The sequence below is a fragment of the Notothenia rossii genome (genome assembly GCF_949606895.1).
Source record: "Notothenia rossii genome assembly, chromosome: 10".
NCBI classification, from domain to species: domain Eukaryota; kingdom Metazoa; phylum Chordata; class Actinopteri; order Perciformes; family Nototheniidae; genus Notothenia; species Notothenia rossii.
This window is the reverse complement of record NC_136908.1, coordinates 13,627,104-13,697,805: the sequence shown is the minus strand read 5'-3', so window position 1 is coordinate 13,697,805 and position 70,702 is coordinate 13,627,104. Positions and strand designations below refer to the sequence as shown.

Here is a 70,702-nt window from a genome sequence, read left to right as displayed (position 1 = left end):
TTCTCTTTAATCCACTAATAGCGAAGAAACCTGAGCTCAAGTCCAAGAACTCCATGTTGTAATTTCCCTCCACATCCCTGCTCTTTAGCTCTGTAAGACATCAATAATATATGACCAGTATATTATTAATCACAATTAATCACTTTGGCTGGTCAGTGCTCTGTCTTCACTGCTTTTCCTGTCCGTCCACATACTGTTACTGTATATTCAGGCTGGGGTCCAGTGAATCTCTGTACCGAGCCAGAGACTCAGACAGAGTATGGCAGGCAAAGCCAAGATCAAGACATGACATGGTTTGTTGGGTTTCCACAGTGCTGGTAATAGAGACTGGTAGTTTTAGACTGGAGTTCAACAGCCCCAAAGGACCTCCTGCTGGGATAAATTACGATGGGCAAAAACATGCGGCCTCATGTGATGTCTATATGTGGCGCTGCCTATGGTGGAAATGGGTAAGCGGTCAGAGGTGAGGGTAAACACTGAAACCGATATCTTTGAATGTTGTCGCCCATCTACCAAGCTCATATGAAGGTTTACAGATGAAAGGTCCAACAGAACATATTACCAAACGGTCTAGACATTTGAACAAAGGTAATTACAGTTAACAATTACTACCTGGACAGACATCATGGAGCACCGTTCTCTTCATTTTGGTGCTGATCTGGAGCGCGTATCAGCAGAATCTAAAGGACTGTTCATGTGAAGAGAGCCTATATTATATACATTAATAATGCAGGTATTTTGAGGAAGACACTCTGCTATCCAACTGTTTTATCACGGAAAGCCAATTCTAGAAAGCTTGTGATTTGCCTACTGGTCAAGAAAAATGTTTTGTGATTCAATGAAACTCAAATAACATGATTCCTATGGTTAGAGCGGTTTTGGCTTTAAAGTTCAATTGTCCCCTGAACAGAGAGCGATTGTTTGGTCCTTCCAAGAGTTTGAGTTAGGAGTTCACACCAACCAAAACAAACTTTACCAAGGTTGTAAATGCGTGCTCAATATCGTTGGGTTTCCAACTGCAGGTCTGACAAAAGTAGATATTTTAAATGTCAGCCTGTCTTTTGGGGAAATGTGTTTGTGATTTGCACAATTTCTTTTTACTTTTATGACACTGAACAATGAATCAAGAATATAATATGACAGATTAATCAATAATGAAAATGAATCATTGGTTGCAGTCATTACCAATAGCTTTTCCAAAATACACACAGATAATCATAAGTACAATATAAAGAGGTATTTGTCTAAACTATACAGAAACAAATGTTGTTGCTTTGCTGCTGGTGTTTGTACAAACTTTAACAGACTTAACAAGCTCAATTAACAAGCTCAGACAAGCAGACTGACCCTCCCGCTGGTAGTTTAACAGCACGTGTAACAAAAATAAGGGATTCAAAGGTGACAAAAAAGGTCTTGAGCTTGAGTGAAGGGACAAAACCTAGACAAGCGGCACTTAACATTTCCTAAACGCATCGTTTGAACCAGAGGCTTTGCACACGCAAGAACCTGCTGCGTCGTCTGAGCAACCGATCGGGTTGGTGGACAGAGGAATTCTTTTTTTTACAGATCCTCAAAAGCTTCCGAGAACACTTTTATCCTTTTTAACAACTTTGTGCGTCTTTACAACCACCTCCGTCCCTTTCCTTGGTAGAATAGAAAACAAGGCTTTTAGTAGAGTCTGTTCACCTGACTACTGCTGGAGGGGAACTAAGAAGACAGGAGTAGAGAGGAGAGGAAGAACTGAATTAGCATACAGCTGTAACACAGTGAGTGTTTGAAGAGCATCCGGATGTAAAACCAGTGCTTGAATTGGAATAAAAAAGGTGCCAGTACTCTAAATCAGCAACTGTTTCAAGTCCATTTTATTTATACAGCCAAAAAAACAAGAATTTGGCTCAAAGGTCTTTACAATCTGTACAACATACGACTCCCTCTATCCTTATCCTCATATCTTTGAGTTTCCGTTACGGCCTCGTGTGAACGAACGGGCTATACGAAAGAGAAAATAGCGGATACAACCGTTTGCGTTATCGTGTAAACAGCACCTAAGAGGATGGATCTTATGTGCAGCTGTGACAGCACCAAGGACGGATGAGGAGTGTGGAGGGACTTAAGGGGGTGCCCGTGGAGAGACATTACAGCGGAGAGCTACTTCACCCCTTTCCCAAACATGCTTCGACACACACATGTGACAAGACGCTCTCTAAAAGCAACGCATACAGTATGTTTCAGCATCCACCATTACAATGCAGGACTAATTCAAGGATCAAGGGAAGTTATCACAGAGCCCAACACAGCGGTATTTGGCTCAATGTAATTACAATAGATCTACGCCTCCTTAATTGAGCTACATCATACAAAGAATTTCCTCACACATGGCGCAGCTCTCAGAATAGGGAGCGCTTCACATGTAATTATTCATAACAAATGCACATCTCATATGTGCACTCAAATATGCCATGTCATGGATATTAAAAAAAGATTTTAGTCCCTGGTACAATTTGTAATCTGTTCAAAGAAGGAAGGATTCTAGGCAAAAAAAATTAGGGTTTAAGCAAATTGAATTTGGAAGTAATTAGCATAAACATAAATAAATGACACAAGTTGAGGGAGAGTTTGTTAACACCATTTTGATATAGTTTTTCTGTTGTTAAACATGGCCCCAATATACTTCAATACATCAATACTTAACCGTTTTTTTATTCTTCGTTTAACGTACAGGCATGTGAGAGAAAAACAAATCTATATTTCATGGTCACACATGGTGAGTAATTAATGTACAAATGGTAATTTTGTGGGTCCTTTAAGATGGCGATATAAAAGAGGTTATCACAGAGGCGGTTCACTTACAAAGTCCGTCAAGCTGAGTCTTTGAGGCCATGGCATCTGAAACATGATCTGGGCACCTCAGAGCGCCTGCTCTGCCTCTTTGACAGAGAAATAACAACGATGGCCATGCCATCATCTACGACACCCAGTAATGTCAGAGAGAATGTCACCTGCAATACCTTCTTAAGGCCATTGTTCTTAATGAGAAACACACAGGTTGGAGGCTGTACAACACATGTTGGTTCTGTGTGTGCAGCAAAGACATGTTTGCGGTCCCATGAGAACAGAAAAGGCAGCAACAAATAGGGGGAAGTGAAAGAACTGAAGGACAAAGTGAGACTTGCGGACCTACACAGACTAATGTGCTAATGCATTTGATAAGAACACATATAAGCTCTGCAGTGGGATTTCCCTCTGTTGTAAACACATGATGGCATTGGCAGGGAGACGGCTGCACTTTTCTAAACAACGACACGGAAAGCCCGGCCCGGTCCAAGGAGCTCCCACCACAAGGTTGTGATTGGCCCCGGTGCAAATATTGTTTTGGGCCCCAAACATAAGCGCGCCACACGCTGATGCGCTCACACACTCACGGACATACACTCTCTCTTGTCCTTTCTCTTTTGAGCGCCACTCTTGTGCTTTGGTTTGCTGTACATTATAAATGCAAGCTATTAAATTGTTTATAATGCTACCGAACTTGCTGCTGCTAGCTAAAGTATAGTGCAGGTTGATTCAACGGTTCACTCGTCACGCGAGGTATCACATGCCATGAAAGGGAGCAAGGTCATTGGACAGACAAATTACAAATTAATTTAGGTTGCTTGGTTAATTTGAAGACTGCGTGAACCGGTCAATGCCATTGGGGCAAAATATTATTATTATTTACTTTTTTTGCATGGGCCCCTGGCCGGCTCTGGGCTCCTGTGCATTGCACCGGCTGCACCGTCGATAGTTACACCACTGGCTCCCACACATAATGCCCTGTTCACTATGTGCCAGACACAGTTGGAGGACAGCTGCTGGGGTACAACTGTTCTGGGTTCGACTGAAAAAGACAGTGACTAACACTGAAAACAGTGAACATTGACTGAGTGAACTTTTACTTTTAATTGGCACTTTGACGCCTTCAAAACAAGTGTTGCAATTTGGTTATTTAAGATGTTAAATCTGAATAGCCTGCTCATTCAAACAAATGACAGTTCAGGACAGTTTGTTTTGTATGTGTGCTAAGTGTTTTACATTTTAGTCCTGAGCTGTTGGGAACAGCCATCGCCATCAGTGAGCTCATTCTTTTCCAGTGTTTACATGTTGTATACATTATAGAGCATATGGCACATGGGTACTTTAAAGTCCTGACAAAATACCTTCTACAATAAGGGGGGTCGCCTCAGTTTGAGCCCTTTGTTTACTGCATGTGTTTAATTGGTGAGATATTTCTTCATCTGCTTAAAAAGCTGTCACATAACTGGTTCAGAATGGGGTCAAGCCTTTTACTAATGTATTATTTACTTCACCTCTTAGAAAATTCTGCAACAAACAGGTTCAGGCTCAATCAGCTTTTTAAGCCACTAACCCAAGACTCCCCCCCTGCCCCCAAAACGAAAACACTGATGTTATTTTTCACTCACTGTCATTAAAACTTTTCCATTACATAATGCACACCTCTACATTTTGAACACGCATTGGTGAGGCATGCCAACAACAAACACAAGAAACATACTGCAGAGTCATTCATTTAAAAGTATGAGCAGGCATTACAAATGTTCACAAGGATATTATGCCAATTAACCCCTGTGGATTTGAACACATTCAATAGATCAAGGGTTTTACAGATTATTTAATCAGACAGAGGCAAGAGGAAATTGAACAGAAGACCCCATGTTGAGATGATGTATGTAAACGACCATGCTAATTGCAGAATAAGCAACTCTCCTTGGTAAATTGGAGAATTAATCAAATGAATGCTGGCGTATATACTGATCAAAACACATGATTGGAAATCATCATGGAAAGTCTAACGTTGCATTACGCAGCATATGAGTTGATTTGCTCACTAACTTCATGACACTTTAAAAAGTTGTTTTACAAAGTTTGAAATGTGCTTCATTTAGGTTACTTGCCGATAAAAACAAAAACAAAGTTAATGATGATACACTTACATGAAGGCATGGTAGATGAATGCCCATCCTCTTGGTCTTTCCAGCACGTTGTACATGCAGTTCTGCAACTTTCTGAAGCGTTTGTTTGGAGAGGACGAGTTGCCCCGGTGTCCAGGGGGCCCGGGCCGCGGGGTCCCCAGCAGACCGGTGCGGTGGGACGGGTGTCCGCGCTCCGGGCTGGAGGGCTCGCTTCTCTCCGTGTGGACAGCGGTGAGAGCCACAAACTCTACCCGCCTGTCTTCGTTCGGATCCGGGGGCACCAGCATTCTGATGCCGCCGTTGTTTGACGGACTTCCTAACATCTTCAGACTGGCACGATTTAACTAGGCTACATATGATTTGACACTGTTTACTAGATCGTCTGCAGGAGCGCACCGTTATAACCAAATCATAGTGGGTATAAAGTGGACTAAAACTAGTCTACCGGTCAAAACACATGTGTAAATATCATCCCTGCTGTTTGTCACACTCGGTTTAGTTACTTACGATTTAAAAAGTTATTTGTAAATCAAGTCACGGTCGCAAAAGAAAAGATGCACAATAGTTGTGCGACGCACTGAAACGTGACCTTCAGCGATCATTGCTAAGAGTCAGATCATATGTGAGAAGTAATCAGCAGGGTGCACAGAAGATCTCACACATGCACTAACTCCAAGAACAGTCAAAGACCTGCCAGCACTTTGCAGAAAAAGCCCCGAATGAACTCAATCAACTGAGCATATTACCATAAATGCTTCTTAAACGTGCAGTCACAAATCAGAAAACAAGGCTACAGAGGAAGCGAGTGGAATGCGCATGCAGAGGATCCTCCAGACCAACTCTAACCAACTACACTCTGTCTAAGTCCGTCTAAGCAGAATGAATTGTCAATGTGAGGATCGCCACAGCAGACTGTTCTCCCCGCCTCGTGCGTCTCTCTGTTGTCCAGCGCTCCTGCAGGCGGGGTGGCGCGCGCATAAGTGAAGATCATCTGTATGATGACAAGAATCGCAGACGACCAACTCTAAAACTCTGGATAAAAGGGCAAATAAAGGCCTGTCGGTGTTTGCATCTGGTTTGTAAACGCGTAAAAGTAGGAAAACACCTCTCTGGTGTGTTATTGTTCAGAAAAGAAGCGCGAGAGGCGAAGCCTGGATAGGTATGCGCGTGGGATGCACGCAGGATGCACGCAGTGAGAGAAGAGGATGACCGGACAGTGATAGTTGTTAAGTTATGAAGCTGTCCCGGAAGAATGAGCAATTATTGGAGATTGTATTACTTGTGTTAAGAAATAGGCTACTGCCTATGCATATCAACCTAAATATATAACTGTTCTAAATTATCCAGGAAGTTAAGAAAGGATTGAAGTGCCTTCTCTGAACATTACAAAAACATTTACAATTTTTCGAGGATTTGTAGTTTAAAAAATTACTTTTTGACTTCACCCTGAAATGAAAATGTCACTTGGGTTTATTGTGTTAGGGGGCTTGAATCCATGGCTACAGGCGTTTGGGACAGCAGAGACAGGTGCAGGGGGACACGGCGACAGCACCTCAGTGTACAGAGCTTTATAAATCTATGACTGTGACACATACATAGGCTTGTGGTTCTGACACATGTGTTAGGGTTATGAATCACAGCATCTTAGAGAGATCACCTGTCAGGGGGACTCCCAGGAATTAATTATAGAGGTGGTCCACAAACTCATGCTCGCCTCAATGTATCTTCTTACAACCAAAAGTGACAACAACAAATACAAAGATCATTCAAATAAATGTATGACTTTGGGATTGCGTCTATATTCAGATAAAACAGAAGCACAAAATGTAAATCTGGATCTACTGGAAGTTAAATTCCTGAAGAAGAAAAGAGGAGGATTTTGGAGGAAAACTCCACTCTCTCTCATGTCTCACATGAACCATTGTTCAATTACAACATTAATGTAAATAAAATGTAAAAAAGTCACACCACTTCCTGCTAAAAGATCACCGATATAATGTTTTTTACGATAACCATGATATTAAAAACATTGTAATATGTATCTCTTTTAAATAATACACATATGATAACATCCTGTAAACAGCACCTAAATAATCTTGATGTCTTTCCATTCTCGTTTTTTTTCTCCATTAAAGTTCCTGCCACACCAATTTGCCAAATAAAAACACAAAATTAAGGATTAATTGACTGATAGCATTAGTAATCGTTTTATTCTCTATAGTTTTTGCAAAAATATCGTTCTCATTCATTCTTTTGGCCATGTCAAAATCTATTATTGGCCCTGTTGCCTGCATCAAACAGAAAACCTGAGCATCTGCAATAGACACGCGTTTAGCACTGTGAAAGTTTTACATTGTTCCACAACAACAGCAGAGGCAGGTCTCTCACTTTAACTATGAGCGTTCCTGTCCGGTGTGGCTGCTGCAGTTTATGGAACATGCAAGTCTGTGAAGTGACGTGTGGGAATGCAGCTGGAGTCTCTCACAAGTCACACATCTAGACATTATTCCCAGGGTCCGCTCCCATTACATAACGTAACATCACTAATCCTTAACTCTTTACTCAGCTTCACACACACAGACCAATGGACTCACTGGCGGCTATAAAATGGATTCAACTGTTGACAGCTGTACCTATAACATCTTTGTATTAATACAGACTGGTTAACATGACAGATCTGTCTGAAAAAGCGAGGCCAAATATATCCAAATTAGAAATGTTGTTGTGAAAGAACATATCTACCTGTTCGAATGTTTGTTTTTAAAAACAGCATTGTTTGTAAGCATCAACTTATTTTCATTTTCATGACATAGATTTTTTTCAAACAATTGGCCTATCATTTAGTTAACTTAGAATAAGTTAAACGTTTTCAAATATCTTGTTTAGTAAGATCAACTGTAAAAAACAAAAACAAAGATGGTATGACTTCAATCAGAGAAAAGCAGCAAAACGACACATATACTACGACACATTTTTACAGTATTTTTATGAAATTGGTGACAAATAGAACAATCACATCATTGTTTCCATTTATTATATTTGACACATTTAGCAGGAAGCGGAGTACGCTTTAGTCCTGAGTGTCAATTGTATAGATAACCAATTTAAAGGCACAATTTATGACCGAGTTTCACAAAAGTATCCTATCATGTTTACATACGTCTAAATTGCTGCCCAAATCTCTGTTTATGAAACAACACAATGCCAACTAGAAAATGCATTTCCTGCAGAAAATGCGTGCGAATGCTGTAAACTGTGAACATTTATGGCTGAATTTAGCTGAAAATGCAGAAAAAGCTGAATATGTTATTAGCTGAATGGTAGCTGCTTTTAGCTACAAAAATGCAGAAAAAGCTGAATATGTTATTAGCTGAATGGTAGCTGCTTTTAGCTACAAAAATGCAGAAAAAGCTGAATATGTTATTAGCTGAATGGTAGCTGCTTTTAGCTACAAAAATGCAGAAAAAGCTGAATGTTATTAGCTCAATGGTAGTTGCTGTTAGCTACAAAAATGTAGAAAAAGCTTAATATTTAAAAGAAAAGGTTTAAAAAAAAAGGTATAAACAACATGTATAGCCTCATTGTCCTGACATAGCTGAATAAGTTAATAGTTTAATAGTTTGTGCAGCTGAAAGTAGGCTGAAGGAGTTAAATATCAGATGTACATAGTAGTATAAGTTCAAGTAGCATTACATCTATAGGGCTTTTCTTTTGAAGGGGTGTTTGGTTTTGGAGAGTGTGAGGTGTAGAAAAACTAAATGAGATGTCTGACATCAATCAATGGGAGGTTCACCCATAAAAACAATGGTTAGGTGGGCAAAGGCCTTTGGCCTGTGTGTGTGTGTGTGTGTGTGTGTGTGTGTGTGTGTGTGTGTGTGTGTGTGTGTGTGTGTGTGTGTGTGTGTGTGTGTGTGTGTGTGTGTGTGTGTGTGTGTGTGTGTGTGTGTGAGAGTGTGTGTGTGTGTGTGTGTGTGAGAGAGAGTGTGTGTCTGTGTGTGAGAGAGAGAGTGTGTGTCTGTGTGTGAGAGAGAGTGTGTGTGTGTATGTGTGTGTGAGAGAGAGTGTGTGTGTGTCTGTGTGTGTGAGAGAGAGTGTGTGTGTGTGTGTGTGTGTGTGTGTGTGTGTGTGTGTGTGTGTGTGTGTGTGTGTGTGTGTGTGTGTGTGTGTGTGTGCGTGCGTGCATGCGTGCGTGCGTGCGTGCCTGCGTGTGTGTGTGTGTGTGTGTGCGTGTGTTAATTGTTACAGCTCAAATGCATTGCAATGACTTCCATGTTAAAAAAAGACTTTAAAAAGCTGAATATTTTAAAAAGTATAACATATTTAGAAAAAGTTGAAAGTTTCCCACCATGTGCTGAAAAGGCTGAATAGTTTGATATTTGAATGGTTCCTGCAGCTGAAATTAGGCTGAAGGAGTTAAATAAAGATATCAAATGTAAGTAGTAGTGATTGAATGTTTACAAACACCTGTGTGTGTAAACCCAGAGATCAAAGGTTTCCATGGTGTCTGCTCTGATGATGTCACTCACGTGTGTGGCTCCAATCAGCCCAGCAACACCATGACAACCAACTGCAGCACTGAGTCCCATAAGAATGCATTGAGGAGTATATCTGACAATTTTGCCACCTGTTCCAAAAATATGGCTCCTATCAAAATAATACAAGACCTTGAGCATCAGGGAACCCCAATGAACTGAAATATGTTTGTTTTTTGGGTTTTGTGTGGTAAATGTGAAGAGGAGAGCAGTTTGTCTAAAGTGCACTTCATTCTGTTCTGAAGAAAGATCCGGATGTTCTTAACATGGGAATCAATTGGGAGCTAGCTGGACTTTTTGTCACTTCATGCCCTCAAGAGGCACTTTGTTTAATTTTTTTCTAAATCATTTTTTATTTTACAACCTAGGAGAGGTTTTCCTACGTTTTTCATGAACAAATATGTCTGAGGAGTGTAGGGTTTGGGAATTATGGCAAGTTTAAAACATTTTTGGGGGAGAATTTTAAGCACTGCTCCACTCTGTTTTGAGATCAAAGCACTCTAGACTTAACAAGCTGCTCCATCACTGTAATGTTAAAATCTGAAAAAGGCCTCTCTACCAAGCTCCAAACTAAATTCAATATCTCAAAAAGTGTCAAAGATATCAAAAATCTGAATAGGAATTGAATAGCTGACGGTCTTGTGATCATTTGAAAGTTGGAATGAAGTGTCTACCTGAAATTATGTGGAAGGAGAAGCATTTGGCACAAAGTGTAGCAAAAGTGGATTTGAGGGCATCTCCCATTGACTTCAATGTTGAAAAAAGACAAAAAGTGTAAAAGATATCAAAAATCTGAATAGGAATTGAATAGCTGACGGTCTTGTGATCATTTGAAAGTTGGAATGAAGTGTCTACCTGAAATTATGTGGAAGGAGAAGCATTTGGCACAAAGTGTAGTAAAAGTGGATTTGAGGGCATCTCCCATTGACTTCAATGTTGAAAAAAGAGTTTAAAAAGCTGAATATTTCAAAAGGTGTGAAATATTTTGAAAAAGTTGAAAGTTTCCAATCAATTGCTGAAAAGGCTGAATAGTTTAATAGTTGAATGGTTTCTGTAGCCGAAAGTAAGCTGAAGTTATGGAGAGCTAAAGTATTGGCTGATTTGAAGGCTCTTCCCATTGACTTCAATGTTAAAAAAAGAGTTTAAAAAGCTGAATATTTCAAAAAGTATAAAATAATTTGAAAAAGTTGAAGGTTTCCCATTGATTCCTGAACAGGCTGAATAGTTTAATATTGGAACGGTTTCTGTAGCTGAAAATAAGCTGAAGTTATGGAGAGCTAAAGTATTGGCTGAAATAAGAATAAAGATTTGAAGAACTATAGTGGAATGCTGTAAACAGCATTCGCACTAATTAGGTTATCAGGATATGTTGCTGCAACACCAAAACTGAACTGACAACAATCAAACCAGATATTACTCTAATTGATTGTTGGTTCCTTCTAGACAACAACTAAATGCAGCTCACTCCATTTCTGATTCTGTTCGTAGAATATTGTATTAATCAGCTGAGTCACATAAACTGCTGATATTAAATAAATACATTAAACATGGGGCCTTTAAGCAAAGGATATTTCTGCCTGCTTAGAATAGAAATGCAAATGACAGAACGATAAAGGACAGGGAATCTAATTTGGGATGAAGGTCATCTAATAGTAGCCTTGTGGAACACAACAACCCCATGATGCAAGGAGAAGGAACTATCTAAACATCAACACGACGGCATTCCGCACGGGGAATCTCCCACTACAACCCTCTCTCTGTGAGCCTGGCTTCCTCTCCTCCTCTATGCAGTCCAAAGCAGGCCAAAAGGGGGGTTAAGGGGGAAGGTGTCGACGGACATGTCAGCCCTGGTCGTCCCCGCAGGGATTTACATCAAAGTTATACCACGGCAGAACCCCGCAACCCCTCCTTCTATTACAGTGCCAGCCCTGCTCTGGTGTTTCTTTCACCCAGTAATTAACACTTAGAGCTGGGCAAGGTATCCACCGTGGCCTCTGGGATAAAAGCTGCTTTGTGACACACAACAGCGGAGCAGAGTCAAGACTGTAAAATGTAAATGTGGAAAGTGTGGTTGAATATATAAAAGTATACAAATAAGGCAGGGAAAACCATTCATATACACAGATTTTGATGCAGTCAGGGTGGAATTACAGTCGGGGATGACCCACAGTGGACTACAGGGGCCCAGTGTTAAGAGGCGGCTGTTCTCTTCACGCCCACCTCTCCCCTCGCTGTTGTTTTTCCAAGCATTCACTTACGCCCCGAAGAGCCCGCTTAGCCACGGGAGTCGACAGCCACTCAGGGAATCTATGGAAACTTAAAAATACTCACATCAGCAATTGTATGCTAGACATAGTACAGTGCACACTTGCTGCGTCCAACCCCTACCAACCTTTTATTTCCGCTGCGACGATTACTTACGCCACTCAATGGCTTTCCCAGACTGCGCTCTTGTTTGTTTTTATTTGATCTCTTTTTATGTGTTTCGTTCCCTTCAACAGATTTTTCTAAATGTTGAACATCAGGTGGAGAGGAGAGAAAAGAGAGGAGGGCTGACTTGTTGATATAGTGTCTGTTGTGTTGGGTTAATGTTGTTGTGATACGTCTGGTTTTAGTCTCAGGAGACGTGAAGTGACATTGTGTCAAACAGTGCTGTGTTTAAAGAAAGAACCCCCGCTGAACAACACACTCCAAACATCATGTAGCTGCTGTTAAAATGTCAACTGACGTGAAGCAGTTTTCCTGCGTTCATCAATCTGCCAAACTGCGGCATGAATATGTAAGTGTGAACCACTATACCTAGTGACTGGGTCAGTAAATTAGTTCACTCAGAAGCCCATTCATAACCAGTCAGGTCCTTTGTATCTGACAACCACTGTAAGTACGTGTACAGCAGTGACTAAGACTGTGCACATGCTACTGAAAAACATTAAGAAGGGTGGCGGAGACTGTAGGGAACATTTTGCCTCATTTCCTTCAGGCAAAAACAACTCTCACCAATACAAAAAGAGCTATAAAAAGATTGTGAAGACACACACAAGTAGCAGTATTGAAAGGTGCTATATCCAGGCTCATGTCTAAACAGAGGTTAGGTGAGATAAAAAGTATGCAGGTGGTTGATTGTGAACCTCTAAAGTGTGTAGTTTTTTTTAGATGTTTGACCTGAAGTTCTGTTGCTTGCGATATATTTAATTGCTTTTTATTTGGTTGCCTGTGTTTGTTTATTGTGTTTTATCAGCAATTGCCACTTCGATACAATTCTCTCATGTAGAGCTGGCCCTGACCAACATGGTGCCCTCGGTAAATGTTCAGCTGGTACCTATTGCATTTTAGCCAATTCCCCCACCCCTCATTGTGTTAAGACACTCACACAGAAACAGCATACCGTTATGTCTTTGATATCGTTTTATTATAAAAACAATATTAACAAAACAAGTGACATGATAGGAGACAGGAGAGCCTGATGCTGCGTTACTGTTCTTGTCAGAGAGGCAGGGTGGAGGAGCGCTTGATTCTGCATCGAAGGTGCTGCAGGTGGTCCAGGATTTCCAGTGGTGGGATTCAAATTTTCAAAAGTTTATCTGAGGAGACAAGAGGATTACATGTGACCATTTTCTGTTAAATAATATTTATAATAAAGCTGCTGCTGGTGAGCCCCAACCTTTCTTATCGTGTCCACAAGGCAGTCAGTTAAAGGGCTTGGTTAGATGTGGTTCAGCCACAGCTGAACACATTGCTGTCCCTTCTCATTAAACTCTGCCAAGTCCGATGTTGTGCAGGGTTGCTCCAGCAGGGGGCATATCAAGAGGTGTTGCATGGTTTGTGGTTCAATGCCGCAGTCACACACAACGTCCCCGTCATTTAGGTATCCCCATTTGGCGAGAGTGGCTTTGGCACGTCCAACACCAGATCTTATTCTGTTTAGGCATTTCCACACTGCGTAGTTGGTGTCTGCTCCAGGGAGCAGTGCCTCGCTCGCCTTTAGCTCCATTGTTGTTGCTGATGGGAGGTTGTCAAGTCTTTCTTCCCACCGAGTGACTCTTTCACTGCTTGTGCTCGGTGTTCCGAGGGGTGGGACACTCTTCAGGAAACTTTTCCTGGATTTAAGGCGGCTTTTGGCTGGCACATGGCCAAAGAGAGGATGTCTTTGGTCAGTAGACTGTTGTTGGCGCTCTTTCTTGCTTGCTGCATTTCGTCGTATCTCTGGTGGGGCTATGCCTGCCAGGATGTACAGACGGTCTGTAGGTGTTGATTTCAGGCAGCCTGTGATAATGCGGCAGCTAGCATTGAGGGCGGGATCCAGCTTCTTGGCATGGGCAGCTCGTTCCCATACTGGGCAGGCATACTCGGCAGCTGAGTAGCAGAGGGCTAGTGCGGTTGACTTCAGAGTCTGTGGGTTTGCACCCCAGGTCGTGCCGGTGAGCTTGCGGATGATGTTATTCCTCGCACTCACTTTGCACTTGGTCTTTTCAGTGTGGGTCTTAAAAGAGAGGCATCTGTCCAGGGTTACCCATAGGTAGACTGGGTGCTCACAGTGTTCAAGGGAGGTTCCTGACCAGCTGACCTTCAGTTGGCGCTTGGCTTCACGGTTTCTCAGGTGGAAGGCACACACCTTTGTCTTAGATGGGTTTGCACGTAGGTGGTTCTCTTCATAGTAAGATGTTAGCTCTGCCAGAGCGTTAGAGAGTCTGTCTTCCACAGTTTTGAAATCAGTGGCTTGTGCACCTATGCCAAGATCGTCTGCATAGATGAAGCGGTGGGTGTCTACACTTTTTGGTTGGTCGTTGGTGTAGATGTTAAAGAGAAACGGTCCAAGCACACTTCCCTGTGGGAGGCCATTCCTGAGTCTTCGCCACCTGCTTTTCTTTCCTCCTAGCTCAACGAAGAAGTGCCTATTTTCAAGCATGCTTTCAATCAGCTCTGTCAGGCGGGTGTCTCTTGTGGTCTCCAGGATCTTACTGAGGAGACGTCTGTGGTTGACTGTGTCATAGGCAGCTGTAGCCCAAACCAAAAACATAGTGTAGCATCTAAGCCACATTATAAAACGGACAAGTCAAATCAAGCAATCTGATTGGTTCTTAGCCGTGATATACTGAGCATATACCACGGCCTGTCGTGAGCTATTGCTTAATTATAACGTCTAACATTCTAACACAAACAGCAAGAGTGATTCGCATTTATCCACAAAACCTTTATTCACTGAGCACTTCCGTCTGATACATATATATAACACTAACCAATACTTACAATTCAAAGGCTCACAAAAAGGGCCAACTAGATTAAGATTGAATATGAATGTATGCCATTTGTCTTGATGCCGACACAAGCACTTAGAAAAAACAGTATTTATCCAAATGATATTGTTGGTTCTTTTCTAACACCTGAATAGTCTTTCTAAACGTCCACAATGGGAATAATTGTCATTGACTCAATGTATTTAAAAAGCGACTAACTATTGGCCAAAGTAACCAAGTAGCACTCTGCTTAAACAGTAAGAACTAAACAAAAGATAAAAGATTTCTTCCTCACATTACCTTTTGTGTTTTTCAAGTTCTTTCACCTCTTCTCTTCTTCTTTTCTTCCCTGGTCCACAGAAGTATTCAGTGTTTTTGACATGATTCAGTATTCTTGAGGTTACTGATGTGAATCGTTTATTAAGTTCAGCTTTATTTGTTTACTAAAAGTGCCTGATATGAATCTGAAGAAGAGAGATTATAAAAGAGTGCAGTCGAAGTCTCCCTGAAGGATTCATTTTGGGTCACCTTATAAACACAATGCTTCTATTTCGTCCTGAATTAACCAGGAAATAATTTGGGTATTGTTTTTGTCACGCCATTCGTGTGTATTAAGGGGGCAATGAGAAAGACGTAGTGCTAGAAAGTGTTTTTTAAGGGTATTTCCTTCCTCTTTGTTCTTTTATATATAGAAGTGCCTTGATTGCCATCCTGTTTATCCAGTTGTTCCCCTGTTTTCTGAGAATACCCACCACATTTGAATACACACGACAGTATTGTTCTCTTTTGCCATCATTGAAAAGTTGGACTCACATTAAAGGCTCCATGTCAGCAGCTGTAGTGTTAATAATCGTGCAAAGAATATCGTTTGTTTTGTTTCATTTTGAGTCTGTTATCACGAAACTGACTGAGTAGATACACAGACATACATATTTTTTGTTGTTGAATCAAACTCTTTAATACCCTATACATGTGATATAAGGCCATGATTATTTCCCCATAATTGTTGGCACTGTACCATGGATACACTTGTTGTGAAACTATTTCACAGCTCTGTTGCCATCCCTTGTTAAGAGAGATAAGCGATGATAGAATTTCACTTTGTAGATTATTGAATCAACACCTTATGCTTACACAACCCTGAAATGCCAGGACCTGGGAAAAGCTTACGTTTTACTTTGATGGTGATTGAAAGAAACTCTGCCGACACCTCAGCGAGAGAGAAGAGAGGATCAAACACAGAGTGGACGTCCACTCTTATTAAGGGTTAGTCTCTAACTTGGTGAGACCAAACTCATCTGGCCGAGGTTGCCTTGATCCGACCAGATGAGCCGGCCAAGAAAAATACCAGCAGACAATCCTTTTCATGCTTGACTTAGGCTCAGACATTCTCACAATCCGCTGCTTCACTTATTAGAAAGAGCCGAGCATGAGTCTGCACTCATTAATTCTGTTATTGTACAGTGATTAAGTCGATTAGGAAAGGTACCTCCAGATTGTGTAATGTCAACTTGTGGCTCTGACCACCGTGGGCTTAACCAGACAGTTGTGTAGTTAGCGGTCAATGTGAGCTTGAAAAAACACAGCTAAGTGATAAGTGCAACTTTTCGAGACCTTTTACTTGGTGTAAGTGTGACAATATGAGACCCCTGCATCTGTCTGCCTACCTAACTTTCGGTTCCACCATAAGTACCTCTTAAGATTTAGGTCAGATAAGGAATGCAGTCTGATCTCACAGGAGCTGAGCAGTCTCCAGCACAATAACTCGTGACTCTATTGTTAACCGCTTGTCCTTTGTGCTCGAGGAGGGCAGCAGAAACACGATTAGTTGCGTTTATTTAGTCTGGTTTGGGTGCAACGTGGGCACTTATTGATTGCACATTTTTGCCAGTGTCTATGCTTGTTAAGCAATGCTCCTGGTGAAAAATATTAACCTTGAGTTCAGCAAAATATCAGGTGCCCCCGATACAGGATTTCAGTGGCATTTACAGTTGTTAAATCAGTGCTGCCCTCCTATGGCCATTTGTGGAAACTACACACGCCTCAAACCAACATGTTTTAAACCACCAATATTGTGCCGACAACTATGAGTGTTGATCATTTAATACTATTTTGACACCCATAAGATAAATGCAACTATAAAAGCAGTAATTCAATGATATTTCTTGTTCTGGTGGTGGGATGCGTCTACCTGAACATACAGTAGGATGCTGACTGGATTGGTTCCAGTTTATCTCTTGCTGTGCTGTTGCATTTCTCTCCTGTCTCCCTGCCTACAGTCCACTCACTAGTAAGGCGCTTAAAATAAAACAATGAAAACACGGGTTAGTATACGATGACACCAACTCATTACTCTTAGACAAGTTATGTTTTTTATTTTTTTTCTCACAAACACATTTTGTTTACAAAAAGGAACATCAAAAAAAAATATTGTACCCATCTATTGCATGTCATGCTGGCAGTTTGAACTACATGCGAAAACAACAATTATAAGAACACTCATAATAATCATTACTGTACAAAAAATAATAGGGGGAAGATATGCGACAAAACATCATCTCAAAACCAAAAGAAAATGTATTTTAAAGAAAGAAAGGTTTTATAAAAAGGTTTTTGGCTCCAGACGGAGTCATGTGTTTGTACATGAGACTTAAACGAGGGCAAAAGACTTTACAACCAGCTGGGCAGAGAAGGGTATGTGAAACTGTGAAGAGGCAGAGAGGAGATTCCCCGCTCTAAAGTCAACAGGGGGAAGTAAGGAGCAACACAGAGGAGTAATGATGACTGCTGTTTGGCTTCTTGAAATAAAAGCACAAATACTAAATTAACCTACGGATTGAAGCCCTTAAAACATAAAGTCTTGCTTCATCGTCAATGAGGAGTACAACACAAAAGAGAAACTAAATGTATCATTGAACCTCTTCTCAAGATCTCTTGGATTGACTGTTGTAGAAAGTGATATCTGAGGTAAATGGCGTCAATGTATCCGTCAACTACATAGAAAAGAAGAAAGTATTACTCGTGGTTTCACAGAAGGAAAGAAGAATCCCACAGTGATGCCTGGAGCAGGTTGTCTCTGAGGTTTGGACATGAGATAAGAGGAAGAATAGGGGATAGATCCGTGTAGACTTTTTCCGTGGCAGTGGATGCTTATTTTATCTACAGATGTAGGTGAATGTACACCTGTGTCTAGCCATCCCTTTTGTGTGTTTTAATCCTAAATGTATTACAAAAGCAAAGAAAGTTTCATGTCTCTCTTCTGCAAGAGAAGTGCTTGAAATTTTAAAGTGTCCTTTGTCCAAGTTGGTGTCCTCTGGCGGCATCACATGGTCTGGTATGCATGTTGTGTGTGTGGAGAAAAGGTTCCTGGTTGGGCTCAGTCTGTGCTGACCTGTGTGACCTGAGCGTCGACCGTCTGGTTGGTTGACTGGATGAACATCGGCTGGCTCAGCTCCTGTCCTGCCGGCATCGTCACCTGCTGGATCTGATACAACTGCTGTAGAACAGAGAGAAGGGAGAGAGGCTGTGTGACTACATGGGTTAGGACAGAGTTGTTACTGGTTGCATTGTAGTTTTTTTTCTCCAAATAAATATTTCAGCTGAATTTTTTGTTTTAAAAACAAAACAAAATGGTATTCTGTTCCATTCATTGTTTTGGATAAGTTGGGTTTTCTGTCTGATGTCATTTAATTGTAATATACCGTAATTACTGGTTTTCTTGGCAAGTGCAGTTTTAAAGATTGCATTAGTAATCTCAAAAAGGCTTGCCTGGTTAACTGGAGGTTCAATTAACAGCTTTTTCTGCACTAGTTAAATGTGATCTGGCGAAGTGGTGTCCATTTTCTCAATTTCTAAGTTACACGTAATCATCCTTAGATTTTGATGATAATAAAAGTATGAGAAAAATGTTTCTCATACAAAATAAATATTTATAATATATTATATATTTCTCAAATATACGAGAAAACAATGCTAACAAGCCAGAAATAAGGACACCGACTCAAATTAAAAGATGCTTAAATTCAACATTAAGCTGAAAATGCCCCTGTCATTGTTACAGCTGTAACTCATTAAATGTTTTGCCTTCGTTACCTGTCCATCAGTGAACTGATTGAATTGCTGCTGTCCTTGTACATCTGCCTGTGTGAGCTGCAAAGAAAAAAAAATGTTGAATTAAAGAAACAAACATAAGATTAAAAAAAACAGGCTACAATATAATTTGTTTTATGAATGCTATTTTTGGTTGCTTTAGTGCTTACCTGCTGGGCATTGGCGAGAGTCTGAATCTGTCCTTGAACCACTTGCGCTCCGGACACAGGCTGGGCTAGACGGATGTATTGCAGCTGGCCTGTGTTTAGTTGCACCTACACTCAGTCAACACAAGGGGGAGACAGATTTAGGTTGTGAGCAGAGGTCATTGAAACCCAGAGGTCACAGCCATTTTCCTGCTCTGGACAACAGCAATGAGAATCATTCACTTTCCTCTGGTGATTTGTTAACTCCCATCAAGAAGTGAATGATGGATAATTCACTAGGACACCATGTTTTTTCATGTCTAAAAGCCATGTCAAATATGCAGCAAACTGACTTCTTTACTAATTTTCTCACTACTCATTTATTTCCTGTTCTCATTTTGACATTAATTCTTACCGGAATTTGCTGGATCTCTCCTGTGTTGGTGATGATCTGCTGCATGACCTGCATGGTTTGGCCCTGGCCTTGGCCTTGCTGAGCTTGACCCTGGGCTTGGACAATCTGTAGCTGTTGGCCCTCACCCACCTGCATGGCTACAGGTGCACTCTTATATAGTAAAAGGAACGAGAGACAGAAACAGAAAAGAAGAGAGAAGCAATACAGTATTAGTCGTTGAACTACTTTTACCAGGATGTAGCTTATGACTGACACAAAGCAAAGAACCAGGAAATCGCTAACTTCCCTGGAATAAAATGTAAACCAATGTGTTCTTAGATTGTAAATGTCTGTTAAAGATCAGCAGAAAGGCACAGAAGATGAGGCAGGTTTCCAGACCGCCCTTTGTTTTCTGCGGTCACACTATCTAGCAGAGGCCACCTGATCTCTGCGGTCACCCCTGCAGGCCTCCGTCACCTGAGCAGGACAGTGTGGGTGTTTCTCAATGTCGAGGAAGGCTGCTCCAGAGCCACTCTTTCAAGCATACTACGTCATTGAATCCGCCAAAGGACTGTTCCAATGTCCAGCATACTCGGAATTCTACCGAGGCCGGCGTACGTCGTAGCGAGAAATTTCTAGGCTTTACATGTGTAGACTCCACGGTCTTAAAATCCCCACAATGCTTTGCGCACAGACCAATTTCACAAAATCTGTGGCGGAAAATGTAAGGCGGAGGCTCGCATATGACGTACACCTGCACACTGTTCCACTCTTCGTTTTCCGAATGCCAGGAAGGATTCTTGCCTAGCTTCTGAAGGAAATGACTCGGAAGACATGTGCTACCAAGCAAGCGTCCTCGACATTGAGAAACACCCTGTGTGTAGGCAGCACCCTGTGTGTAGGCAGCAATCCAATCCAGGGCTGAGGCCTCTGTGTGTCTGTGTTGAACACATACATTTACATGTGCATGTGTGTTTACCGTGATGGGTGTGCCTTGTGACTGCACCTGCACTTGTTGTAACTGTTGCATGGTGGCACCTTGCAGCATCTGACGGCCCGACAGAATTGAATGAGAAAATGAGAAAAAGACACACCAGTGAGAAAGCAGCGATTGCAACAACTGAACACGTGAATGTAAGCAGGTGTGGAGTGTGTGCGTAGAAAGCAAAAAAGGTTAGGGCAGCAAACAGTGGCAGATAAAATGACATTTAATGATGCGTTTATGAATGTTAAATAGGCAGAGGTGAAATGTCAATAACGGGTAAAAGAAGACATTTTGTTGGAGTTTTGACGGGCTTTTAAAAAGCAGGTACATCATAGTGACATTTAAGATGCTTAAGTAATGTCAACTGGGGTTTCATAAGCACTTGAGAGGAGAGAGACAGTGACAACTTGCGACACTAAAACTCTGCACCCAGATTAATAAATAAACAGTATAAATTGTGATCTCTGCCCATCATCCTTTCCTATCCACTCTCTTCATTCTAAAATGTGTCCTGCTTATACTTTACTCTATAATTGTACCAAACATGGCATGAGCTAGTAGATACTTAAACAGATATCCTGTAGGATGAACATAAAACTGGGGGAAATACATTTAAATAAGCAATGACAGTTAAGAAGAAGCTTCATAGGGTTCATCTCCAAAGCACTTCAACAAACCATCTTTTAAGGGAGTCAAATGTTTTACTTTCACATAATCTCTCAAGGCCTTGCTTTTAAAAGTAATCCCTTGTAATTTGCCCACTAAGGAGTCTATGTAAGATGAGTGTCAAACTGTGACCTTCCTGCTCTAAACTGCAGCAGTAACGGTGCAAGTGCATCAGGCCAGGTCTAAACGGGTCTGACAGCTCGGCTAAAGGCAGCCTGCTGAAGCAGCATGAAGCAGCACAGCAGCCCAGGACCATGGCTGAGTGACATGCAAAGACCAAGCTGGAAAGAGAGAGTGCGCAGAGGCAGAAGAAGTAACAGTGAGAAAATGAGAGAGAGTGTCATTTGAAAAGTGTCCCTGGGTGTATCTGCACCTGCACTTGCTGCAACTGCTGCATGGTGGCACCCTGCAGCATCTAGTCCCGACAAAATACAATAAGAAAATGTGATCCAGATGTGGAAGAAATGCAGTCTGGCCAATAGCGATAGGGACCATTAAGAAACAGCAATTGATTGTTTTTGTTTCTTTCAGCTCATTTCTTGGAAGAAAGGACGAAATACATTTACATATACACATTTTTGTATGAGTCCATTAGAGCTGCAAAGATTCATGGGTTAATGGATTGGTTATCAACTATTAAATGAATAATGAATAATACATGTGTGTGTTTATAGACATTTAATTTCACTTTCATTTAGTTATTCCTGCTGGAGGGAGAGTGGTCAGCCACTGGATGTGAGCTAAGACTAATACCAATAAAGTGTGCTGACTCGAGGAACAGCAGCTTGATTTCCATGACAGGGTTGATTGTAGAGTGTGATAAATAAACTACGTGTGAGAGGTAATCATTGAAGTGTTCAAATAATAGAATATGTGTGTTGTGTTCAGTGCAGGCTTCAGTAGCTAGTAATGTATGTGACTGTGGGAGCAGTTAAGTTCCTAAGCTGAAGTGGCATACGGTGATATTGGCTTTAATTCTCATATCCAGTTGTAGTTTTATTTCATTGTTGCTTCTTTAAAAAATGTGATGCGTGTCCTTTGTTGTAAACCCTGTTGGAAGCTCTTCTAACAAGGTGTCAGTAGTACCTGTCCTTGCTGTGGCTGAGCGATGATGATCTGTCCGGGCTGGATGGTGGTTTGTCCCCCGGGCTGCTGGCCCTGCTGAGCTCCCTGAACCTGCACGGCTCCAGGCTGCTGCGCCAGAGTGAAGTAGTACTGCACCGGCTCTGCAGGAGCTACAGACTGACGCATCTCCTCCTGTAGAGCACACACACACGCACACCGAAGGCCTATCAGTCCATTACATCTACATTCATTATTTTTGCAGGTGTAACGGTAGAGGAGGGTAGGTCTGATAAATAACTGATGGGATGTGGCTGGGGGTGGGTAATGTAAACTGGACATAGGATATATTACTAACACCATACTGGTTCATACCATACAGAAGGGCCTTGTGGCTTCAGCATTTTTAGGGAAAGCAGTATCAAACATTTGTGACTTCACTGTAAGATAGGTATACTCTGCCCATCCTCTTTCTGGGTCAGCCCTTAAATTCTACGCCAGAGCTTGTTGGTGTTCAGTTTACTCAGCATGTTATTTGCTTGCTGGCATAAGGGCTTGAACCCGAGGCCAATCAATAATTAAATGATCAGTAAAACCGACTGTGTCCTTCTGCGTCATAGTTGAGGTTTCTCCATCACCAGGAGGGTAAACACCCTTCTCCCAGCTCCATGATAACACAGCTGAGAGTGTAGGATGTTTACATGCCTGGAGACAGTATATTTGACAACGGATTTACATATCTCACTCCTCCATCTGTTGGCATACATTTGGATCCATTCCACCAATCTCTTGCTTGAGCAAACTTAAATCGGTATCTTGTTTTTCTGTAAGGAGGCACTAAACTGTATTGTTCCCTGATGAGGACGTATCTCCATGCTCGATGAAGATGTGCTTCCCTCTTACTAATTGTAGAAATTAGCGTCATCACTGGAGTTTGTGTTGGCTGTCATAGGCAATAAGATGCTGCAAACATCCGACTGAAAGCCCACGCTGTCTAACCCCAGCTTCCAGTCAAGGATGTTTACAGCACCTCCAAGTTGCCAACAATGGGAAAGCACCCGAGACCCTCTTTGATGTGGAAGAACATTATAATCCAGAACCTTTGGAGAGATCTGCTGTTTGCCCTATAACTGCTGAGCGTGTGATTACCTACCTGTCTTTTAGGTGGCTTCAGGTCGTCCCGGGGCACAATGTCAATCAAGAAGTCGAACTGGTCAAACTTTGTTATCGCCATAGCAATGTCATTCCTCTGTGAACATAACAGACAGAGAGGGTCAAGTGATGAGGTCAGACTTTGCCACTTGCCAGCCTATATTTAAACATGCCTCAGGGTCTGAGGTCAACTTCCCCAAAATAGCCTCACAAGGGGCTGCTGGGGAATGGAAATAAAGTTCCTAGTAGTGTTAGCGTTGACAACTGAGATCAAAAGGATTCATTCAGAACCAAGTCGACTAGTAAGTATTTCAATAAACAATATACAACATTTGCTTGTTACAGCTTTTCAAGTCAAAATGTGTTCAAAAAAGAAAAGGCAGCTCAGAAGGGTCAATGGTGCGCCTTAAAATAAAATAAACAAGTCCAAGGCTCTCTACTAACAATAACCTCAAACAAACAGATTGTGAGGCTATGTTTGGGTGTAACCAAGCTTTTCCTTAACTGTATCACCAGCATTGTCTAGGATTTAAGAATTTTACCATGAAATAAAATCTGATTAAAGTATTTTTAACATTTTGGAAGGCCTTTGACCTTTCTTCTTAAACTTGTTCAACAACTTTGCTTTTAACCATTTGCCATTATAAAAAAAGGGGACTAGTAAAACAAAAAAGAAATCACATCCTGCGTATGTATGACCAACAGGATTGACACTTTCCTGCGTTCATGAGCACACACTCTGTTTCTACTCCCCTTCCTATATCCACAGCAGTGTGCTGTCTCTGTGGAATTTTCCACAGGATATTGGCTGTCAGGACCCCCCATTGTGGCCCTCCCTGCACAAGAGGCTATTTATAGTAGCTTGATTAATATCTCGTAACACCAGGTCACATCTACACTTGTTCTATTGATGAGTGTTGCTATGGTGACCTTAATTGGCGTGCCCTCTTCACAATAGGACCCGTGCTCTGTGTGTGTGAGTGTATGTGTGTGTGAACATGTGGGGGGAAAAGGATGGCGTTTTTCTCACTTCGACACACGGAAATATCACATCTATGACGTTCAACCTTCACACGTACTTAATGCTACATCTGTGCTGTTAGACGTAGAGAACATTTAACAGCACAGTATATTCAGTTTCTATTTAATGCATGCAGTGTAGAGTTCTTAATCCTGAGTGTATTGCTAACAAGGCTTTTGGATAAGCACAGAAAACAGCAAAGTGAACACATGTCCAAAGTAGGTCTTCAATGTAAGACTTCTCCATCTAGGATACACTGTCTTTTTTTTCCTACCTGCTCTGGCAGACACACACACACATATCCATGGGCTGCTAATCTCTCAGAGGTATGTGAATGGATAAAGTGGACTTAAGGGCTTTCATGTTCTGCTTCACAGTTTCCCCCCCCCCTTGACATCCAGGTGAGACTCTTGTCTGATTTTCCCAAACTGTTCCCAGAAATGCTCTCATGGTTTCCCTCTCTTAACGTCCCCCCCCCCCCCATCATCTTATTTCACTTTGGGACAGCAGAGCAGGCAAAATGGCACCAGAGGGAAAGTGGGTCACCGGCACACGCCTGGGTATGCTTTCAAAACCAATGGAGGGAGACAGAGGTGCTCAAGGAGGCGCTGGTATGGGGCCTCTGCTTTTATACACACCCAGACATTCAGTGAATAGAAAGCAAGACAACCAAATGATGTAAAGGTGTTTGACGAGTTGAATAGAAAAAGGTGGAAGAAATGTACAAGAGATAATAAAATCACAATAGATGGTTTTAACAATCCCCATAAAAAGAGAGTAGGAAGATAAAGAGGAGGAATTTGCCAGATGAGTTGGTTTCCTTAACTGAAGCCTGACCTGATGGAGGTAACCCGTGTGTCATAAAGGGAGAACATAAAGGATAAGTAGTTAATTCATCTCCATTAGCGTGTCTGACCTGTAACGTGCGTCTCTTGTTGTCCTCGGTGTGGATCCATGCTCTGAGGGTGAGCTCTGTGATGAAGATCTGTGCTGCCTTGGCAAACAGGACCGGAGCCTCTGCACTGATCATCTGTACAGAGGAGGTGGAGTTACACCTGCTTTAATACACCCACAGAGTATTTCTCATCAAACACATATCAGCAATGAATCACTCAGGACCTGAGTGCCAAACAGCTGCATCACATTCACAGGTGCTGCAAACCATTCATTCGTATACAATTACCATATCAAATTGATAGGTGCCAACTCGACTAAACAACTACTTCAACATAACTTCATCATGATTCACACAAACATCATCATTTCTATTCCTTTAACCCTTTGTTTGTCCACAACAGTTGTAAACGTCTGCAGGCCTCTCTCTAGTGGCAAATTACTTAGCTTCACACTCCACTTTTTCATTTGGAGTTGCATTGAACGCTCAGACAAAGCCACACAGTAAGTGGTTAAGTAAAGGGACATAAATGTACAAGATGGGACGGTAATAACACCGCTCACATGTGCGCAGGCAGTGAAAGCTGCTGTGTCACGATGGACAGAAGGGCCTGGTCTACAGATATATTACTGACCTCCTTAACTCTTTAAGCTACAGCTTAACCAACGAGATACTGATCTTGACACGAAACATTTGCGCACACGGGATCCTGAGCTTTCCCTTTAGAGCCTATGGACAGTCGTGGCTGATTACCTTGTGTAACGGGGGTCAAATAATCACTGTTTGAGCCTTGACTGTCAAGTGACAAATGTTAGATGGGTAGGTTCCTTTAGCTTGTAGCGCTACATCCTTAGCCGATAAGAGATCCGTATTGGTATTGAGATGTACTTTAAATGATTACTTTAAATTATAATAAACCCAATACAATTCAGATTGTTAGATTATTTTATACAGTGGGAGGTTTGACATGAACCACAACTTGCAGGAGAGTGGATCATGTTTTAAAAACTCATCCACATCAGACGACTAATCTTTTTATAGATACAATGCAAGTGCCTCACAAAATATGTACACAATGATTGTTGTCATTATGATGCTGTATACACACTGCTTTGATGTTAATCCATTGTTAAACCGTACACCCCAGCACGTGCACTCCGCTCTGCGCCGGCCAAACAGCTCGCTGCACCCGCACTGCGAGGGGGACCCAAGTTCCCATCAACAAAAACACGTGGGTTTGCTCTCCTGGCTCCAAAATGGTGGAATGAGCTCCCCATTGAAATCAGGACAGCAGAAAGCTTACACATCTTCCGGCGCAGACTGAAAACTCATCTCTTTAGACTCCACTTCCAGCGATAGAATTACTAACAAAGCACTTATACACTAATAAAGGGCTGGCTTATCTAAAGCCAGTTGAGTAGCACTTGAAATGTTTGGCTCTATGAAACCTGATGTACTTATATGGCTTATCTAAAGCCAGTTGAGTAGCACTTGACATTTTTGGCTCTATAAAACCTGATGTACTTATGATTCTGTTTTCTTCAAGGTTGTATCTTCCTGGTCGAATGTACTTATTGTAAGTCGCTTTGGATAAAAGCGTCAGCTAAATGCAATGTAATATAAATAATGGACTTCTTATCAACAGACGCCGCTGAATGGACACGAGCTGATAATATTTTTTCCATTATGAAATAAGTCCAACCGAGTGGTCTGAGCACGACAGGCCACAAAACAAGAAACTGATAGAATACAGACACCAAATTAGAGAACATTATCAGTCAGGCTTTTAAGGCATGAAAATAATTATACTCAATAACAATCATTTCCTCAAAATTGTAAATTATTTAGGCTGTCCTTTTACCTTGACGTCTTCATCCAGCTTCATGATTTTTTTTATCCGGGCCAGTGGCAACTCCTGCACACGGAAATCCTTCTGGAAAAAAATTAATCGGTGGTCAGTTGAAGACACAGAATAGAGCACTAGGGTGTTGTGCTTTAGTCTTTGCATGAGTATGTTTGACAGCATACAAAACCATCGCATCTTAGTGTTGATTTAGCATGTATGTGTGACTGCTTGTTTCAATGGACAGCGTACCACAGTCAGGTTCCTGATCTCCTCCATGACACGAGGCCAGAAGGACTGCAGGGTTTGCTGGGCATCGCTGCCTCCGGCTCCGAACGCATCTGCGGACATCTTTTAATCTGCTGATTCAAAGAATAACAGGGGATTAGAAAGGTGGAGACAAAATGGTTAATCATTAAGGTTTTTAATTAGCAATGAAACAATTAATCGCTTGGTTCGAAAAATGTTAGTGGTTCATCAATTATCAAAATAGCAGCCAATAATATATTTTGTCAGTCAACAAATCGCTTCAGCTTTATTAGTTATCAGAAAACGCAAAAACAAAGACAAAATGTGATTTAGACACTAAAGCCGGGTAGTTAGCTAAGGACACTAGCCGCCAAATCACAGTGTGAGTCCAGGCCTGTGCTGCCCTGAGCTCTCCCCATGTGTCAGAATCACATATCCTCTCATGGCCTATAATTATAATACAGTGAAATCTAAATTAGAGCACCAATGGACTTCTATTCTTGTCCTGCAGCGGGATGTTGACATGCCAAAGAACCCATCACCCAGCTGGCTGCACAATCCCTGATTATGAATGGCTCACCTTCCGCACATAGCTGCAGCTCCTCTACAAACAAAGCATGTCATGTGCGAGTCAAACACTGCTGGTGACCCCACACACTGAGGACAATGCTGAAGCCAAACACCCAGGAGACGCAGAAGTGTGTGTCTCATAGTGAAACAATCTCCTGCACAGGCACATGTTGCTCACAAATACTAACCATGACTTGTAATGTGAAATAGACCAACTGTTACACACAAGCATGTAGACATACTGTAAAAGCCAGTGCTTCTACAAGGGGTCGGACGGTTGGAAAGAGGATCCAGCCGGTTACTATGGCATGCCAGGAATCTGCCGGAGGAATATTGGCCGGCCTGTCTGAGCATGCAGAGCTTGGAGTGTCTGGATCGCACTCTTTCACTCTCCCTTTTCTCCCTCCCTCGGTGAGAAGATTCGCCAGAAGGGAGAAGGAAAAAAAACACAGGGGGGACCGAACAAGAGATGAGTGTGTGGAGCTACTCAAGAGAGACGGGGTGTGTTTGTGTGTGTTGCTGAGGGAGGGGTAGTGCCTTGTCCAGTTCAGTATTAATCCAGCACTAAGACAAAGTGCCAAAGGCTTTAACAGGGGGAGGTAAGAGACGAACGGGCCGCAGTCAGACTGCTGTGCAAACCAGATATATGGGTCAAACAGGACAGAAAGAGAGAGACGGTGAAGAGGGGAAGAGAAAGACATGACAGAACAAAGAAAAACACAGTTAGGAGAAGGGGGGGGGTCTCCTCTTTATCTTCTCCTTCTTTTCTCAATCTGGGCCCACAAGCATGAATGGCTGCAGCTCTGGTCCAGCTGACAGACCAATACAAAACAAAAGACAGCTTTTCAAGCACTCCATCGAGTGTCTCCCTGTTACAGCGGCGCTGTGGTAGGGGATTGTTTGGACTCTGGGTCCACGCCAGCTCCTCTCTTCATGTGTTTTAAGTGCAGTTGTAAATATTTTTACACCGATAAAATCACTAAAAAAGGAATCGTTTAATGAGAATCCTTGATTTGTTTCTCTGACAGTTGTGGGTAGAAGTAAAAGGAAGAAGTACAATGTCATCACAAAACACTCCCAATGAGTTGATGAAGTTCGTAGTGTATCTCAATTTCAGGACAATCATAACTATTCTTGCAAGTGATTTGAAAAAGCTATCATAGTTGAGAAGGATAATGTTTTCCTTGTATGTATGAGGGCATGGATGCATGTGATTACTTTATTGAAGATATGTTTTCCACTTAAAGGGTGTTCACTGTAAACGATGTGTCCCATTTAGGATGCCTTTTTTCATACCAGAATGTAGGACAAAGGGATTTCAGTGCCAGTTGGAGGGTCTTAAGCATATCTGAATGTTAATCGGGATAATATGGTGAATCGCAATTATTTTTGCCATGAGATAAAAATGTCACAGCGTTTCGTGTGCAGCAGTTGTGGGAAATACTGAATAATACAGGAGAAGCACTGCTGCATCCTGTCCTGTCATTCAGTTTTGGACAGAGAGTAGCCTAAATCAATGAGACAGAATGGCAGCAGGGGGAGGGAGGGGGGGGGTTTATAAAAATCAATCAGGCGGCTTGTAGCCATTGCATGCCAGGCTAGTGATTGACCTTGACAGTGTCTCCCCTTCTCTGTCTGACGCTCCAGTGTCCAGTTGCGTTTGAAGGTTGATTGAAATCCTGCAGTCACTAGAACAATCCCAGCATTCCATGGGGCCAAAATGACTGATGGGAATTGTAGTTTTCCTTCCTCTGCCTGATGCATAAAGTGACATGTGCCAGTTCTTTTCAAGGCCTCTGTGTTTCAATGCAGCATCGTGACGATGCAAATACGGGGGGGAAAATAAAAGCTGCAAACAGCATTTGACTACCCGTCCCGTATCAGCACTCCATCTTGTGATAAGTTTGAACAAGACAACCTTGTGTGTCTGTGTTCTGTCTGCCAGCTTGTGTGGTGCTCTGCCACTTGCAGCCTGATAAGAAACAATAATTAGGCACTACAGAAAACCATAAGGCTAATTACCATGATAATGAAGGGGCCCAGAGGAAATAAAAGAATATTTCAAATAGGAAATTATTCAATAGATTAAAGTAAAAACATGTAGGCCATCACACATCACACTTCTCTTAAACATCTGGCTTTACGGGGAGAGGGGGGGAGAAAGCTTTTATTAAATTAAATCACACATACAACCCAACCCCCTCTCTTTGACCTTGTGACCTTCAATCTAAATACACACACGCACTAAGCACAGCAACAGGGGGAGTGGGGGCAGGGGAAGTCAAAATGTGAATATGAGAAAGCAAGTGTGACTCGAGTCAGGCTGAAGCACAAGAGCGGAAAAAAAGAAACCCAAAAGCATGCGAGTAAGAAGAGAGGGGTTGAAACATTGAACATTTCTCCTGCATCTATTCAGTGTGCACTACCCGCAGTTCACTAATATTAGCATATTTTCCAAAGCTTTGCATCAATGGAAAGTTTGCGTGGGAGCCCGGTCCGCTGACATAATGTCTCCTGCTGACTTCTGCAACACCTTCTATGGTCTTCTGTGGGCTAGTCTGATCGAACAAACACTCTCAGTGGGGCTATCAGCTGCAATCCATTTTGAAACTCCCCAAAAGCTAATAAATGTCAACGTTATGTAAGTTGTAAAAAGTCGGGAGGTTGATGCAGACAATTAGCAGAAGCCAGTGTCAAGATTGTGCTTTTTTCTGCAGTGATAAGTGGTCCTTGCTACTGTATTTCAGGTCTCTAATCTACAGTAAGGCTTGAAGTACTCCCTTCATGCCAATCTGTACTTTACATGTTTGTAAGGCTTGTTAGTTCAGTTCACTCTTCAATCATCATGGTTCTAGGTCGCCCTAAATAAAGCGTCTTCAACGTTTTGTACATTGATGTCAGCTTGTTATTGCGGATAACACTGTTGTAATGAACCCGCTGAACCAAGCTCATCTCTGCTGTGTTGTTCTAAGCTGCCTCTCTATGCTACATTAGGGTACATTGTGTCTTTTTGCGCTGTGCATCTCTGCTCTCCTCTTCCCTGCGGCTGTTGTCCTTCATCAGGTCATCGAGACAGAGAGATGGCGGTGTTGGGTTTCCGAACAACTCTGCTGTGTGCGTTTGTCTTTGAGGACAAATGTGATGTCAGTGCTTTTGTCGACATTGTCCACCACAGCAACTTGCTCTTCCTCCTTCAGCGGCTCTACATCTCTCTTCCTGTCTCTTCCCAGGCACTTCCCATCTCTCTCTCTGTCACTCGTGGGTGTGCATTTCTCCCTGGCTCTGTCTCACTTACTTTCACCTGATCCCTCTTCTTTGCGACTACTCTGGGAAAGTCAATGCTGCTCCAGCTGAATCAGCGCTAATGTTGTCCTGCCAGCCCAGTCCTGCACCTCTCCGTCTCATCCCTCCCTCCTCGAGCGTCACATCGAGTGGCCACTCACAGCAGCGCCAGCCACTCGCTCTGACTCTGACATCACACCACTTTACATGTGACTTCAATTCCTGTCCAAATAAACTTGATAGCAGTGTAGGCAGGAGACTGGCAAGAAACATCACTGTAGTATCACTTTTGCCTCAAGAAACGATTTGCAGCATCAAACTCAGGCATCAACACAAATAAAGTAAGTGTTGTTAATAAGCCAGTAGAGCTCAGCAAGATTATAAAGTGGCCTTAAGGGGAAATCTAAATGTCCCCTGAATGACCTGATGGTGTACATTGAGATTTAAAATGTGCTGAGTGTAGTTGAGTGCAGTGTCGGAAAAACTGAAGGCCTATTTGAGGCTCTGCTTTGAACGTTTCCCTGAGGTGTATCACAGTCACATTGTCATTGGGCTTAAAAAGAGCTCATCTCATCCCAAATGTTCCCGGGGCAGAACTGACACTTCTTATTGAAACGTATGTGCAGTGAGATGATCTATCCCACACAGAAATAAAGAAGCATGAGGCAAGTCTGATTATCTGCAATAAGTGAGTTTTTGAACATCAGTCAATGTTGTAACTGAATATCTATTTATTACCGCCTTCAATCTGCTGACATATCTAGCTAGAGGTCTATTTTCCACTTTGTGAAACTGTAAATAATGCAGAATGGGCCGTTCTGCAGGAAGGTCACTAAAGGTCAAAGTCTGTTCTGTTTTAACTGGACCCCTAAGCAGAACAAATAAATGCAACGCAACATTTGATATATATATATATTAGTATTTAATAGGGCCACTGAGAATCTTAACCTAATGTTTAACATGTCAGTTTTATTCTGATTTACTCTCCCTGAATAGATGGAATAAATACAGCCAAGGGAATAATTCTTATACTGAAACGTTCATTTTAAATGACGGCAATATATCAAAGGGGCCTTATATTTACAAATCTTGAACTATCACAGCGTTCAACTTGATGAACCCAATCACATATAACAGAACAGAAACAAACTGGCACAGTTACAGCATGCAGGGTAAATGATCTACTCAGGCAAAACTAAAAAAACAAGAAGTTCCCAGGCAGGAATTACAGATTAACTACTGGGACACGCACAACTATTTCACAGATGTTTGTGCAAATGTGTTGTGATTAAAAAACAACAGACGCAGGGATATAATGACGGACGTGCACGCTGTGACCTGCGGTGTAACATCATTTTGTGCAGGGTTGGATGGAGCCAGCCAACAAAACAGCCCTGCAAACTTTGCCCTTGGTTCTGCTTCAAGCCAACTCCAGGAAGTGCTAGTCACTGATCTCCCAAGGTCATTCAACAGAGGAGAGAGAGAAACGAGAGAGGGAGGGAGAGAGAGGGAGAGAGAGAGATAGATGAACAAGAGAAGGGGAGGGAGAGGGGGAGGATAGGAAAGGACAGATTTTTCAACTTTCACTGCAGCACTTAGGTGACCCCAGTGGTTCGGGCTGTGTACTTTCAAGGAATCTTAATAAAAACAACTCTTACTGTACATGTTATCGATGTTCTGTATCTGCCTTTGGGTTCCGCTTCGTCTCATCTCCTTCTACATATTTCCTTCTCATTGCTGACAGAGAGACTGCAGGAGCCTAGCTCACATTCCTGTGACCTTCATCCAAAGCAAGGCCCAGTCTCTGCCGTCAAAGTAGGCAGGGCTAAAGCTACCTGCGTGTTACACGCTGGACTCCCCCTGCGCACGCTGTCTTTAGTGACAGTGTACACATGTAAAAAAAGGGGGGGAGGGTACGGGGCAAGGGCAAAAGAGTGAATGCACAGCAGTGGTGGTCACCTTAGTGATAAGCTGAAGGCCTAGCTATGCCTGGGTGGTTTGGGTTTACTTTTTCCTTGAGCCCCTGAGCCAGTACAGTATGGGGCAGAAATTATATTTGAAATCTCATTGCAGACAGCAGCCAACGGTGGGATTTGGCAGTAAGGGCTTTAACTTTAGAGTTATTTTTAGTTTTCCTCTCTCGATCTCTTGCACTCTCTCTCTTTCCCCATCGGGACATTGTTTTGTCAAAAGCACCAATGGAAACTTTCAATTAGGGAGAGAGAGGGAAGAGCAAGGCAGTCAGAGGCAAGAGAGAGATGAGGCCCCCTCTAAAGATTCCATCAGAACAGATCAGATCAAACTATTAGCCTCCTCTGTCCATGAAGCTGACAGGCCAACAGTCTGTCCCATCTGGGCGTCTGGCACTATCGGGAGGGGGCCTAAGGGGTCCTGAGGTCACTGCGACCAGCTGCACCTCAACCCCTGGGGACCCATGACACCAACAGCAACAACAACACTGAGAGATATGCTCTCAAAGTCCTCAGTATAAACTAAAAAAAATCTAATTTCAACATGGATACCATCTTTGCCTTTCAGTTCTGCGTCACAGTCTGGCGCTTGTGTGTAAACAAGGACGTCTGGTAGGGGGAACAAATTGGGATTTCGAACAGCACCGGGAGACACTACGGCCCCCAGGACATTAAAGTGAAGAACATCCAAGCAGAGTCTGGCAGCTATGCACTTACATGCAGTCGATAACAGTGGGTAAGTGTTGACGTGCGTAAGCAGCATGGTGGTCCAAAGTCAAAACTCGTGAAAGCCAAAAGGCAGATTGACTGAATCGTTACTATATTAAAAAAGAAAACACGTTTTTTGTTCCTGTAAAGTCCACTCTGACAAAAAGCATCATCTATGTACTGATGTGACATCTGAAGGACATGTGTCTCACACACACACACACACACACACACACACACACACACACACACACACACACACACACACACACACACACACACACACACACACACACACACACACACACACACACACACACACACACACACACACACACACACACACACACACACACACACACACACACACACACACACACACACACACACACACACACACACACACACACACACACACACACACTACAGGGCAGGAGAGGGAGGGGGGTTGAGGATGGCTTTAAAGGACAGACACTGTCTCATCACTGCAGAGCATGATGGACGGAGAGAGAAAGTAAACAATTTATTCAGAAACTCAAGGCCTAGCCAACTTGACAGTTCTTCTCTCTTTGTGCATGTTTGAGGCGGTCTGACTTACCCCTGTGCCCTTCATGGTGAATGGTGTGCCCTGCTGGAGCAGAATAGAGGGAAACAGATAGCCCTGTTCAAATCTCCTTGAGAGCAGCGGCAGCAGCAGCAGGAAGAAGAGGCACAGAGATTGACAGAAAAACTCTCTGAAGCGCCTTCACTTCCTCCAGTCCTCTGATCGTATCAACAAACAAAAAGGCACTCTGGCTCCACTGGACGGCTCTAAAAAAGCTCTCAGCCCGGGAAGAGCAAGCCCCCCTTCTTCTACCCCTCCCCCTTCTCTCTTCCACTCTCCCTTTACACATTGCCCCGTCTCCTTCAGCAGCCCCCCCCAACATACTCCTCCTGCCTAAACATACAACCCCGTCTCTCCTGTTTATTCTGACCAAGTCCCCTAAACTCACTGACCTTCTGTCTTTTTAACTCTCTCACCCCTCTCCCTAACCAGTGACCCGTGCGTTTGTCTTTGAGCTGACCCCTGGCCCGGCGCAGAGAGGAGAGCGAGAGGGAATAGAAAGTCAGCGCAGCGGCAGGCAAACAGTACAGCGGCACTCCTGACTATCAGACAAAAATCTCTAGCCTCCTTCCCCTTTAACATTCAAGAGTAATCAATCTAGCAGGCTACATGATACTCAAACCCCGCCTGGATCCCTGCTCCCGCCTCGCTCTGACACTCACAACCAATGAGAAGATAGGTCCTCTTATGCTATTGGATACTGCACACACCCGTCAGCTGTGACACATCACCTGCTCCTCCTCTTTCCTCAGCCCAACCCCCTTCTACCGACACCAACTTCCTGCTCTAAGTTACCTTGAGCTGCAGGATAGGGGTCAGGGAAGGAAAAGAGGAAGCAAGAGTAGAGAATTGTTGAAAAAGAGTAAATAAAGTTGTGGAAAGCTCTACAGGGAGTGTGTGAGGGTGTGCTAGTGGTGGCTTGCCTCTGCATTGTTTGTCCTCGGGCGGTCCCTGCCTCCCCTGCTGCTTGACGGATGAGAAAGGTTCCACGGGCTGCTCTCTGACAACTGCTCTCTGCTTATTTACAATGTCAAACTAAATGTCTCTCTCTGCCCCGCCTCCTCTCTGCATCTACAGGCTGACAGCACCGTGATGCAGGCAGCCACGCTGGCTCTCACTGGCTGAAACGAGTGGCAGAATGGATGCCGCATGTTGCATCCACATGATTTAAAGTACAAAAGCATAATAGGCAGACTCGCTGTCTCATACGTGTGCACAGGTACATGCACGTCCTCGCACACACACACACACTTTGCCCTTGCTTTCTCATTCATCCTTGCCCACACTCACAGGGACAAACCGCAAATATCTAGCCTCTAACCAGCCTACTTGTTATAACAAGATTGATTACACTGTTAGTGTTATGCTAGCAGAGGAAAAAAGTATACATTCAATTAGAATAGGAATCAAATGGGTTTATTTAACAATTTCTTGGGAGCAAATAGTTATGCAATATACCGCAAAAACATTAATCCAAAGAACCCTTATTTATGGTGTCAATCAAATGTTAACTAAAAGGAATAAAGGCAAATTTCATTGAACAGCCTTTGTACAAAATGAAGAAGAATCCTCTGACTGGTTAACAGTCGTGGAAAAGGGGGGAAATGCATTCAACTCTTGTCGTATTTGTGGATAAACAAGACATAAGAGATATGGGTGAAAGTGTGTAAACAAAGACATTGTTGTCTTGATCCAAAAAAACTACGCTCACAGCAACTTCCCCGGTTAAAACGTCATCAAATAACGACGTCAGCAATGTCATACAATGCCCTTCTTGTTGGCTCACCAATGGTTTGATGGGCATACTTTATACACAGTAACCTTCCCTTCAGAGCAACCATAGCATGACACTGCTCACGTGCACCACACATTGTGTTAATAACCCATTGACTGAATTAGTCATTCAAATATAATAAGCAAACTGATGAAGACATGTACAGCTTGGACAATAAAATGTTATAAGAAGGGACAACAATTGTGATGGTGATTACATTTGAGCCAGAATTGCCTTTAACTGATACTTGTTCAAAGGACGGCAGTTTGACCTGAAGGTTTAGGGCTGCATATTTCTGCAAATCCCGACTGTAGTGAGTGAAGGAGAGCAAACCTGCCCCATCAATTAAAAACTTAGAGGGGGAGGGGAACCGGAAGGATGGAGAAGGACAGAGAGGAGAGTTTTTACAGGATGGGAGGGGTAGAAAGAGACAGAGACTCAAGAGAAACAAAGCTAAATGTTCCCTTTTCTATTTTAGTGAGGAGCATGGGGACTAGAGCAGGTACTACATCTACCCAGTTAATGATTAGAGTGAAGCTGCACAAATTAATCTCTGCAGCAATGTTCTTCTTACATGTATTCTGGCTAGCCAAAATGCCTCAGTAACGACACCTGGCAAGGTCACCATACAAATGAGACCTTCCCGTGACCTATGCTGCCCGTATCAGGGACATGTTTGCTCTCACTGATGCTGTTTAGAGATACAACATACACCAGCCACACTATGGGTTTCATAAACACACAGCACCCTCATGGTAGCCGGGCCAATTTATGCATTCACCCACAAAAAGTGAAAAAAGCTAATGCACACTCCTGCATAAATATGTATATGTTAGTCAGAGTACCTTTGCTAAAGTAGCACAGCCTTCATAGAGTCATTGTAATTACACTGCTAGATTAAAAGGTAACAACGAAATAAAACATGTAATATACCTCTTATAGCTTAACAAGGTTGAAAGATTGTGAACTATACACAGTATTCGTCTCCCCTGCCGTTAATGGGTATATCACCTTGCAGCAGGGATATAGCAGAGAGATTGTTCTTTTTATACATATTTATAATAAATATAAAATGATACAATTTATGTGATGCATTTAAGCCTATTACTGATATTGCGTACATTCAATAAAAATGATGTGCATTAAATTGATTCAAGAGTGACCTCCGCAAGGAAACAAAGACACATTTAATATAAAGAGCAAATGCATTTACACTGGCAGTAGGGCAACTTTGCTCTTAAACGCGTTAGTCTTTAACACGATGTTGGACTTTAACTAGGTCGATACAGCATAAACCAGGTAGAAAGAACAAAGCAGCTAGCAGGATAAACCAATGTCACATCATGGTTAACGTTAGCCGACGGAATACATAATTTAATTCAATGTGAAAGTAATGTTGCCAATATAAACTAGAATTTTAAGAACACAGTAGTTCTTATTGGTGTCATTACGGCTTCAAACCACAATTAGCATTACAAGCTAACGTTATGATACTGTTGACCGTGCTAACGTAAGTGGAGTAAATGTTAGCATGATGGAGATGCCCACTGGAGACCGTTGAAAAGCACAAACGAAAATCCGCAGTGTTTATCATTTAATCACCACTGAACAACGTGTCCTGCCTGCCTTCAAGTGAAACTTTGCAAAGCTTTCCCGAGCTAGGAAGAAGCAGTCTAACCAATAAAGACTACGTTTGGATCTGTCCTTCAGACCAATCAAACCTCGGACTAGATTCCACCAATCAAGGTTTTTAGGGCTAACTTCGTTCTGCAACTGACGCCATTCGGGCTCCAGTAGAAATGGCCAGGCAGTCTGACAATCATTACGGCTAGAGCCAACATGGTGGACAAGGAACACCAGTTTCTTGACCGCCCGTGATCCCTTCAGCGGGCCACCAATAAGCGCCTCAGAGAGCGGGGAGGGAAATGGCGCCTATGTTCATCTTCCAAAACAATCGTCTATTGGTCAAGAACAGCAAATGAAAATAGGCGATGTAATTGCTCATACTTCCACACAGCAAATGCTACTTTCTCGTAGACGTTACCCACACAAACGACTTTTAGTTTCTTACTCACTTTGTTTAACGGCTTCGAAGTGAAGTCCGGCTCAGCGTATTATTTATTTTATTTAGCTAGCAAGAGGAAACAAGATGGCTGCCGCTCGAACCGGAAATAGTTATATGCACAACGTGATGACGTAGTCGTTACGTTATCCGAGCAACAGCAGGAGAGGAGGCTCTTTTTATCAAATTCACCAAATTGAGAGATTAATATGTTAAGGACAAAGTGTTATTATTAGTCATTGTGAAGCATGATTGCACTAGTAAAAATACAATGAGTAAAACACACAGCAATGTCCAATTGTAGTAAAATATCTCAATGCAATGCCACTGCCGCTAATAAAACATAGGATGAGATGACTGATGAGACTGATTTCATTTTTTTATTTTTCAATAAACTCTTGGACTGTACCACATTATAACGAAATGTCTGCAGAAAACAGTTCCAAAAAATCAGTAATGTTCATTAATTTAAATCTAAATACATATGCTGCACAGTTTAAGTATGTTACTGTTATCACATAGGCCTACTACTTTAATATTCTTAAATGTTACTTAACATTAAGAATTGAAAGACATATTAGCCGCCATAGACAAATGTTTTAATGTGTTAACATTCAGACTTTTAAAAGAGCAGAATAACTCAATTAGTAAAAAAAAAAAAACAATGCAAGAAAGACATTTAACATCATAACATGTTTTCAAATCAAAGTATCCCAATGAACAAATGGATGTTTAGTTTACACAATGTTTATGGAATTTATTTCCTTGCCACCAGTTCCAGAAGGGTAGAGGTGATTTTGTCTAGGCTGTTGGAGTACCGAGGGCCCCTGTCCATCCTAGGTTCTCGCTCCATGTGGAGCGGAGGAGCAGAGTTGTAGGGGTCCAAAAACTTCTGGCCGGCAGGTAAGTAATCATGAGGGTTCATGGGTTCTTGAAACCTTTCAGGATAGCGTGCTGGCTCATCTGGATGGTTAGCATGAAGTGTCCGAGATTGCCCGGGCAATCCAAAGACCTCTGAAAGACAAAAAATATGAAAAATGAAGTGCAAAGGGAAAACAGGACATGAGATCATTCTCAATATAGAATAAATTGTCCAAATGATGAGTGTTAACTTACCCCAAATGCATGATTCAGTGAATAGAAAATCCTTTATTATATACGGTATATAAAGCACATATTATAAACTGTACCTTCATAGCGGCTTCTGTTTGACCGCCTCGGTTCCCCGCGTACAGGATGGTGGTATTCTTGAGTCCGCACGTCAGGGATAATCTCATGCTGCTGCCAGTCTCTTTCTCTGTGATCTTCTTGAAAGAAGAGGTCGTCTGGTCGCCTCCGGTCCGAATCTTCTCTGAAGGTAGTCTCATACTGGTGTCTTGGAGACAACTCTCGGCCTGGGCTAAGGCTGTTGTAGTCTTGGGAAATGGATCCTCTGCCTTGGCTATTTTGCTATAGCAACCAAAACATGTTTCCTTATTAATTAATTGATTCTGCTTTGCAAAGAGGCAGAGAATAAAACGACATGTTCAGGCAGAAAGACTGACCCTATGCAGGGTGACACATACCACAACTTTCGCAGATTTTTTATTCTTGAAGTCTTTCAGAAGGTCGCAGAGTTTGTTTTTCAGGAAGTGAGCCTCTTCAGCATTTTCAATTTCAATGTTTTTCTGTTGAAAAGGGGAAAAGACACAGTTATGATGCCCTTGCAAAGAAAGGCTACACAACTAACACATTTCTGCTTCATGTGTTATAAATACAAAAATGTGCAATCTTACCATCATATCAAAGACATTGCTTGACTCTGGGCCACCTCTTTGATAGCCTTCAGTATATTGTAGGCTCTAAAAAAAACAATAGGTTTGACGTCACTTCAATAGTAATACCTCTTTATGCTCTTGACTTATTGGAAATGTTTGGATCACACAAATCAAAATCAATCCTACACAGCCACAACTGGAATCTAACTTTACAAAAAGGATAATACTTTTAATATTAGTGTAGCCCACTAAATTATTCAAATGTTGATTTCGATTTTGCATTTCATCATGAATAACATATTAGAAGATTACTTGAAAAATATGTAACTTTCTAATCAACCACCTGTGATTCGATGTTGTTGTCAGGATGTTTATGGATTTCCGGTCTAACATGTCTAGGATGACCACCAAACTTTGGATTTGGAGGTCTATACTCATCGTTGAACCTTAATTCAGAAAGCACAGTTAAATTAGGAAGATTAAAACCGAAAGCATTCAGTAGAAGAATTTAATTTCAACATTTTTAAAAGATATCAGCCAACCAGTAACAGGGATAGAAATCTAAACCAGGTTCATTATTACTCACATCTCATTTGTCGTTTCCAACTCCTCGGCAGTGGCATCAGTGAAGCGACTCTTTCTTTTTCTTCTATTGTGGCCCTCATCATTAGCCGCCCCCGCCAGGAAACGCTTGAACGGCTCAGGGATTTCAGAAAAGGCTACGGCAGCTTCGTCTCCCCTCTGGGAGGTATCAGGTCCGGTTCTGCGGTGCCCTCCGGCCTGCACTTGATGTGGTTCTCCCATTTCATGACAATAATCTATGATTGTGTTAAACAAATGGTCATGCGACTGGCCACTCTCCATAGGTGTGGGTTGGACTCTCCTCTTGGTCTCTGGTTCCCAGGATCCTTCCCTGCCTGCTCTATTCATACCGTTATTTCCACAAGATTCCCTTTCTAGAGACCCTCGCTGTTCATGGCCTTCTTGGTACACCTGGTGCAAGGGTTGGTACTCGGCATGACCTTGGCTACGCCTCACTTCATCAGGGTAGAACTCCTTCAGTTGATCTTTTTCTTGGGGATTTCTTCTGTAAGGAGGGGGCTCTTCTGCGTAATACTCTACATTCTGGTGATGGGGCATCTGCTCCATTGAATCATACCTTAAACCACCAACGGGCTCAGGTGCGCCTCTTCTTGGTGGATCTTCAACATAAGTATTTTCATACTCCGCACAAAAGTCAGGGTCCAGATACTCTCGTCTGTGCATTTCACTTTGCCTGTAATCTGCCCTCTGCAGCTCCTCGTCCATGCGGCCATGTCTGAGAGAGTACTCCTCCTGGTACATCGGTCTGTCTCTGTTCGATATGTGAGGGTCTCCTGGATGGAACGGGGGTGAGTTTGAGTAACCTGCAGGAGACCTCTGTGTGTGAGAGTCCTGATGGTCCTTCAGTCCTGGGCGGTGTGACGGCACAACTAGCTGCATTGAACTCTGTGAGGTGGTTTGGTCCCTATTATGCTCTTGCCTTAGGGGAACTAGGGAACAAAAATAAATGTTTGTTCAACAGAAAATATAACATACAATAACTCTCATATAAGCTTTTTTTTTTATTATATATACACATTTGATGACTTTAAAGTATGACTTTTAAGGACGTATGCCTAACTTGCTAACTTGTTACGACATCTTTTAATCCTTTTCTAAAAAGAACTCCATCATAACTGCTGTATTTTATTCATATGCGTATGCTTCTTTGCATTTTTGCATGTGTGGAAAAAGGCTATTATTCCTTAGCTTTGTTGTGTTTCTTTGTGTTACTTGTTGCTAGGCTACATGGACTGAATAGTGGACATTGTTGACATATTGCTGTACTAACACTTCCTGCTGCTCTGCATCACTTGTGACTTGAGAAGCTCAATATGTTACTGTTCCTGTCTTTATGGTGTTTCTTGGTCTTCCGTCTGTACATTTTAACCAACACCTCATCGGTTTCAAAACATCTCACTAACAGACTGGAGTTGAAAATTATCCAGCTGGGTTATACTAAAACATTTACAGAAGTGTATCAGAAGAGAACAGTGCTTAACTGTGCAACTTAAGTCAGACAGTTCAGCACTGTGTCCTATAAAATACTCTAAAATGTCTTGTTTAGTGCAAATATATATTTATATACAAAACATACTTTTAAAAGAAGGGGACATAAAATGACCATTGGCTGATATTTATTAACAATATCAGCCCCACAAATATGTTGTATAGGCAATAATCATCAGAAACCCTCTAAATGTCTAGTCAAACTCTTACTTGTTTAGATAACATTTCTATACATTATACATTCATGGAGGGCATGATATATTGTATGTAACCATGCCAATATCTTCTTCAGTTCATTATTACACAGAATTCACAGTAGGACTGTACCTCTCGATATGTTTAATTTTTTCTCCATCCCCTTTTTCCCAATTATCTGAAAGACAAAAAAGTTATTATTATGATTTGAAAATAACATGTTACATTATAATATTCAACATGTGCGGTTACTGAAATCTATATGTCCCACCACTGGAGTTCCTCGTCCATCCTGTCTCTCGATTATCTCTGCTCTGGCTCGTATAGCCTTACCACTCTGCGTCAATATGAACTGTTTATTCCGGGTCAGCAACTCAGGCCTCTTTGTTTCCTAAATAAATCATAGAAGTATGGCATTCTTACATTGTTTTTTGTCCTAAAAAGCATGAGAAGACACTAGTTTTCTGAAGATGTTCACAGTGCTTTACCATATATTTCAGCCGGTGTTTACGTCCAATCACATGAAGGACTATAACCTGTAGGTGTGAAATCTGATGACTACAAAGCGTACAAGAGTATCTGGGGCCTGATTGTGGATCACTCCAAGAGAGCTCCTCTAAGTAGTCCAAGCCTAAAAAAAAAAGGAAAAAAAAGCAGAAAAAAGTTAAATATGGATCAAATGAACATAGAAAAGTATTAGAAGTCAAATAAGTGTGTTAAGTTATTCACCAATGATGGCCTCATCAAGCTTTAGGTAATCCAGAAATTGGAATATGTCCTCAAATACTGGTACGAAGTTGCGTCTGACGGCAAGCCCTGAGAAACCCAAACACTGGTGGTTAGCAAGAGATAATAGCGAAGATAGGGAAGCTTTGCAATAGAGAGTTAATAATGCATTGTAAATCATTTGTTTTAGTTTTAGCTATACCACACTGTATCATTGTATATGGATTTAGAGATAATGAGCGAGGGAGAGATAGATGCTCAGATAGAGAAATAGACTAAGGTATAAGGAAAGACCGTTAGCTGAAGTAACAAACATTTTGTTTTTGACATCATATCTTGACATCTGAAATCTAGTTTCTTCAAAAATATAACCTCCACACATGCTAATAGGTATGATCTCCAACGTTTCTTCTTTGAACATTTCACTTCAGTACACAAATCCTGCTCTACTTACATCAGCAGGCAGATTGTTTCACATGTGGTGCATATCTTCGGTATCTCATGACTCTTTGGTGTTGCCGGGCAAATGTCCCCAGGTTCAGAAATGTTGACTAATCTGATTTTATGGTGTATAAACAAGTACATTGCAAGTAAAAAAATTATGACTGGGGAGAGGCAAAACAGCCTAGGCCTCCTGTCGCAACTCAAAGACAAAAGCTGTGTAACGCTTAATCCACATTACCAAAAGTACCATCCCCCAAAAATCGTCACAAAAAAGCAATGTTTACTATGAGCATGATGCAGCTTGAGCGCATAGTTTTTTTCTTCAGTTTGAAACCACCTTCCAACAGAAAGTTGGACTGAACAGTCAGCTTGTTTTATGTGCATGGTTGCACGACCACCATTGTTGTCACTCAGTTAGTGCATCGGCTCCTCTGCAAGTCTATCGTCAACGGCCCATCTACACTACAGGCATGAAAAAATCTTGAAGCTGGGCGTGTCTGAAGCTTGGCGATTTTTTGCGAGCAACCAATCACATGAATCTCCCGCCCCCGACATACAGAGCAATAGCAATGTTAAAACGAAGTAAACTGGATATAAACTCTCCAAACAGGCGAAAAAACTATCAGTTTCACCCACTGTCTCTGCCACCTCCCTCCATGCCTGGTTCCTCCGGTTTGTATCCCGGTAAATAGTTCCGGTCGTAAAGAACCGGGTGATTTGCTACCGTAATATCTCGTTTGGAATATGAGGAAATGAACTGCGGTCTGGCTCTCCCAGCTTGCACGCGGTTGGATTGGCTGAGCTTGCACTGGCGGGATTTGCATAAACGGAATTTGATTGGCTGATGCCAAGCATCGAGCCTCAAAAGTTGAACATTGTTCAACTTTTGATGCCGATAGATGCTCGTGATGCTTGCAAAGCCATGCCATGCTCCCCACAATGCAGTTCGGCGAAGATTCAAAATCTTCTACGTCACCCCATTCAAGTGAATGGGCGAAGCGTTGAAAGCATTTTTTGATGCCCAGTTACCCCGAACATCCATCTGTCAGTTGAACCACAGAGATGTTCGTGCACTCACTGATGCTTCTGCACCACAATGATTTGTGAAGCCACCGAATGTAGCTATAGTAAGTTATGGGATAGCCATGTAGAAACTTACTGTGCCACCCAAATGTTTGCAAATGCAACCCACTGTCATGATGGGTGAATACATTTCTGTTGACTCAAAGCCACCAGAAGAATATACACCCTCAGCTGGTGGCAACAGCGGATCTCAAGGTAAACTCCTCAGAAGAAAACGTAGCTAATTTAGCTAGGTAACCATATCATTGAGACCAAGAGGAGCATTCTCAGAGCCAACCAGTCTTGCCTACAGTGTCCGAACCAACACACCAGGCCAGACAGCGAAGGAAGTGTCTTCCTAGCCAAGCTCACAGGGCGCCAAGCCTGGCTCACCTGCTAACCATGTCTAAGATGTTGAGTCTTGTCCTGGGGACACTTTCCCCCAGCATGATTTAACTACACGGAGCAATCATCTCACTGCACAAAACAGAGGGGAATGTCAGTTATCCACCATCAAAAACAGGCCGTGCATGTGGATCAGCTGCAGTTAGCTGCACCAGTTAGCTGCACTCTGGGTGGCTTTGGCTGGTTTCTGTACAGACAATGATGTTCCAGTTCTGCAACGTCATTTATTGCGACACACGCAGTCTGGCAATCACACATCCTCGATTATTACTGCTGTGAGGCGTTTTGTCTACTTGGAACATGTGCTGAATAACTGTCCAACATACAATATATAGCATGAATATAGACAAAAGCACATTATATCTTGTAGGGAAAGGCCCCCCAGAAGATTTTGAAACCTGGGTACAGAAACATTTTTCCAATTCAGCCACAAGAGGACTAGTGAGGTTCGTCGCTGTTTTGGGGCAAAAAGGCCCGGGTAGACGGTGTTCCCATTCTTCTCAAAGGACTACGGTTATGTCAGGCCTTTGTGCAGGTAATTCAAAACTCCTCTCAACTGGAAGTAAGGTGCCTCAGCCAAAGCTTGAAAACAGACCCAGACAAAAATCACATTAAGGTGTTTAGACATACTTTTAGCTAGAAGGTGTATATAAGATGCTGGCATAGATTTGTAATAGTCCTCTGACTTCATACAATTTTTTTTACAGTTGATGAATCTAGACATAAATGATGAATATTAAAACCAGACCTTGCTTACCTTTGTGTGTGGACTCAATTACGTGCCAAAATAGACAGCAAATAAACTCAAGACCTGAATAGGACAACATTTCAAGGCTGGCGAGAAAGTTTACTTACCCGAAGCAATGAGGTCATCCTCTTTCTGCCAGGAACGAAAAGAGAGCAATAAAAGTTAAGTCAATCAGTGGAGGGTAAACAGGACAATGGTTCACCACTGCTTCAAACAGAGAAGGGGTTATATCATGGAAACACATTATTCTAAACACAGCTCACTTGAGGTGTGGTAAAGGTATATATGCTCAATTGGTTTTAAACATAATTTTATATTTTAGGCTTTCTTCGTGGGAGAATGTTAACTGTTTAAAAACACATTTAATTGAAAATGATATTGTGGTGGTTGACCCGATAGCCAAAAGGTTACGGCGCATACCACATAGTGAGCAAATAATTCCCCGGTGCGATTCTCGGTAGTAATCTCAAAAAAAAAAAAAAAAGATGTATATTTTTATGTAGAGAATCAGTATCCTGTTTTTTTGGACCAATGTTCAAATCCTTTTGCTTAAGCGCATAACAAGAGTGATTGTGTATTGGGAAGTATAATCTTTCAAAACGCGACTGACCACACATCAGTACTGTGTCACTCTGTCTGCATCAAGTGTAGACACTGAGGATGGACTGAAGATGCTGAAGAGCTTATGTAGCTCCCCGGCCCATTGTGGACAATTTGTTATCAACTATAATTCTTAGCTCTCGAAGAACCATCCATGTGTAGTCTTGCGTCTCAGGACAGCAGCCGAAACTTCCCACAAAAACAGGAATGTGCAGACTCCCTTGCGATTGTCTCCTTCGCATAACATAAAAAGAATAATACAAGAGAGTTTTTGACATTTCCATGCGCCTTGCCTCGGAGTGCTGCAGCTTTTGATCGGATAAAAGCCAAAGAAGAAGATTTGCAAAAATCTGTCCCTGAGCTGGCAAGTTTTCGAAAAGGAGTCGGAAATATTTTTAGAAGTGCATGTGAGACAGAGGTCTAAGGATAACCTCCATGTGACACCAAGAAAATAACTGTTCCAATGGTGTGGTATCCATAGTTTTAAGCTGTGTTTTTGTTGCCTTGAGTCTCAATACTTGACAGACGTGGAAATAGAAACATTTAGGTTGAGCTTAAGATGATGCCTTCAAGAAAGCAGGATCAAAGAGAGACATCAGCCCAACCTAAATGTGATAGTATGGCGTCTTCATGTGCCACCAACTTACTGCAAGTTGCACTCTTCAAAGACATGGCACTCCTCCAAAATCACCAGGACAAAGTCTTTATGATGGAATAACAGAACAAAAGCAAGTAAGGTAACATGATTGTCCGGCAGTGGCTCAGTCAGTAGGGGCTTGGACTGGGAGCTGTAGGGTCGCCGGTTCAAGTCCCCAACCAGACCTAAAATATGGAGTGTGGACTGCTACATGGAGAGGTCCCAGTTCACCTCCTGCCCTGCCGTGGTGCCCTTGAGCAAGGCACCGGACACCCCCCTTCTCCCATTGCTCCTCGGGCGCTGTACACTAGCTGCCCACTGCTCCTAGTACTAGACTCCTGGTACTAGGGCCCGGATGGGTTAAATGCAGAGGCCAAATGTCACTGTGTGTGCTGTGCATGTGTGACCATTAAAGAGGGGTTTCATCCCTCCCAATTCTATGATACACAGCGGGCAACGTAGTGGTGGCAGTGTTGTGAGCTTGGAAAGATGGTGACATTTCACCTATCGCTGCTCCTTATTTCTTGCTGTGAATTTTTATATTCTGTGGAAGAGTATAAAACATATATATCCTGTGGAAGACCTGTGATTTTTACAAAAAGAAGACATGGCAAAAACAAAGTAAAGTAAAGACTTGTAAATGTAGGCCTACTCATGGTTGTATTAGCTACATAAGTATAGACACACATTTTACAGACTGCATATCTTTCTGAAACAATTAGTTGTGTTTTGTACCTTTATATGTGTTGGTACAGTCAGATGTATCTTGTACAAGGTATCACCCCTTATGGATTTTTCACAGACCTGGATTCAAAGAGAAAACATAAAACCGTCAGTATCAAAGCTTTTTATGATTGTAATGATTTAGATTCTTTAGAAGTACTTGATCTTTTACTTAATTAAAAGTAGAAATACCAGAGTGTAGGAATACTCCGTTACAAGTAAAAGTCCTGCATTCAAAATGTTACTCAAGTGAAAGTACAGAAATATTGTCATCTAAATATAAGTCGCGAAAATAAAAGAACTCGCGAAGCAGATTGACTCATTTCAATAACAAGTAAAAGTATAATATTTGGTTCTGAATTGTAGTAGAGTACAATTACAAAGTAGCATAACATGGAAATACTTAAGTAAAGAACAACCTCAGAAAAGTACATTACTTGAGAAAATGTACTTAGTTACATTACACCACTTATAACATATTATGTAAGACATCTCTACGTATAACACAGTACCAGTCAACATCAACTCAAACTACAGCCTCGATAATAACCCCTATGCATGTTGTACACTCACTAAAACACGCTGCATTCATTTCAAAACCGAAGCTCGTGTAAGCTCACTTGAGCTATCTCACCTTGCACTCAATAAAGTTAGCCTCCTCTTCGTATGGTGTTTCGAAGTGGTCCATTGTCTTATTTTGTTACACTTGTGTTACCTGAATTCACAAGAAAACCGAGAGTTCCTACGTTAGCTAACGATTAGCTTTACTGGCTAGCGGACGCAACCACGCTATCGTTACTTTTTACTTTAATGTGGACCTGCAGGTGGTAATTTTGCGAAAAGTAACGAATGGGAGTATCGGTAGTTTATAATTATTCTATTCAATCAGGTTTACATATGTGGGAAAAATGCTACGATGGCTAACTGTTATTAATACTTCCTGTGTGTTTGTGCACATTTCGCCGTAGGAAACACCGGACAAGGTGTTTAGTTCCTAGCCTTACACATTGACACGTAACGGTTAAACAATATGCAACAAATATGCATTATAAAATAAATATGTATCTCAAGGGTCAGATATTAAAAACCAATCAATTTGATTTATATTGATTTACAAGAATAACTAACTGATTTACTTGACAGTTATGTACACTCTGTTACACTACAACGTGGAACTGTATAACTGACATTATTGTGTGTATTGAGTCTTTTTACCTGTTTCATTACATTTCCTTTTATTACAATTTGATTTAATATAGGATCGTTTATTCTATTTATAATTATGTTCGGTTTAATATTTCTCCATACCATTATGTTGAGTAGGCTACATATCAGCATTGTTTGTATTTGAACGTTTTTTTAATAGTTTGAAAAACAAAAGTGGATAACTGTTGATGAATGCCTTTTCACACACCTCTGTTTCCCCCTTGCAAGGATAATAACATGCAATCACATCAAGAGGACAAAGCTGCAAAGATTTTACATTTTCTGTTTATTTGGTTCTAAGAAGAATTTGCTTCATAAGTACAAAAACAAACAGCTTTGGGCACCTATCAAGCTGTGTGAGGCATATGCACAGCATTCAGAGTGGACTTAAGGATACATCTATGAAGCAGTATGATACAGTAAACAAGACAACAGACTCCTTCTTTCAGGACAATGAAGGTCTGAGCAACAATAAAGATGTAAAGAGAGAAACTTCAGTAATGTATTTTGATGACCATTTCACCATCACTTACAGGTATAACTCCCATCACTGAAATGCCAATGTGAATTTGTACACTGATCCATAAATGATTCTTGTCACAAAGAAGCATCATGTAAATGATCATTAAACAATTTGGTTTGTTTTCAGGGACATGGCTTACTCAGCTTCACAATATGGTTTCCTAATGATTTAACAAGTACACTTTTCTTTTATCGCACTCCATAAAACACCAATCTATAACCAAGAGAAAGAGAGATTCTTTTACAGATATAGTCAAAGAAAATGATGACAGTCATCCAAAAGATCAGAAATGATTATAAAGGAACACACTAAAGGTATATTCTCTGGTGCATTATCTTCAGTCACCATAAATACAAAAATACCACACCAGCGTCATCCATGCCATTTTAAAGCTGTGAAATGTAGGGGCCAAAGCATGAAGGGCCTGATGACAATGAATCAAAATGTACTGATAAAATACGGCACAAAGAGATGAGCTCAGAAAATAAGACATTTCTGTTATTTGAAGCCATATGGATAAATAATGTGTTAAAGACATAATGGGAAAAACCCTCTTTCACCACACTTTCCAAAAATAAGAACAGAGGATTATGGCAGAGTCAAATATTTAGGAGTTAGGTGAGATGTTTCAGTAGCAGGAGGCCACCAGTATGTGGCCAGGAGGAGAAACTTCAGTCAGTCTAAGAGATGTGGAGGCGTCATGGAAGATTGTTCAGACGCGATCGCAGCTCCTTCCGAACCTGGGTCACCCTCGCCAGTTTGCGTTTGTATTCCTGAAAAAGTCAACAGCAAAAAAAAAGTCCATCAGAGCTCAGATATCTTGTAATTTGAAGGACATTCGTTTTTTTAAATGTTCTCTCAACCTCAAAAGCAATTTTTAAAAACAATGTATGGCAAAAAGATAACATAAAAATGGAAATGATATATCATTCATGTGATAAGATTATATTGCATATTGCATTATACAATGTGATGTTACCTAATGGTCTAACTGAATTCTAATGGAAGTGTGGATTTTTTGTAGAAAAACAATATGCTGAGTTATCTCTCACATTAAAATGTTATTTGAAAATCAACACATATATGAATTAGGTTTGGTGAAAAAATGTAATATATATGTTTTGGTTATTACGCTTTAAAACCATTTAAACTCAATGACAAAAATGTATCACTACTTTTGCCACAATTCCATGACTGACAGCAAGTTCACTTCCATCTTTAAAAAAAAAGAAAAGGGAAGATCAAAATAAAAAAAAAAAAGTTTAATAATTGATTTTTTTTTAATAAAAAGCAAAGTGGGTTTAAGTTTTATATTTATTTTACTGTCTGTACTAAAGACAACCTACAAACACTGTACGGTAGTTATATACTAGTGGCACAATAGACTGTAAGACAAATATATGCACTCATTTATATCAATTTAAAAAAAACAGTAACATGGAGTGTCATTAAAATCAAATGTATTTGTTTGCCTAACAGCTGATGCATGTCGATATGGTGCATTTCTTCACCATGTTCATTATGAAAAATCCATAAATGTACATTATGTTGTATATACTAACAATACCAGGCTATATAATCCTGCTTTGTACCAGAATTCATAAAAACCATGCCTCTATTCTAAGTTTGACCTGTAATAATATGAGTTTTCCTGTATTTGAGCTCTACCAATTCTAATGAATTAATCTCAATTAAATTTAACAATGAGTGTGTAGGTAGCATTTACTGTGTCAATACTACATACACGAAATAATTCTGGTATTAAGACCATCTTTCAAATTGTGTACAATGCATTTACCACCAGAATCTGCATGTGTTACAGCAAAATAAAAGCACTCACAAATCAGTTTTGTTTTTTATTTTCATTTTTTTTTTTTATTACATAGAGTTGACTGGTTGAAGATACAAATTTGAAATACTTCATCTTCTCGGCCACCTGTGGATAAAGGCTGGACAGTTATTCTCACCAGAACAATGAGAACACAAGAAACTCTGTTGCCAATTTTTCAATTTCTAGTATTTTGGTCGATACTTACCTTTTGGGAAGTAGGTATGCATTGAGTTAACATCGAACTGACTTTAAGGTTAAAAGAACAGGAATCATTGATTTCAAGCGTATCTAATCAGGTTTTTCTAATGCCAGCACACCTGACCATCAATTTAAATCTACAGTCTGCCTGTGTTGCTGAAGCAGACATACAGTGTCATTGCAGAACTATGCAACATGCTGAAATACATGAAAACAAATGTTAATTCATAGGAAGTCTCAGTAAACAGCTACATGGGACCAATGAACAAAAATAATCAATGGGTCAAAACATATTTATAGAATTTCACTTGCATGGGCAGGGGTTACAATAAAATGCAGGCTGCAGCAGGTAAAAATATATTTGTTGTTATCTCTGGAAAAATAGGAAATAATCAAATGTAAATAATGATGCAGTATTTTCAACATGCAAGTCAAAGCTATTGTTTTTGTTTTTAATGTGAAAAGAAAGGATTCCGAAAGTTAGTGACTGTGTTCAATCAAGCGTCAGTGTGTTTTATTAACATGTCAGGGTCCAGATTTCACATGATGATAATTTTGGGTCACAAGTCAGTTCAGTGCTGAACACTGGGGGTGCAGGTTTGCAGGACTCGTGCAGGACTCTGAGGTGAGGCAGACAACTCATACAGTATTTAGAAGGAAAAAAAGTGATTTACGCACTTCAAGTTTCTGCTCGTTCTGGGTCAGGCCGTCCTTCTGGCTTTGAAGGAAGACCGTTAGTGTGCGTGTGAGCTGCCTCCTGTCATCAATCTCTGCAGCCAGGCGGCCGCTGTAGTCTGCTAGCAGCATGCAGGCCTCCTCCACCAGCCGGGAGAGCCGCTCTCCTGACTCCTTATCTAAAGCACAGGAAGCACACACAGAGCAGGGCACCATGTTTAAACATTATCAGCCTAGAGGGCTCAACTGGGGGTCATTCAGTTATCCATCAATACTGGTGCAATGTAAATAGCTGCTGTATAATCAATCATTGTTTCCTATGGAACACTGAGGCATTTTAGCCTATTTAGATTTTTCTAGTTTCAGTGTTTTGCTCCAAGACACTTCAGTTTGTTTGTAATATTTGTTTATTTAAGTTTAAGCAAGGGTGCTTTGCTTCATATCCTTTTAATGTACAGTATGTCAGAGTGAATACATTCATTGTAAGTTAAGGGATGGTTCTTCACGCACTGACTTGACCTCTAGTTCATAGCCATTTTTATTACACTGCCTTTCCCTGCTATAATAGATTATCAAAGCTCTTAGATGACACACATAGAGGAGGTTCCTCATCTTTAACTATTAGCAGTTGTTTTACTAAGTAATAGAGAGGTAACGATTTGGATCGATAAAACGATTCAATGATAGGAAATCATTGATCAAAATTGAAAACATCTATACATATTGCACGTGTGTTAATGAGCCATGGAACTGACTTGTGTGTGTAAACAGAGTCTAGGATAGTTTTCTGTGTCCCGCCTCCTACCTGTTATACTGTGAAGTAGCGACGTGTCGTGCACCTCAGCAGGAAGGGAGGAGATTCGCTGACACAGCACGGAGTCGCCAGAGGCTGCATTTTCCAGCTCCTGCAGGGCTCGAATTAACTCTGCTGTCTGAGGTGGAGGGAGGATCAGAGGCAAGGAGGGGAGGTTGGGGGAGCAAAGGGAGGAGAGAAATTAAGAAATATTTAAGTTGCAGTTGACATTAGTATAACAAACATAAACAATATTAGAGAGGCGGCAGAGAAAGGAAGTATTATGATACATTTCTTGCAGAAGCAACTGTATCATTATTAAAGGACCGCTATCTGGTTACGCTATACCCTGTATTTATGGCTGCATTGTGTTGAGTTGAGTAAATCACCTGTGGGGGCTCGGTGGGGGAACTCTGAGAAGCAAAATCCTCATCAGCAGGTCGGATCTCCTCATACGACCTCTTCTTAGCCTTCTTCGCGCCATCTAGTAATTACAACATTATTGGAAATGTTTGGATCAAACGAGTCGGAAACAATCTTTGAATCTGGAAACCAATTCTGAAATAGTATGATGCAAAATTAAACGTGAACGACGAAGCCACGATAGTTATTTGGTCACATTATCTTATTGTAAGTCATGTTAACTTACAGAGGACTTGTGAGAGCTGATCCAGCAGGATGTTCTCGTACACAGCTCGCTCCTGCCAGATGGACAAGACCCGACCCAACTGTTTCTTACAGCCCTCCTCTCCATCTCTGGGGCGGGACATACAGGTTAACCAACTTTAAAAAACTCTGATGGAAGGTCTGGACAATACATGAATACAATGTTATGAACTCTTCAGTAGAATGTATATCAATATGTTTAGGTACGTCCCATCAGGTAGGGATGTAAATCAAACCTAAAAAAGGCACAGTAAGTAGGATTTTCATAAAGATAAAAAATGTAAACAAATGTGCGTATATATATATATATATATACCTGTTTACATGTTTGAATGCCTCAACGATGACCGGAGCAAAGTCCTGAGTGAACTCTGGTCCTTTCTTCTTGCTGTTCTGAATGACGTCATTGGCCAAGTAAAGGAAGGTCAGCTTGCGTGATAACGGAGCTGCAAAAATTCAAATATACACACATACATATATAACAGTGAGGCATTCAGTAATAACTTATTTGAGTGAAGTTTTTGCTTAGGAGTTAAATGAACCCTTCTAAAACTACACATTTTAGTTTATTTAAGTCTTCATCCGAGAAATGATTTCAATGGAAAAAAATGGAAATGTTCCCAACCAAGCAGGAACATTATGTACTGAAGTAACTATGTTCTGAGTATCAACCACAGCAAGTTATAAATCACAATCCATTAATGGCAATTTACTCACACAGTTTATACTTTGTTGTAACAACCCATAGGGCCTTAGAGAGGGGTTAGGGCAGCGATAGAAAGCTGGCTCTTTATTTACATTAGATGAAAAAAAATACTTTTGTTGATTACTTCATTTTCATTCTGAGTTAGAAAATGGTAAGCGGGCCACCCAGCAAACCATCTGGCTGGTGTTTAGTGTTTAACAATTTCCTTTTTTTGGGTTATTTTGAGCTATATTTTCACATGGCTTGTTTTGTATGTCTTCTATTAATGGCACAGTTACATCATACAAGTAATGGTGCATTTTCCAGAGAAATGTGTTATCTCTGTCCCCATTGCACACTGCTTTCAGTCCACAGACGCGCTCCTAAAATACAAAAGCCTCTTGAGATATCATTAGGCTGTTAACTAGCAGTCTCAGGAAAACCGTGCCAGTAGTATAGAATAAGCTACAACTACAGATATATCAGACTTTCATACAACAGGCTTTTTCAATCTAATTCAAAACAATATTAACAACAACTCAATCTGTTTGTACTGTAACCTAATTTAGTCAATACATTGAGTGAACCCACTAAATTGTACTTTTGTGATTCAATGTAGATACAATTTCTTACAGTCTTAAAATGGAATTGCACTAACACTGACTAATTTAACGCATTCAGTATTTTGTTTTGGCAGTTACACTTTTTCAAACACTATTAAAAAGGTGTTAAATATTCAGTCTGACAAAAACATGTCATGCTCGATGGAGTTAAGCATTTACAAGAAAACGAAATTATCATATGGATATGACATCAGTCAACTTCAATACACTAATGTAAAATAATACTCATGCAACTTCTTTTTTCTCAGGTTATCTCCTGGATAATCCTTCAGCATTATATTGTCCTACACTTGATTATGTCTTGCGAACTTATAGTTTTTGTTGAACATCGGAAGTTGGTGTGTTTTAAAGATATCTTTTAAATTAAAGTCACCTTTGTGGATATTTGCATAAGAAGAGAGGGTTAATCCATAAAAAAACTAATTCATAAATTAACGTTGGTCTAGCTTGAGTTGTCTCACAACCTACAAAAAAAGCAGGTCAATCCCATCAGCTAACAACAACAGTAGCTAAAGTATTAGTGAACTGCATTTAAATTTAAGTTATTGATTGACATCATGTTAAAGTGTCTTTAACAGAACAGTTATGGAAGTACGAAATCACTGGAACAAAAAGGTGAAATAAATTAACTGTTCAGCAATCTATAAAGAGAACATAAGTATGTAAAGTTACTTTAAACATAATTATAAAGCAATAAATACTGCAAAAATCAACTGTTCACTTGTATTATTGATTTTGCAATGTGATTTGATTTTTCTAAATGATACATTATCAAATACAGCTGCTTTAAAGCTGGTATTTGCGTAAACTTTAGTATCCCAAAGATGTGGCGCAACATTCATTTGTAGTCCTCATTCTGGTCACCTGAATGCTCTCTTTTGGTCTCCACCATCTCCTTGGGGAACCAATTTGTCTCATGAGGTGCCAAGTGTTCTACTGCAAATACAAATATGTTGCTAACTTTCAAAGTCTGCCCTTTGCTACCATTTAACCCTAGCGTAGTGCATATCTGCAGTGGGAGGGTCGCCCAGACTGTAGTGTGAGGGGTCATTTTGAAATGATCGTGATGCATAGTATGACGGCCTTTATTGTTGTTTGCAAGGGCTAAACATTGCTTTAAAAAGCCACAGCGTCAATGCACATATTACCATTAACTGTATTAGACCTAACGTGTCCAACACATAACCAGACTGATGTTAGATAAATAACAATAGCATGGAGCAAGACTTCAACGTTACGGTTAGCCAATGCAGGCTAACGTTTCTGCAGGAAAGTTAGCTAGCCTTTCTGGGCTAACAGCGACGCGGTGCCTCATAAGTTTTTTAGCTAAGATAGTTGGACAAAATATGAAAACACAACAATGCTAACTTTTAGCCAGCTCCTGCGCCATATGGATGATTAGTTGTTTGTACATTGCATAAGCATTTCAGTGTTATTGTTGTTTTTTATTAAGGGGAACTAGCTAGCTCTTGTCGACCTTACCTTTTTTCAGTTCGTTGATCCAAACACTGACAATGGTCCTTGAGTGTTTTCTATGATGAATGAGCCACAACGACAGCGTCTGCACACTTTGTTGTGAGTTGCTGAGCTCGGACAGTTTCTTTTCTAAAGCTGCCTCAGAGAAAGCTGACATTTTGACACGGTCGTAGGTAGAACGAGGCAGCCTTCAGGGTTCTCCCAGATGTGTTATCTACTGCAAGTTAGCCAGTAGCGTTAGAAATGTAAGCCCTACAGATTGCATGTTATACGTAAAGACTGGTTATAAATGCTAACTAGCTGCAGCCGTGCTCCCAGTAGTGTAGGCTGGCTGCCTGCTGGTTAGCTCGGGGCTAAACCACAGCAGCCTGCAGGAGCTGCTTCCGCACGGCAGCTGTGTTGCGTTCAGATCAGAGGGAATTTACAGATATTGTTTTACAGTATATGTACCATACTGAGCATTACAAAAAAACACTATCATATCAACTATGTTTATCTTATTCTATTTAAATGTATATAGACTTCTGATTTACTTGATCAGTTATAACAATAGCAGCAATATTTAGCTTATTTATTTTTATTTGACATGTATATAGTTAATTATTCGGAATTAAACTCTAAAATGAAGAACTACAGTAAAAAAAGGTTTTAGTAAGCATTTATTTTGAATAGAACATAATTGTTACACCGGTTCCAACCTAGAACACCATTGTCGACATACTATCTTTAGTGGTTCACAAAACAGGCAAAAAGAGGTCTTTCAAAAACAGAGTAAATACATGTTGGCACAAACCTTAAGTAGGTCTTCACTTTAATTGTAAATGTAATACTTATTTGGAGTTATCTAGGCACATTTTGAACATAACATACAAAGTCAAATTGTTTTTTGTTTTTGTTTTTTTTAAACTGAGCTTTAGTCTGATTTGAACCTTTATAACTTATCAGCGGTTGTTCTGAACCAGTGGAATTTATAAATCAACAAAAAACTTTTCTATAACCAGATGATACAACAAATACACTTTTACTTATAACACCAACAGTGTCAAAGGAAATCATATGTCACTATCTAGGCACATTTCAGCGCAATGGTCCACAATCAGATTTGGTTTTAGATGAAAGAATAGAAGAAATTCTGTTTTAAATGTAAAGAAAAAAGATTGTCATTTGAAATAACTTTTGTAGATAAGATAGTTGGAAAAAATATGAAAGCACAACAACAATGCTAACTTTTAGCCAGCTCCTGGACCATAAGGATGATTTGTTTTTTGTACATTGCATAAGCATTTAAGTGTTGATTTTTTATTAAGGCGAACTAGCTAGCTCTTGTCAACCCTACCTTTTTTCAGTTCGTGGATCTTTAAAAAAAAAATGTTTTTATTAAATTGAGCTTTAGTCTGATTTGAACCTTTATAACTTATCAGCAGTTGCTCTGAACCAATACAATTTATAAATCACCGAAAAACTTTTCTGTAACCAGATGATACAACAAATACACTTTTACTTATAACTCCTATAGTGTCAAAGGAAATATGTCACTATCTAGGCACATTTCAGCGCAATGGTCCACAATCAGATTTGTTTTAGATTTTGATTAAAGAATAGAAGAAATTCTGTTTAATGACTCGTTTGATCCAAACATTTCCAAGAAAAATAAAAATAAAATGTGGTCATTTTACATAACATTCAAAATGAAAAGGCATAACATCCATCCATTAGGGGATTCCCATTTCGGACAGAGACTAGGGAAAACATTTTAAGAAGAAAGAAAAATGCCACAGCACCAATAGAACCTAAGCCGGTGCATCTGAGTGCATTTTCATTAGATGGTGCTAGAAAAATGTCTCCTTCAATAAAAACGTGGTGTCAGTGGGGATTTACCAAATTTGCATAGTCAAAAATTGGAAATGCTAACATACATGAAGTTGTTTTATCTGTACTTCCTGAAATCGTCAAATCAAACCAGCTGCTCTATAATTAACCGCAGACTGGGCTCCATAAGACCACTGGACTTGCTGAGGTGGCATGTAAGCATTTGACTGAGACCCCCCCCATCCAACACCATCTCCACCGCTGTTTTGATGAGGTAAGTGTTGGTAAGGGTTTGTCCAAGGTCCAGCATTGTAGTTGGGGAAAGACTGCATCCCATAGCCTGCTTGGATGCCTTGATGGGCCGTAGGTTGTGTCGCATCATTTTGTGAAGCTGTCTTGACATGACCAACGGAAAACTCCATGTACGTTTGCACTTGTCTCGGTTCAAACTGTGCTCCAGGCACTGGTGCATTACTGCCATTTTGTGCATGGGGATCTCCTAAGTGAGGATGCATTTGGACCCTAGCAGCATCTGTATGAGCAGCCGTATCACTAGGCCAACAGTGCTGTCCCGCATTGCCTATCTGAAGACTTTGATGATTTTGTGCCATGTACTGAGTTGGCGGTTGTTGCTGGTAATAATGTTGAGTAGCATCAAAGCTAACCTCTTGGCATCTCTCAATTCTTGGGCCAACTGCACTTTGTGGAGTTGGATTGTACCACTGCTCGGTGGGACCCGCCTCATATCTGTAGGCCGAGTTATGGGAAGGCCAGTCCTGAGTGTGGGACACAGCAGGCGTCGACCAATCAATCTCAGTCTGTTGGCCTTCATTTGGCCACTTTTCGTAAACCCTCTTATTTGATTTTACGTGAGAACCTTGCTGTGTGTTGTAATTATTTCCGCCATAAACCTTTTGATATGTTGTTCTGGTTATATCTTTTGAAGGGTTAAAGTATTCATTGCCATTATAATGTCCATCCATCTGTTGATACGGAGTCATTGTGACGTTTCTTTCTGGTTCCATGAATGGACCAGCCTGTCCTTCTCCACTGTGGCGATCTTGCTGATGTTGAACGGATTGTTCAGCTGGGTTTATTGCAAATGATTCAGTGTCATAGTCCACCTCACGATCCTCTGAGTGGAACTCTGGTGACTCTGGAAGATCCGAGTCCGGTGAATGGGGGAATGCAGAGGGCACATTAAGGCTGTCCATGATGAACGGACTCCTCTTCAGCAGCAGAGAACCTTTGTTTAGAGGCAGGCTTACCTTAAACACAGGATTTGTCACTCCCCTCATTTTCCTCTTAGCGCTCCTACTCTTTGGCCATTGCGACAGCACCACGGCACATTTCTCTGGCATGCCTTGATCTGAAGGGTTGTTCACACATCACAAAACAAGTGTAAATTCACTCAATGAGCAACAGGAAATTACATAACAAGTAAAATGTTGCTTCAATAGACACACACCTTTATTGGCTCTTTTCGGCTTTTGGATGTCTGGATGCTTCCTTCCATTACTCATCATCTTTACACCTGGAAAAGAGTAAAACAATACAGGGGATATACAAACATATGTACACAAGAATCTGCACTACAAATCCAATGGGTAAAAGAAAAGGCAAATAGTTGATTAAATGCAGGTAAATAAACACTTGTTGGACACTGGTAAAAGTTAAGGCTGAATGAACATTAACAGAATAACAAGAATAAAGAAGGAAAATAGTTTATGAACTACTCTCCATATCCTTTTACAAATGTTGCTGAAAGGAGTTATGATGTCATCCTTGCCTTTTTAGTAATGCACATTCATTTCAACACTACAGTGGGTCTTAGGTCCCAGTGTCCTGTTATAGCTCGCACCATGTCAGGTCATTCTCTTGTCAACAAAAAGCTAGGGCTGTTGGTCTACAGCTGCATAAGAGATAAGAGTTGTGACTGTTCTTTTGTCTTTGGCGCGCAAGGTCACAAGCAGTCTCAGAGTAAAAAAAAAAAAAAAGAAGAGATTACGGCCGTTTTATTTAAATCCGAGGAGCCTCCAACCCAATCGATCTGATCCTGTGTATGTTTAAAGAGCAACTTGCAGGGTTTTTTTTTTATAGATTTATGCTTGACCTTGCCTGAAAATTACAATTAAAAAAGTTAATGCAGGATTTGATATGTTTTACAAGACATAAGGGCAGGAATTCAGAGGGAAAGGAGCCGTTTTGAGCTCTGCTACTAAAAACTGCTTTTTTTAAAACGTCAAACGCGTCATATTACGTCACATGGGGGAGCAACTTTCTCATTGCATTTCACCATTTTTAAATCATGGTGAGCTGGAGTTTGTGCAGGTTGCACAAACTCCAGCCTGTCAGGACATCGAGTCCACAGTTTCCCTCACAGGAAAAGGAACGGAGCTAGCTTTTTGTTCCTGGGTGCGTTGTGCGAGGTGCATCCACCTCCCTGCAGCACATACTCTCCACAGCAGAAGCCCATCAAACAAAACGTTTATCAGGAAACCGTATTTTTTTTCTTTCCCTCCCGTTATTTCTTCTAATCCTTGGCTGCTCCTGGGGCCGTATTCACAAAGGATCTTAGGGCTAAAAGTAGCTCCTAACTGGCGAATTTAGGAGAAACTCCAAAACACAATGGGCGTGTCAGTCTTAAATTTAGGACTCCTAATTTTATTCACTAAGAGCAATTCACAAAGTATTTTAGGCCTAAAAGTAGCACCTAAGTTTAGGAGAGCTTAAAACTCCTTGAGAGGACTCCTAACTCAGTAAGACCTATTCACAAAGAATCTGAAAATGGCTGCGAGACGAAATGTTTTGGAGACAATGGAAGACTGTGAATTGATCAAGAGATATAGGCTAAATCGTGAGGGTATCAAACTTGTTGTGGAATTAGTCCGGGATGCAATAACATCCCCGACTAACAGGAATAACCCAATTAGTCCGGAAATAAAATGTTTGGCAACACTACGATATTTAGCAACAGGGAAAATGCAACTTTGCAATGCCAACGATTTAGGAATATCGCAACCATCAGTCAGCTGTGCCATAAACCAAACCATCAACGCGCTCTCTAGACCACATATCATCCAACAGTTTATCCGGTTTCCTTTGGACAATCAACAACTACACAGGATCAAAGCCAACTTCATGGCAATTGCAGGTATGCCCGGTGCAGTCGGTGCTATTGACGGGACGCACATAAAAATAATTGCGCCATCAAAAGATGAGGACGTGTTCGTCAATAGAAAGGAAAGTACATTCCATCAACACGCAGATTGTTTTCATTCATCATGATAGGGGGACTTGAACGGCGGTATGGGCTGTTATCGAAAGTGTTTAAGTGCTGGAAATATGCTCATTATATAATAGTTTGCGGGGTGCTTTTAATTGCCTCCTTGATTTAATGCAATTTACTTAGTTTTATTGTTTGCTCTCTCTTTAACGTGCATATACAACATCATTATCGTGGTCTGCACAAACTTGTCATCATGCGTGTATTCTGCTAACTGCACTGTCCATAAATATTTGATAGGAATACATTTCTAGCCTAGGCTATTTCCTTGTTTTTCGGTGATTTAGTGGGCTCGTTTGTGGGATGTTGCGGATGAGTTTCACCGAGACCGCCTGCTCTGAACAACCAATCACCGTACTGACCGCTTCTAAACTCATGCACGAGAATCGACGTAATCCATAGCAACGGCGCGTCACTCTTAGTGATTTATCCTTAGTATGAGTAGGTCTCAGCGGCTTTGTGAATAACTTTTAAGAAAAAACTCCTACGTAAAATCGGTAAGATAAAAATGCTTTGTGAATACGGCCCCTGGTCTCTTGGACGCCTAGCAGGCTCATAATTATAATCATATGCATTCGAATATATATTTTCAACCTCTTCTGTGTCAAAACTAGCATTGTGATCCATGTTTATTCATACGTTAGACCGGCCGCTCTCCCCCATGTTACGTCACACGCGGGAGGTCACGTCCGGAGGCTTTTTTTTATGCGGAAGTAAAAATGTCTTACAAAAACGATGCCAGATGTCACTGTAGTGTATATTTCTGTATATCTTTTTGAAAATCTAGTGTATACGTCATTTTCCTACACATTTATTCACTGGTGTGTCTAACCTGCAAGTTGCTCTTTAATATCCCTAGGGAAAGGCTGTGCTCCAGAATTGATAGGTATTCACTTATATGGCTCACCCTGTTTTCCTTGTACAAGTTTTAATAAACTTCAAGTGAAGCTCCAGCTGGTTTCCACTCTGCTCACTAAGGGTTATCTTCCGCAAGGGCTGAAAGGTTCTACTTTTTATCTCATCTCATGAAGAACTGAGGCTTGGGGGTCACCTTGGTTTCATGGGGATTACTGCATGCATTCTTTTTTCTTTTTTTAAAGTCAGGAGGAAGTTGAGTTTTCAAACTAGAAGAACGCCACACGTTTTAAAGAAATGAATCTGAGGTGAATAGTTTAAGGGCAAAAAAGAGGATGGACATGCATCTGTACTTACACCAGTGGTAACTTTTGCCAGTCAGTTGAATACCGAGTGATTCTGGTGTCTTGATCACCTGGGAAAAATCACATGTTTAAACATTTCGATGGAAAATGAGTACAAGTGAACTCTAAACCTTTATCGTAAATAAATGAACAAATAGGTTAGCATTAGGGGTGCACCGAATGGGAAATTCTTGGCCGAAACCGATACCGAAAATAGGAAACAGTTGGCCGAAAACCGAATGCCGAAAGGCCGAAAATGATTAATAGAAATATATAGATATATAAATATATATATATATATATATAATGTATACATTTTTTACCAATGTTGTTCAGCTACCTGATTATGGAAAAAGACATGATTATGGCAACATTTAACTTAAATAATAATCACTATTATGGGTCCATAAAACATTTATTCAGCACTTTTGAATGCATACAGTACATTAATTCCAAGTCAAGTGCATTTTATTTTCTCTGTAGGATAACTACAACAAAGTGCATTCAGAACAAAGACAAGGAGCTTTAAAACTACATAAACATCTAGGCCAGTAGGTCTACAACAAAATAGTGTAAATAAAGACTGTAACAGCCAGGCCTTCAACAACAACAAATGCACCTATAACTTTGGTAACCTAACGTGTTGTTGTGATGACGTAATCAAAACGCGGCGACAAGCACGGCGCGCGACCATGCTGGCTCACAGCCAACATTTCTGCCGCTGATTGCGATTTGTAAAAATGTGTTGAGCTGACATTTCTCGAGGGGGTGTAACTGCAAAGACTTTCACCACTTCGGGATTACTCCACCACTTGAAATTAAAAAAAAACGGAAAAATATGCGGAGTATGATCAACGTAACCCTGTTCTCTGACATTCGGTGATATTTTTTCGGTGCTAAACCCTTTCGGCCGAAAGGGCCTTTTTAACCATTTTTGGCCGATAGTTTTCGGTGGCCGAATATTCGGTGCATCCCTAGTTAGCATTCCCAAGGCAGGATAATCTGTAAATACAGTAAAAGAAAATATACACTACCTTCATCTCCCCTCTGCCCTCTTCTTTCTCCACCTCCATGGCCAGTGATACGAGAAGCTGATAGTCGTCATTAATATCTGCCAGAATAACCTCAACCTGCTCAGGATGAGTTTCCATCTACACAAAACAAAAGTTTTACTTAGCATTTTCTATACAGCCTTTGGATGTAGTATTCATGCTCTTGTTCATTTCAATCACTGTTCCACAACAAACATACCAAGTAGTTGATGAGATGGGAAGTTCTGGTTAGGTGATCAATTATGTCATTCTCGTTGGCTCTGATGCGGCAGCAGTGACATAAGAAACAGTATGTACGGCCATCTTCACCTCTGCATTCAACAACGCGGAGAAGACCTGTGGCAAACACATGGAAGCAGCTTCTGTTAAAGCAGGAGTTTGACATTTTGGAAATGTAACTGATTTGCTTTCTTGCAACAAGATAGATAACATCATTACCTATCTCAGGACTTATTAGTAGTAATAGAGGTGAAGTCCCGCCCATCTACTTCCGACCCATGGGACCTTATTTCGGAAAAATTATGTATTGAAGTCAATGGGGAGAGAAAGATTCTCTTTCGATCCCATTTGAATTGTGCCACGATTTACACAAATGATGTTTGTCAATCTTAAAAAATAATTTCCATGTCAAAAAAGTCACAGTTTGTCGTAAAACTGTTGAAATATCAGACTATGGAAAATACGCAACTAGAAAGACTACAAATCCCAGAGTCCCGGTCCCGCATGCTGTCTCTTACGGAACTGACTAACTCCCCTTTTGTGTGTGCACATTTCTCAACATTCCCAGACTTGTAATGATTTTCACCTCTTTTAATACTTTTCGCCTCATTCTGAAAGAAAGAAGTGAAATGTGCCAACGTGACAGCCGTCTTGATGTGTGGTGCGGGACGGGAGATGTAGTTCATTGAGCGGTTTCACACAAAAAAAAGTGTTACTTCACAGTTTTACGACACTTTTTTTTTTGTTGTACTTGCAACATTATCCTTTAAAAATTGACAAACATCGTATGTGTAATTCGTGGCACAATTCAAACGGGATCGAAAAATAATCTTTCTCTCCCCATTGACTTCAATACATACTTTTTCCGAAATAAGGTCCCATGGAGGTCCCCCGGAAAGGGAGGGACTTCGCCTCTCTATGTAGCTACAGACAGCAATGTGTATTTATGGATGCCGTCTTTGCATGTATAGCCAAGTTTAAAGAATAACATGAGCTTGAAACATGGCTTGTGAATATGCTAGTAAATTGTATTTAGACGAGCTACAATAGGAAGACCTTTATATATATTTGTGTTCTCACCAATAAGAGGCTCGGTTCCCGTGTAGCCATCCAGAGAGCTGCTGCGGTTCTCTGATGGCAGGGAGGGTTCAGGTGAACTGTTCTCTAAACGCCGTGTGGACTTGATTACATCTATTGTTAAATTTGTCTCTGGCACTTCGGAGATCTGTCCTTGTCGGTTTTTGGAAAGTAATACAATCCTCTGAGATTGGGGGGAATCTTGCTCCGGCTGCGGAGATGTGCTCTCTGAAAGGTTTTCAGTTTCACCCTGCTGGTCTCTCAAGATAGTTATCAGAGTTACTGCTGTGGTGTTAAAAAGAAAAAAGAGACTGATGTGGAGTAAAACAAATCAAATAAAAGTGGGACATGCATATATAGAAAAAAAAAGACACATAATAGACAAATGAGAAGAGGTGGAATTGAAGAGGGTTTGAGACTTGTGTTACAACTCACTGACCGTCATTCTCGCTGTTTGTTGCTATCCTCTGGTATACAGCATCTTCGAGCTCTAACCACTTTATATGAATGTACACACAAAGATGTGAGGGCTCATATCCAAACATGCATCTGTTTGCATCCACAACGTACACAGTTAAACAACATACCTGGACGTCTCCGGGCCCTTCCTTCTCCTCAAGTGTCTTGGCCATCTCCATGAGTGGCCAGGCCAGCTTAGACAGGTCAGACTTCTCCTTCCATGCAGACACTAAGTGGGGGTGCCAGGCTTTCTGTGAAACATAACAACACTGAATTACCTAAGATCCAAGTCAGCACATAAAACTCTTATCGTGACTTCTTCTACAGTACTACTTACAATGTAGTTGTATCTGTGGAGACTTCCCATGATGTGGTTTCGCATGTCAGCTTTATTAAGTTGACACACACATACCTCACACAGGAACAATATTTCTTTGTTGTGTGTACCGGCCTTCACACATTCTATAATACTGCCCAGGCCTGAATATACATGAAGTGACAAGTTATTTCAATACAGGCTGTACCAAATATACCGAAACTTCATTAATAACGTTGGTTTTAAAATACTTAATTAAAAATGCTATTGCTGAGCAGCGTTTTTTTGCTCTTCTATTTATTCGTATTAATGGTATTTCTGCATAGTTACAGATAAATATTATTATTTTAACATCAATGCAGTGAAACATGTTTTGCTCTCCTGCTTGCTGCAAACACACGGGACTCATGTGACTGACAAGCTATATTCATTAAAGCAATTTTATTTAGCAAAAAAGACTAACTCCTTAACTCCAACAAATCTATTTTTCGGATCAAGGATTTCCTTTTTCTTAGGGATATGATGCTGTAAAATGTGATTACAGACACAACAAGAGGAAAACATTTGCAACAGCCCAACAGGATACACAACATAAGAATTTTTTTCTACAGACCGATGATGGGTTGTAATCTGCTCTTGTTGTTCAGATAAACCTTCAGAGAATCCAACAGCTGGCTTTTGGTAGAAACACCTACAAACAGAGAATGCATCAAAAACACTTAATAACGGGAAAATAGTGTAGGCATGGCAGACCTATCAAAGAAAGACATACCTTTTTGTGCTTCAACCGGCTGCATGCTGCCCTTGTAGAATCACCACCTGCATACAGTTAAGGTTGGAGATTACAGTTATTACTTATAATTTGCCTTTGTTTGTGCCTGAACTGTTTCAGTTATTAAAAAAGTAAATTAGGGTCAGCCATGATCCATGTAGAGGAAAATGTATTTTAATGTCATGTAAAGTTTCCGTTATCCTCACCAAGTTTACAAACCTTCACTCTACATGGTGAAACAAAGTATTAGGGTCCGGTTATATTTGTTTCAAGGAAAATGTGCAATACCCTGTGCCTTTACATAGTGAATTAACACAATTACAACTAATTCTTCAAGTCATTTTTGACATATTTCGTTTTGTGTACATGTCTAATCCAAAAACAGTATATGTCATATCCTGCTTGTATCTGAATTTTAGATTTGTTATGCTAATAAAATGACCATAGAAAATAATAAACTGTGCCTTTTTACAAACTAGCCACAAGATGGCGCGCAACATCAACACATTGTTCAAACAGGATTATGACTTTTCAAAAGTTTGAAATAAAATGTAAACGTTTTTAATTATAAAGAAATAAACTAAATCATGTAACTGTTATTCAACGATGTAATTATGGTAGCCTTCTGCAAATAATGAATGCCAACGTTCAATAAGTGTGTAGTCCATTTACAGAGGTATGTAGACACTTCAACGTGAATCATAGCAGCAGGAAATGGGGTTACACAAGACACAGGAAGTATTGTACTGCTGTCACTCTGATAAACTGATAGATCAACAGGAAGAACTATTCCGTCTTTACTTCAGTAATAGAACCAATACATTCATGATTTTATACTCCATTACAATTAAACTCCTGCATTCAAAACCGTACTTAAGTATTATCAGTACAATCTACTTCATGTGTGATTTACTATATGACATCATTAGATAATGTTTACAGCATTCTACTCAAAGTATTGACTTTTGTAATATTTCGTATAATTTTACAATTTTGTACCATAAACTGTTAATCCACACATTTATTTTTTAGAAATGCATTACATTTCTGAAAAGTACCTAAAAGTTAAAGTTGAATCAAAAGTATTTGTTTTTAAAAGTACAGTACTTGAGTAAATGTACTTTTTCCACCACGGCTAAGCAGGCTGTTTAGCAGGGACAACTTAAAAAGCTTCGTTCGTTATTTTTGGTGTTGTTATTTTACACTACAGTTTCATAAAAGAAGAGTGGTAAGTTGTACATAAGAAGAATATTGACCAGTTAGGTAATGACACTCATGTGAAACTTCTAGCTAATTACAGCTAACTTACGTTTCCCCGTAGAGTTAAATAAAATACTTAACGGCTGTTCACTACCGTTAACCGTTGTCAATTAACGTAAACTCACGTTACACGTGTTTTAAGAATAAGTTAGTAAACATGTGTGTTATCAATAAAACGTATTAACGACGTAACTTGACTAAACGTAAGGTCAGAAATATTGATGTTTGTTCACCCTACAGATTAAAAATAAACAAACATTTCTGTTATCTGAGCAACCAAACAACTAACAAGCTAAAGTCCGACGTCCCATCGAAACAATACAACTGAAACTTACTTGTTAACAGGATTAAGTGAAAGACGCTGACTTCCTACTGTAGGTTCACTTACCGCTAGAAAGTTAGTATCGGTCTCTCTTGTAGATCTAGAATCCACAATTAAGCGACATAGTGGTTAACGTTGGGGATCACATCCACCGTTTGTCAGGTTTATCTTTAGGTTGTACCGATTCAAGACTGCGAGAATGACGTCTCTACGTTGGCCAATCAAATCAACACCTTCAGCCTTGTGTGTGTGTGTGTGTGTGTGTGCGCGTGCGTGTGTGTGTGTGTGTGTGTGCGTGTACGTGTGTGTGCGTGCGTGCGTGCGTGCGTGCGTCTTTCTTTACGGTTACAATAATGTTAGGGTGTGGCCTATTAGGAATTTTGTTGTGATAGTTAAGGTCAGTTTGACAGTGATCGAAGTAGAAGTTACTCAGATATTAGTTTAGAATAACTTTGTTAATAAGAAGCAGCCTAATCCTTTAACATTTTACTGAAGTAAAAGTTAAAATATTATCCTCTACTTAAAGTGCAAATGTTAAAGTAGCCTACACGTTATGTAGAATGCCCATTTCAGATGGTAGGCTACAGTCTTTTGTATCATATACCCTGGGATCAACAAGGTATTGTAATTTATAATAATGCAAAAAATATATTTGTAGATTACATTTTGTATTTTTTATCTGAATTGCAGTGAATTACCTTGCAATTGTAAATAAGTAGTACAATACTTGAGTAAATGCACTTACAGTATTACTTAAATTACCACCACTAGTTAAGTTAAGGTCAATAGATGACCATTAATCAATTTCAACTTCTGGAATTGCCACTCTGTTAAAATAATTGTTCTACTGTTTGGTTTGACTTATTTCATTTGAGCTTATATTTATCCTGTATTTTAGTTTTATTTATTTTTTTTAAACCCTTTTATATGTATCTCTTTATATATTGATTTGTGTTTCTTGTATCCCCATTATCCTATGAAGCCTTTCTGAGTTATTTAAAGTAATTTAAATTGCATGATGTAGAAAAGTGGCATACAAATATGGAAGAATTTTGTTTTGTTTTGTCTGTAACACAAAGGGTCAGAATGGCCTTCACACGTAGCCAACTTTGTGAGGGAGGTAAGATAAGAGGGACCTTGAGGATGTGCTGTGCTGTTATGTGAAAAACTGTTTCTGTCTGGCAACTTGAGCCATAACACATTTCTTACCATGAGATATAAACTAGCCTTTTTAATCCCTACCACTATGTTATTCCAGGTGAGATTTTACTTGATTGTTCCCAAGACTGCTACAAATATTACCAAAGCTTCCTGAAAAAGTGTGGTCAGGACACAAAGTCTGTTTCAGTAAACTGTTGAGACTAGACAGTTTTTATCAAGGGAAGCAGCCTTAACTCTTGTAAACATTTGAAATTCAAATGATTAACTACTGTCAGCCTTTTCCAAGGTCTTTTTTCCTAAGACCTGAACACCTTCAGAGATGACCTGAGACCAGAAATCAAGGTTGAGATGTACAAAGTACAAACCGGTTTTATTGGTTTTTCACAAAAACATAGGAGAAAATACAAAAGCTTATGTCAGACACAAGGACAAACACAAAAGGTAAAAAAATCCCAAAGCCCCCAAAAACACACATTTGATATATTTTATAACCTTCCTCCCTCCTCCCTCTCTTCATCAGGTGGAGGCAGGTTACATAGTTTCAGTTTTTACTAATTAACAATTCAAAATATATAATATAAATTAAACAAATAAAGATTATTGAAATGATAGTACATTTTAACAAAAGTGAATAAAAGAATATATATGAAAGCAGAATACTTAAACCATGTCATATGGAATTCAACTTATTTTAACTCAATTAAAAACAAGAAACGTATTAAAAATGTAAACTGGTGTTACTAAGTCCTGATGCCTCCCGATGTTAAGGCTAAAATAATAATGGAAGTATAGAGTTCACTCTCTTCCTGTGCACATTGTTCTTTGGCCACTGGCTCCACTGCTGTTGTACCCGTACCCTAACCCAATTATACATTTAGTAAAAATTGTACATTTCATAGAGGCAGGATTTGTAGGTGAGGTCTGTCACAGCCACTTAAACAGCAGATCCGTCAACAAAGGGATAAGAAATCCAAGAGATAGTTACTTCAAAAGGTCATCACATCTGATTAGAGACTAGACAATTAGGATTTTTCCAAAATATATATATGTTTGAAATGAAAGGTCAATACTTAGTGAAATGTTTCCTGCTTTCCAAATATTTTTTATCAAACTGCTGTCTGCTACTCTCTTTCTCCCCACATAATGTGGATCAGGTCGGCTACACAATGCTGTCTGGCCCGTTTTGTCTGCCCTTCAGGATCATGGTTGCTTCTTTTAAAGTACTGTAACACTGTAAAGTTGCAGTTTTCACACATGAAGGTTCAAGTCTTGACAATCAAATATCTGATAGGAATACAATGAGCACAAATCAATGTGTTGTGGACTTCAAACTTTTGAGACCTACAGGAGGAATAAGTGTAATGGGAAATGTTATCATTCTAAGTGAGCATCTAATACAATGGTTGACATGTAGCAGTAAATATGTCCTAACCTACATGAGTCGTAATTAATGTCGGATTGATTCATTATTGTAAGGTTGGTTGCCTTCTCCTTTTAA

At 40.6% G+C, this 70,702-nt stretch overlaps 5 protein-coding genes across 27 annotated transcripts in view; all 5 read right to left on the bottom strand.

Moving 5' to 3' along the window:
* kcnq4 (potassium voltage-gated channel subfamily Q member 4) overlaps positions 1–6,274 on the bottom strand; it is a 36,707-nt gene extending 30,433 nt beyond the window's left edge. For all 7 annotated transcript variants that reach the window (XM_079654216.1, XM_079654218.1, XM_079654217.1 and 4 more), the window contains exon 1: positions 4,992–6,274. In XM_079654216.1, the coding sequence (XP_079510342.1) occupies positions 4,992–5,293 (302 nt within the window). In that variant the 5' untranslated portion in view covers positions 5,294–6,274. The remainder of the gene's footprint in view (positions 1–4,991) is intronic.
* Positions 6,275–17,089: 10,815 nt separating this feature from the next.
* On the bottom strand, positions 17,090–38,365 carry nfyc (nuclear transcription factor Y, gamma). 15 transcript variants are annotated; one of them, XM_079654868.1, is made up of 12 exons: positions 38,222–38,365; positions 27,242–27,351; positions 27,008–27,079; positions 25,168–25,281; positions 23,232–23,327; positions 22,103–22,273; positions 21,390–21,431; positions 20,345–20,413; positions 19,387–19,536; positions 18,996–19,100; positions 18,829–18,885; positions 17,090–18,232 (listed from the first exon to the last, which is right to left on the bottom strand). In XM_079654868.1, exons 2-12 carry the CDS (start codon positions 27,338–27,340, stop codon positions 18,113–18,115), a joined length of 1,095 nt encoding a protein of 364 aa, XP_079510994.1. In that variant the 5' UTR covers positions 27,341–27,351; positions 38,222–38,365; the 3' UTR covers positions 17,090–18,112. The 15 variants fall into 15 exon arrangements, with proteins under 15 accessions (XP_079510994.1, XP_079510996.1, XP_079511005.1 ...); XM_079654870.1 differs by having other exon boundaries at positions 20,372–20,413; XM_079654879.1 differs by having other exon boundaries at positions 27,008–27,076; positions 38,222–38,364.
* Positions 38,366–38,569: 204 nt separating this feature from the next.
* Positions 38,570–48,545, bottom strand: LOC307022206 (uncharacterized protein). The gene is made up of 13 exons (XM_079654867.1): positions 48,231–48,545; positions 47,609–47,677; positions 45,744–45,768; positions 42,981–43,067; positions 42,740–42,882; positions 42,523–42,642; positions 42,384–42,429; positions 40,552–41,497; positions 40,309–40,411; positions 39,984–40,049; positions 39,774–39,875; positions 39,399–39,657; positions 38,570–39,222 (listed from the first exon to the last, which is right to left on the bottom strand). The coding sequence occupies exons 1-13, from the start codon at positions 48,282–48,284 to the stop codon at positions 38,966–38,968; spliced, it is 2,277 nt and encodes a 758-aa protein (XP_079510993.1). The 5' UTR covers positions 48,285–48,545; the 3' UTR covers positions 38,570–38,965.
* A 526-nt stretch (positions 48,546–49,071) lies between these two features.
* On the bottom strand, positions 49,072–56,691 carry LOC307022958 (regulation of nuclear pre-mRNA domain-containing protein 1A-like). Its single transcript, XM_079655896.1, has 7 exons — positions 56,279–56,691; positions 53,805–53,934; positions 53,472–53,578; positions 53,212–53,306; positions 52,835–52,961; positions 52,033–52,208; positions 49,072–50,098 (listed from the first exon to the last, which is right to left on the bottom strand). The coding sequence occupies exons 1-7, from the start codon at positions 56,427–56,429 to the stop codon at positions 50,024–50,026; spliced, it is 861 nt and encodes a 286-aa protein (XP_079512022.1). The 5' UTR covers positions 56,430–56,691; the 3' UTR covers positions 49,072–50,023.
* Positions 56,692–56,918: 227 nt separating this feature from the next.
* On the bottom strand, positions 56,919–68,266 carry LOC307022310 (uncharacterized protein). Of its 3 annotated transcripts, none has more exons than XM_079655046.1 (12): positions 68,110–68,264; positions 66,462–66,508; positions 66,303–66,380; positions 65,711–65,853; positions 65,502–65,624; positions 65,354–65,411; positions 64,918–65,199; positions 63,818–63,954; positions 63,601–63,717; positions 62,580–62,637; positions 59,550–59,615; positions 56,919–59,450 (listed from the first exon to the last, which is right to left on the bottom strand). In XM_079655046.1, the coding sequence occupies exons 2-12, from the start codon at positions 66,484–66,486 to the stop codon at positions 58,222–58,224; spliced, it is 2,316 nt and encodes a 771-aa protein (XP_079511172.1). In that variant the 5' UTR covers positions 66,487–66,508; positions 68,110–68,264; the 3' UTR covers positions 56,919–58,221. The 3 variants fall into 3 exon arrangements, with proteins under 3 accessions (XP_079511172.1, XP_079511171.1, XP_079511173.1); XM_079655047.1 differs by having other exon boundaries at positions 59,037–59,237; positions 59,350–59,450; positions 65,354–65,624; positions 68,110–68,266; XM_079655045.1 differs by having other exon boundaries at positions 65,354–65,624; positions 68,110–68,265.
* Positions 68,267–70,702: the final 2,436 nt, after the last annotated feature.

What these genes read in the sequence shown, in the direction of transcription:
- LOC307022206 (XM_079654867.1), bottom strand. Translation starts at nt 48,284, where the DNA reads ATGGACCACTTCGAAACACCATACGAAGAGGAGGCTAACTTTATTGAG. An exon ending in GCTTGATGAGGCCATCATTG is followed by an intron (nt 42,883 to 42,980) that starts GTGAATAACTTA and finishes TTTTTTTTTTAG; the next exon opens with GCTTGGACTACTTAGAGGAG. An exon ending in AAAAATCTGCGAAAGTTGTG is followed by an intron (nt 39,658 to 39,773) that starts GTATGTGTCACC and finishes TGGTTGCTATAG; the next exon opens with CAAAATAGCCAAGGCAGAGG.
- nfyc (XM_079654868.1), bottom strand. Translation starts at nt 27,340, where the DNA reads ATGTCCGCAGATGCGTTCGGAGCCGGAGGCAGCGATGCCCAGCAAACC. An exon ending in CACAAGGCACACCCATCACG is followed by an intron (nt 19,537 to 20,344) that starts GTAAACACACAT and finishes TTACTATATAAG; the next exon opens with AGTGCACCTGTAGCCATGCA. An exon ending in ATCAGTTCACTGATGGACAG is followed by an intron (nt 18,233 to 18,828) that starts GTAACGAAGGCA and finishes TCTGTTCTACAG; the next exon opens with CAGTTGTATCAGATCCAGCA.
- LOC307022958 (XM_079655896.1), bottom strand. Translation starts at nt 56,429, where the DNA reads ATGTCAGCTTTCTCTGAGGCAGCTTTAGAAAAGAAACTGTCCGAGCTC. An exon ending in TCAGCTCTCACAAGTCCTCT is followed by an intron (nt 53,307 to 53,471) that starts GTAAGTTAACAT and finishes TGTAATTACTAG; the next exon opens with ATGGCGCGAAGAAGGCTAAG. An exon ending in CCCCCACCGAGCCCCCACAG is followed by an intron (nt 52,962 to 53,211) that starts GTGATTTACTCA and finishes CCTCCACCTCAG; the next exon opens with ACAGCAGAGTTAATTCGAGC.
- LOC307022310 (XM_079655045.1), bottom strand. Translation starts at nt 66,486, where the DNA reads ATGCAGCCGGTTGAAGCACAAAAAG. An exon ending in AACAAACAGCGAGAATGACG is followed by an intron (nt 65,200 to 65,353) that starts GTCAGTGAGTTG and finishes TTAACACCACAG; the next exon opens with CAGTAACTCTGATAACTATC. An exon ending in GCCGAAAAGAGCCAATAAAG is followed by an intron (nt 59,451 to 59,549) that starts GTGTGTGTCTAT and finishes ACAACCCTTCAG; the next exon opens with ATCAAGGCATGCCAGAGAAA.